Genomic DNA, 72089 nt, shown 5'->3' on the forward strand with positions numbered 1-72089 from the left:
TCCTGAGTGGCAAACAAAGGAATTTTTTATGCTGGAGATACTTTGTATTATTGCTGTAAGTTTAATATCTTGACCTGTTTGATCTGAGAGTCTGTTATAGATATGTATCTTCCTTCCTTCCTTCCTTCCTTCCTTCCTTCCTTCCTTCCTTCCTTCCTTCCTTCCTTCCTTCCTTCCTCCCTCCCTCCCTCCCTCTCTCTCTCTTTCTCTTTCTTTCTTTCTCTTTCTTTCTTTCTCTTTCTTTCTTTCTTTCTTTCTTTCTTTCTTTCTTTCTTTCTTTCTTTCTTTCTTTCTTTCTTCTTTCTTTCTTTCTTTCTTTCTTTCTTTCTTTCTTTCTTTCTTTCTTTCTTTCTTTCTTTCTTTCTTTCTTTCTTTCTTTCTTTCTTTCTTTCTTTCTCCTTCCTCCCTCCCTCCCTCCCTCCCTCCCTCCCTTCCTTCCTTCCTTCCTTCCCTCCCTCCCTCCGTCCCTCCCTCCCTCCCTCCCTCCCTCCCTCCCTCCCTCCCTCCCTCCTTCCCGGCTTTCTTCCTTTTGAGTCAAAGTCTCACTCTGTCACCCAGGCTGGAGTGCAATGAAGCAATCTCAGTTCACTGCAACTTCCACCTTCCGGGTTCAAGCAATTGTCCTGCCCCAGCCTCCCGAGTTGCTGGGATTACAGGCACCTGCCACTACACCTGGCTAATTTTTTAATTTTTAGTAGAGATGAGGTTTCACCATGTTGGCCAGTCTGATCTCTTTGGCCAGGCTGGTCTCAAACTCCTGACCTCGTGATCTGCCCACCTTGGCCTCCCAAAGTGCTGGGATTGTAGGTGTAAGCCACCACACCCAGCCTCCTTTCTTTTAGAATATAAATATTCATTTAACTATTCTATTACTCCAAGCAACTGTTAAGTAAAACAAACCTAATTCCCAAAAGATGTGTAGGTTGTTGGTTGCCATGGAGCTGTTGTAATTTGTAAAGCCATTAATTTAAAAAAATCTTTAAGACTTTTTTTTTTTAACATCTTGTCTGGTGTGCCATAAGCAGTGAGTTTATCTCAACACTAGTTGAAAATTAGCAGATTCAAAATAGCCAGAAGAAAAAATAGAGAAATTGAGAACTTAGAAAGCTCTACATGTTAACTCTATGGTTGGTTATAGATTTTTAACAAGCTTGGAGAGTTTGAATAATGACCATTGAGCTCTGAATTTTCCTTGACATAAAGGAAGTTTGCTCATTAGTTTAAAAATGTGCATGAGAACAGACCATCATATGTAGCCAGCTGGAGTCTCAGAAAACCTGGCATGCCTTAATGTTTGAGAATCTCACTTTCTTTCTTATTAATCTCTCAAGAGCAAAGAAAATCCTATAAATCCTGCCAGAGAATGTCAGGAATTTCGACTAGTGTTTCAGGTATTGGCTTTCTAAATTAGTCATTCTGTGTCCATCATTTAGGATGCTTATTTTTGCTCACAGAAGCTTTTCAGAAATAAGCTAGGGCAAAGAAGAGCCAAGTTACTTATAGGCATGTGTAACTAAACCTAAATCAGAGTGTTCACAAAAACTTCAACCCATGTATGCAGACCAAATGAAACATTAAACTAGGTATCCAGAACCAATGTGAATTCACCAGAAAAGTCATGCCCAAGAAACAATGCAAATTCTATAAAAACTAGAGTAATCTTTTAAAGTGTTTGTAAAACAAACAAACGCCCAAAACTTCCATAGTTTTAAGAGGCATGCAAGTTCCTTTATTGAAGCCTGCCTTAGAACCAAACCAAATCCTGAATAAAGTCAAAAAGCCTCTATCAAAAAGAGACTCAGCCTAAGAGAAGATTCACCAGGTCAGAAAAGACAAGGCATGCAAGTGATGAGCTCAGAGAATTCAAGTGAAAACTGCACACCAGTTCCAAGAATCGCAGATTCCTTCTAAAATTCTTTTGCTTCAGGTCCTGCTTCTGGACACATTTATGTCAACCTAAATAACAAACAGAGAGATGCTCTTTGAAAGAAAACATTTATTCAGTAATAGAACACTGTAACTATTCAGAAATAGGACACACACTGCATGTGTGCCATAGTAAACTGTGTGAGTATTCAGGGAGGTAAAGGAAGACAAAGGTTTTTAAAAGAAAAATGAGGAAGATTACATAATTATTGCAAGATAATTATCTTTGCTACAAGGATCAATAACAAGGTTGGACAGGCAGTTGCTGGGCATATGTCTTGCAGAAGTTTTTTTTGTGCAAAATTGCAATGGCCTTTGTGCAAGGTTGTGGTTTTTGCAGAGTCATATGTGATCATTCTTATTATAAGTCATTTATGCATAAGAACTCTCCTTTCATGACCTTCTTTAGCTCTATTTTTTTTTCACGCAAGTGACTCCATTTTGATTCTAACAATTCTGACAACTTAAATTCAACTAGTTGTAAATGTTAGTCACATCTATAAAATACATTCACAGCAAAGCTAGACCAGTGTCTGACCATACTAGTGGGCCCCATATCCCAGCCATGTTGACACATAAAATTAACAGTCACAGCATGTGAAAACTGAATGGTGCTTCCATGTAATCAGAAACAAAACAAGTGACCAATGAGATCATTGTGGCCATGAAAAGGGTGCCTTCACATACTTCAATGTATACATAAATCACTGCAGATTTTGTTTAAATACAAATTCTAACCCAGTAGGTCTGGGATGGGGTCTGGGATCCTGCATTTCTAACAAGTTCCTAGGTGATGCTCATGCTGCTCATCTGTGTCTGAGTAACAAGACCTCCGAAGACCTGCCTGAGAGAAGTAGATGATCAAAAAGACAAGGCAGGCTTAATAAATGGCTGAAACTGGGGCACAAGATAAGCAGGAGGCTCTGAAATTATGATGTTGAAATTTGAGGTGAGCCAGAAAAGATGTAACCATTGCAGCAACTTCTGCAAAGCAATAGCATAAAACCTCAGGACTCTCTGCTGAAATAATTGGCTTCTTCTGGGAAACGACAGAGTTTGAGAGTCCCAGTGACTAGTAGGCAGAGACCCGTATGAAATATCAGAAGAGTACTGAGCATATTAACCTCAAAACAATGCAATGGGAAAGTACTAGCTGTGTTTCTGACATCTCCGGAGAAATGAAGGGGCTGTGATTAAATGAGATCACATTGGTGTTCCCATGTGGTAATTAGTTACATAAGTATCTCTAAGTCAGTGGCTCTCAAACTTTTCTACCAAAATGCCCATAATAGCAGAGGAGAGCTAAAAATGTATTCCCAAGAGCCTGTCTTAACAAAGTCCACAGCCCTTTAAAGCTGCACATTTTCACTCTTAAAGGCCTATAGATGTTGTATTTTATATTATTTAGAGTTCCCCAGAGAGACAGAATCAATGAGGTAGATATGTAGATATAGCTATTTGAGAGAGGATTTATTAAGAGAATTGGCTGATGGGATTATGGAGGCTGAGAATTCCCATGGCAGGCCATCTGCAAACTGGAGATCCTGGGATACTGGTAGGATGGTTCAGTCCAAGTTCAAAAGCCTCAGAACCAGGGAAGCAGATGATGTAATTTTCAGTCCAAGGCCAATGGCCTGAGAACCCCGGGGGCGGCTGGCATGTCTTAGAGTCAAAAGGCCAGAGAGCTTGGAATGCCTATGTCTAAGGGCAGAAGAAGAACACTCCAGCTCCAGGAGGGCGGGGGGTGAGGAGAGAGAGAGAGACTCACATCTTCTCTATCTTCTGTTCTATCCAGGCTCCCAGCTGATTGGATGGTGCCTGCTGACATTGAGGGCAAATCTGCCCCACACGGTTCACTGAGTCATGCCAATCTCCTCTGGAAACACCCTCACAGACACACCCAGAAGTGATGCTTGTCCAGCTCTCTAGATATTCCTTAATCTAGTCAAGAGGACACCAAAAATTAGCCATCTTGTATTCCATTCCATAAAATAACTGCGTTTGTCTTAATATAAAACTATTTTATATTATTTGCAATCAGATAAAGAGACCTTCCAGCAAACAGGACTCAGGCCTTCTTATCCTCCTGGTACACATCATATACCACCTAGGGGAACATGTAAGAACTTTGGTCACCTGCATATTGGTCATCTACATCAGAGGCTGACAACTACTCCTGAGGGCAGAATCTGGCCCACCATATGGTTTTGTAAATAAAATTTTACTGGAGCACAGCCATACCCACGATGGCTGCTTTCATACTATAGAGGCAGAGTTGAGTAGTTGCCACAGATACTGTAGGGTCACAAAACCAAAATTATTTACAGGAGGTATTCAGATAACATCGTTTCATTTAATGTCATGTTTGTTGATGAGAAAAGAATTGATTCCCAGCCAGGTGTAGACAAGGGGAGTTTGCATGTTCTACCATTGTCTTCATGGGTTTTCTCTGGGCACTCTGGTTTCCTTCCACAACTCAAAGATGTGAATGTGAGACAGGTGTCTAAATTATCCCAGTAGGTGTGAGTGTGTTTGTGTGTGTGTGAGCGCCCCTGCCATGGGATAGCATCCTGTCCAGGGTGGGTTTCTGCCTTGCTCGCTGAGCTGCTGGGATAGGCTCCGGCCACCCTGACCCTGAATAAGCCGTTTGGAAAATGAATAAATAAATAAATTAATACAAATTATTACAGAGTAAAAATGTCATAAACTGTATGGTAATCATACACATGCACAACAATAAAAGATGCAGTATGAAGCACTCAGAGAGCCTGCTGTGTTGGTTTTTGTTTGCTTTTGAGTTGTGTGGTGGGAGGAGGTACTCCTTACAATTTTCGCTTTGCAAATATTTATTCTTTGATTTAACCCATGACTACTACAACTGCCATCACTCAATGATTCACCAAAAATTGGGTAAATAATTAACTCATTTGTTTTAATTAATCTTAAATGTATGTATAGCTTATGTTTATTTCAATGTTTAATATTAGAAGTGTTTTGGGTTTTTATTTAGAAGTTTGGTGGTGTTTCACCAAAAATTGGGTAAATAATTAACTCATTTGTTTTAATTAATCTTAAATTTATGTATAGCTTATGTTTATTTCAATGTTTAATATTAGAAGTGTTTTGGGTTTTTATTTAGAAGTTTGGTGGTGTTTTTGTGACCAGAAATATGCAGGAGGAATTTAACTCTTGTTTAGATGAATTAGCCTATGGCAAGATTGGTTTCATTCTATGTCGTTGCACTTAAAGTTGCGGTTTCCAAGAACCTATCTATCAACAACGGTAAAGTGAGGACTTATGTACTATTTGACTCTTCAAATAAAAAGTTTGGCCACCCTGATCTAAATTATTGTGTTGCTTTTCCCTTAATAATTGATGTTACTGTTTTCCCAGATTTGTATGTAAAGAGTCCTTTCAGATGTTATAAATGAAGCAAGCCTGAATTAGTTAGATCCCACTGATCATTGGCTCAGATATTGATGTCTACAGAGTGAGCCAGATCTTCAATTAGACACACTCATTTAACTCAAGTAAAGCAAACGGGGCCAGCCCTATTGAAGTGAGCCAGCTCTTCCAACCTGAGCTGAACCCATGCCCCTGGACAGGGAGAGCTAAAGTTGTCTCATGTAAATGCAAATGCCTTCTTGTGTAAGCTATTCTGTAATGAATGATGCAGGGGAAATTAGTGTTTAGACTGCCTAGTACTGATAATTATGGATTACGAGAAAGAAATTAAACAGAAAATGAAGAAAGTGAGCACGAGGAAATGCAGAAAGCATTCATACTTAGGACAACTGGAGGAATTTAGTATCCTGGAACCTGACAGCCCAGAACAGTTCAGAGCAGAGCCAGCCAGGGCAGCATTCAAGCAAAGCTTTGAGACAGTGCTGAGAGTTTAATCCGGGATAAATGTGGCTGACAAATCCAAAGGACAGGCATTGGGCTAAAAATAGCATATAAGCCAAGGGAAAGGAAACCCAGATTTGAAACAGAGCAAGAGGAAGGATGACAGCCAAGCTAGGAAATATGAAGAGGATTACACCACAGAGAAAGGGAAACTAGCTTGCCTTTAATGGCTTTTAAGTCAGTGTTTGAAGTTTGGGCAATTTGAATCAGTCAGAAGAGATTGAAGTTGTTTAGCAGGGCCATCCATTCAAAAAATAGAGTTTCAGGGTGCTTCTGAAGTTATGTGTGTGTGTGTGTGTGTGTGTGTGTGTGTGTGTGTGTGTGTGTATAGTTTTTTTCCCCCTGAGTTTGAGGGCAAGACTTACAGAACCACACAGAAAAAAATCTTTATTCCTCAGAAATTCTGGGGTGGTTAGTCCCAGGAATTGGGGATTGGAAAAGCAAAATGAAATTTTCAAGATAAAGCACTTTTCTTACAGCAGAAGTTGTAAACTTGTTCCTGAAAGGGCTTGACTCTAAGGAGTGGAAAGAAATTCATACCTGAGGAAATCTCAAAGATATTTTGCTTACACGTGGTAAGTATTGTCTCTGTATTCATATTATATACGTGAAATCTGATTGGCTTTATATATTATCTATACCAACAGTTTTTCGCTTCTGGGTAAAATGCTCCAAATGGGTGTTCCTCCATTCCACCCCCTAAAAATAAAATAACTAGCTCAGTTACTGTTGTTGCTTATCTAGTGTTAACTAGAGGTACAGAGATATAAAAGGACAGGAATTCTCTCAACAAGGAAACACGTTGTTTCCCGTGTCTCTAACTGGTATCCCTGTTGTGTCATGAATGGCATCAACCTTAGGATAAAGATGACGTAGAAGATAGTTAAGTGGTGGGGCTAGAAGAATCTTAGCTCTTGCTGGCATCAGGAAATCACTGGTGTACTCGATGCTGGACCTCCAGTTATAGGACAGATAACATTTGTATTTTGCTTAGATCATTTTGAGTTGGAGTTTCCATTACTTGCTGCCAAAATCATACCGATGCATACTGATATGCATCCTCCAGATGCTGAGGATACAATGGTAAATATGAAATAGACAAGGGTTAATTGGAAGAGCAGCAAAGAAACCAGATAATTTTAGCAGAATAATTGATGATGGCTATTTGACCACCAAATTGGTGCCACTGTTGACTAACTGATTTGAATTTAGGGGAGGGGATGAATCCTGGGGATGCAATACTAAACCCATTGTAGGAGTTAAAGTTTCTAAAAATTGAATGGTTATTTACATGCTGACCATTGAGGAGATGTTATGGAGGGCTGGGAAACAAGGATTCTTCCATTAAGAAACCTCCTTTAAGGGGACTCAGAGAGAGTATCCAAGAATATGAAGGAAAATCAGGAGAATATGGAATCAAGGAAGCCAAGAGAAGAGTATTTAAAGGAAGCCATGGTCAACTGTGCAAAGCAGCTTAGGAGTTAGGAAAGATGCAGGCTGTAAACTGTTAGGTTGAAGCACAATAAGGTCAATGTGAACCATGACAAAAGAAGTTTCGGTGTAGAGAGAAGGGTGGGTGTCGGACGGGAGGGAATTGAACAAGGAAAGGAGGGAAGGGCAGTGGAGTCAGGGATTATTTTTGCAAGCAACTTAGCTGGAAAGGGGGATAGAAAAATATAGAAGATTGTGCGTATTTGGGGAGGAGAGGGAGAATTTCAAAGTTCCACAGAAGATTCTGTTTGGCCCTCCTGATTGAGAACTTCTTATAAAGAGGAATAATCAGTTTCCTTTAGCCTTTATTACAGGCCCATACCGTACAATAGGTATTCGGAAAGGGCCTGTTTTAAAAGGTCCACCCTGTGAGTCACATAATGAACAATGAGAATTAGATGGGTAGGTTTGGATTTCCCAACAGTATACTTGATGTGTTGAGTTTGGCTATGAAGAACTTTTAATTTCCTGTGTAAGACTGTTATTTTAATTACCTTTCTTAGGGAGTTGTGCTTACTTACTCTATGGTTTTGAATGGCATTCAGAACTTATTCGGTAAAACTTTGTTTGTTTTTAATTGCACATTTGTTTTTAATTCACTTCATATATATTATGAAGTGAAGTGAAGTGAAGTGAAGTGAAAATCACTCTGGTCCTACCACACAGAGAAAACCTCTCTACACATTTTAGCATGTTTCCTTTTAGTCTTTTTACTGCATGTGTATTTGTCAGCACCTTCCATGTGTTCAGTACTTCCCTAGGTCTGGGCACCACTGGAAGCAGCCATGAAATGTGAGGCCTAGACCCCAATCTCCAAGAGCTGACGGTATATTTGAAAGGAAAATTAACTAGCTGGGCGAGGTGGCGGGCGCCTGTAGTCCCAGCTACTCAGGAGGCTGAGGCAGGAGAATGGCGTAAACCCAGGAGGCGGAGCTTGCAGTGAGCTGAGATCCGGCCACTGCACTCCAGCCTGGGCAACAGAGTGAGACTCCATCTCAAAAAAAAAAAAAAAAAAAAAAAAAAAAAGGAAAGGAAAATCATACAAAATGGGCTGCAAGGGGGAATTATGGCCAGGGCCAAGATTAAAGGGAGGCAAGCGAGGCCGCATCATGCAAGGGCAGGATCAAATTCTGGCTTTATTTTAAAATGTGTATTTTATTCATCCTGAAATTTTTTGTGCTAATTTGATTTTTAGAAAATATTCTATCAAAATATTATACATATTAATTGCTGAGTTGTTTAGGGCCCCTTAAATTTTGTGCCCAAAGAGAATGCCTCACTGGCCTCACCTTAGTAACCCCCTGGCTGACAGCATGGGCCTTAGATTCAGACAGATGTAGGTTTGAACCCATCCTTCACACTTACTAGAGGTGTGACCTGAGCAAGTTACCTGCCCTGTGTAAGCTCAATATTTGTAAAGTGGAGCCAATTAAATTAAGTAAGCTAATACAGGTAAAGTACTAATAAGCTTAAGGATGTAACAGATGTTTAGTAAATAGAATATTATTTCAAAACAAAATGAATGATCTAAATATTCACTATAAAATAGCACTGTTCAATAGAAATTGAATGTAAACCAAGTGATTTTAAAAGCAGCTATTTTTTAAAAAAGTGAGTGAAATTTTAATATTATTAAACTCAATACATCTAAAACATTGTTTCAACATAAAAGCAATATAATAATTATTAACGTGGTATTTTACATTTTTTAATACTAAGTCTTAGACATTAGGTATGTATTTTATACTTACAGCACACCTCGATTTTGACAAACCAAATTTCAAGTGCTCAGTAGTCACGTGTGTCTGGTGGCTGCCATATTGGCTAGCACACATATAGACCTTCTTGGAAGATATTTGTAGACTAAAGTAATTGAGACAGAAATGTGGAAAAAGTAAGACATTTTTAAACCTGGTTAATAAGGAAAATTTGGAAAGAGCACAACCTTCAAGTATAAGACAGTCTCTAATATCCTTTGAATAACTCTCTTTGAAATATGAAAGGTTATGATGGGTCAAAGGAAAAACTTCAGCTGAATTAAATTTAACAGAGTTTAATTGAGCAAAGAATGATTCGCAGATGGGGGCAGCCTCCCCAATCAGAGTAGGCTCAGAGATTCCAGTGCAGCAACGTGGTGAAAGCTTTATGGACAGAAAAAGAAAAGGGACATACAGAAAACGGAAGTGAGGTACAGAAACAGCTAGATTGGTTACAGCTGGGTGTTTGCCTTATTTAAACATGGTTTGAACAGTTGGCCACATTTGATTGGCCAAAACTTGGCGATTGGCACAAGAGTAGGCTACAGTCTGTTTATACCTCTACTTGTTATAGTTCACGATGTACAGAGAAACCTTTAAGCTGAACTTAAAATATGTAAGCAGGCAACTTTAGGCTAAACTTGATTAAACAGATTGCTTGGGAATACAATTAGGAAAAAAAAAAAAAGCCAGTAGGAAGAAAACATTACTCCCCCTTTAATTTCTACCAGTTTATCAAACGTTCTTTGCTTCTGCATTGTTCATTCTCTTATTCTATTTCCTTTGGATTCTAAGAACATCTTAATGTTATTTCTGAGCACATTAGCCATGGATTTGAAATATTTTGAGTTTTAATTCAGTCTGTTCCCTGGGCCAAAAATTGATGAGCATTTGAGAGCATAACAACCAGATATTTCACAGATATTTTAAAGGCTTGAAAAATTCAAACTTGAAAAAATAAAACTATAACTAAACTTAAAGTTGGCAAAGAATTATAAATTTTAAAGTGACTTGCTTAGAGTCTAACTCTTACTGGGAAGGTGAGAGTCTGTCTGCTTAATTCACTTTGTGTCAAGAAAATTAAAAAATCAACAACAAATTTCCCAAAGAATATGCACAACATCCTTGAGGATAGTATAAAATCAAAAACGTTTTAAAAGATATTAACTCCAAGTACCTTTGCTTCCTGGCCTCTGTCAGGAATACTGGCCTCTCAACGCAATCTTTACCTTCTTTGCCATATACGTGCCCCCTGTTGTTAGCAATGATTGCAGACGAGGTACTATATGTGCAGCAAAAACCAGCCAGACCCATCAGCCCCAAGTTATTTTTCTAGCATGAAAGAAATTGCTGGTTTTTTGTGTGTGCTCATAGTTTATTTATGGCATTTAACATTTTACTTCAACTCAAGACCTAATTTTGGAGTGCAAGAATTGACTGTTTTTGGTAATAGTAGGAATGAAATTTCTTTGATTAAGAGGTGCCTTCCTCATGATCTCTATATTTTTAAGGTAAATGCTGAGTCATTCATGATGCATTAAAAAAAATCTTCCTTTTCTCAACCCTCCTTCCTGGATTGGAAGTGAATGTACCAAATTGTGGAACTCATTTTCTGGAAGTTTTCCAGGTCTGAGAATATGGGGAAAAGGTCTTTTAAAATTCTGCAGCTTCACTGTTCTGTGTGTGTGCCTGTACCAGCAGTTTTGGTCTCACCTGAGAGTTTCTTAAGAAAGCAGAATTTCCTGTCTAATTGTACCTTTGTACATGCTGACCAGTCTCTCCCTATTTCCCTCTCCCTCACCCTCCCCAATCTCTGGCAACCGCTGTTCTATGAAATCAATTTTTTTTGATTCCACAGATGAATGAGAACATATCGTATTGTCTTTCTGTGTCTGGCTTATTTCACTTAACATTATATCTTCCAGGTTTATCCACATTCTGGTGTCCTATTGCACAATAGGGTTACTATAGTAACAATAATGTATTGAATATTTCAAAATAGCCAGAAGAAAGGATTTTGAAAGGTCTTACTACAAAGAAATGATACATGTTTTGAGTCGGTGGATATATTAATTATCCCAATTTGGCCATTGCAGAATATACACATGTGTGGAAATATCACATTGTACCCCATACATATGTACAATTGTGTGTCAAAACTTTTTAAAAATTTAAGAGAAAAACATTTTTAAAGAAAGTAGAATCCCAAACTCCAACCAAACCTACCAGATCAGAATCTGCATTTTAATAAGTTTCATGAGATGATTCTTATGTACATTAAAGTATGAGAACTGATCTACAGAGTACAAAGGCTACCATAGTTTTGTTTAAATAATTGTTAAAACATCCACCATAAATTGTTTCATTACTATTAATTACAGTTTCTCAAATTAAAATTTAAAAGTTTCCATACTTAACCATTTAACTAAGATTTCCATTATATCATGCTGCCATTCAAAAGAATCTTTGACCTGAATATTCGTTTACAAAAATGTTCTTGTGTAATTTATAAGTATTCTTGTAATCTATACAGGTATTTGCATTCATTCTTATACAAGCACTTTGGGAATGAGATCCAGGCATAGGTATTTTTTTAAAAGCTTCTCAGGGGAAGCTGGTGTGCAGCTAGGACAGAGGACTGCTGTTTTGTCTCCAGAATATCTGATCCACAGGCCTCAAGGTCTAATTACAGCTCTGGTTCTTATAAGATGTGTAATCCCCCCAGTGGACTGATTCAGGTCAGGATTTCTTTCCTGCCTTTTCTTGCTCTCCTTGGTTTTTTAGTTCTTAGATATACCCTAAACAGTCGTTCTTATAGCTCTGCCATGATTTCACTCATAAATCATTTCCTTTCACACTTCTGGTACCTTTCCAGCTTTTCAGAGTTTTTCTGGAATCCAGGAGCCTGAAAATAGTATCCCAGATGTGTCTACCTCCATTTTCCTTCCTCCTTTCTCTGTGATATTCTTCAGAGACAGCCCAAAATAGCACTGGCCTCCTCTTGCTGGGACTTCAACATTCTCAGGCAGTTTTGCATTTTTAAAATTAAAAAAATCCAAAGTAGTTTTACTAAATTAGATATCCAGCCATTCAGATCACTGATTCATATTTTACAAAGCCAGTGATTATATTTTAAAACTAGAGATACCGGTAGGATGATGGCCGAGCTCAGAATGCAGTGAGTTTCAGTTTACTGCTCCCCACTCTCGATGAAATGGCTGGCAAGCTGCTCAAGGCTGATTTCTGTGCTGGACCACAGAACAGATGACACTCCTATCCTGTTATGTTTGCTTTAGAAGCATTTTTAAATGCTCTTTGGATGAATAATATTAAAATCTCCCAAACCAAATAAAGGCATTACATAAAAGAAATAATAAATTAATACCTTAAAGACATATTCTGGGCCAATTACTTTCCCATGTAATTTTAAAAACATGCATATTTCACAACTAGGGAGCCAATTTGGATTTGCGAATGTAGCTGTTAGAATGACCTAGTTATTATATTTCTATCTGCTTTATTTGGGGACTGTTTTGATAAGCCCTTAGGTAGTAAAAATACTTCTTTAAAAAGAAATAAAAACTGTTGTTTTCTATCTGCTGTCATGTGTCTAGAAAGCAAGAGTGCCGGATGCTGTTTTCTGTTTCAGGAACCACCCAGGTCTTTTTGCCTTCTGGCTCAAGCTTCCCCTCCCTCTGGGTTCTGAACTGACAAGTCTCTGCAGCCTATAATCTACTTTTCCACTTGATCAGTCTACTAGTTTTATCTTTAGTAATTCACATCAGCATTGAGCCCTAAGACATGAAGACCTGTCAAGTTGGCCCAATGAGAAAATCAATTTAAATATGGGAGAGAACATTAAATGATTGCCTTGAGTTTTGAGTTCACCATAAAGAGAATTGAAAGTACTCAACGTCTTGAGTTCATGCAGTTTTCCCTACCAATGTTTTGCCAGGCAAGGGACTCGAAATCCAGTAGGATATATTATGTGCCAGGAAATGTACTTTTCAGGAAAGTACTTTAAAGATAAAGATTAAAAGCACTTTATGGGGCCTTAATGGCAATATTATCATTCAAGGGCATCCTTAAAAGTTAAACTTTTACTAGAAAACTATATGTAAATAAAGATGGGGTCATTAAATGTTTTAAAGTACAAATTAACTAGCAAGATTTAAAAATTTTTAAAAATCGACCTAAGAATTCAGAAGTGGAACAGTAATCTACTTTAAATTGTTCTTTTGGTGGAAAAAAGTGCGATGTTAATGAATAAACATGTTTAAAAAAAATTCCAAGTACTTTTAAATAGGCTGTACATGAAATCATGAAAGCAATTCTAAAAGAGAAACATTCCAAAAAAACTACATGTTTTAATATATTAAGTTTCCATTATACAGTTTACCTTCCCTGTGGATCAGCAATAGACAAGTTGAAATCCTGAGCTGACTTTCTCATTCCCAACCCATACACAGCCCAATTCCAGCTGTCTTTTCCATTTTACCTCCTGGTATGCCCCCTAGGGCCATAACCCGGCTTTAATGCCAGCCAAGACATGTCTACTGATTTAAACAACAACCATCAACACCTACAAACATAACCATGCAACCCCAAGATGTTACCCTTATTTCCCTAGACCAGGGCAATCACAGGGAAATATAAAGGGCTTTGTTAACAACCATAGTGGTATTAGCTGCCGCCCCACTGACTTTCATTATTTTGAGTTTAGACCCCGTCTATCATTTGAATATGTCCTCTAAATACATGTGTTGAATACTTAACCCCCAATCCAGCAGTGTTGGGAAGTAATTGGGTCTGTGGGGGCAGAGGACTCATGAATAGATCAGGTTGGTACTGGAGTTGGCTAGGTATTGCAAGAGTGGGTTGTTATGCAAGGAAGTCCACCCCTCTTGCTCTCTGTGTCTTGCATGCTCACTTCTGCCCTTCCACATGGGATGACCCTTGCCAGATGCTGGTGCCATGCTCTTGGACTTTCCATCCTTCAGAACTGTGAGCCACATTCATGTCTTTTCTTTATAATTACCCAGTCTGTGGTATTTGGCTATAGCAACAAAAAATAGGACTAAGACATTTCTTCTGTACCATTCAACCTGCCTCACTCAATGCTCAGTATAATGCTCAAGTATAAGCTTTCTTAAAGTATGAAGTTCAGGTGTTAAATAATGTCAGATACCTCACCTAACATACAGTAATACATATTTTAATGAATATCGTTACTTAATCATTTATTCACATATTCCAACAGATCCCAAGTATAGCTATTGATTTTCTTCTTCAGTCCCAGTGCTCAGTAAATTTATTCATTTGATAAATACTCAGTGAGTCCCAGGCACCTTGGTAAGACAAATATTTACTCTGGTGACTCCGCCAACGATCAAAACATTTTCAGAACTTTCTTTTTATTTTTTTTTCGGGGTCAGAAGTGTGTTAATTATATAACACCTTACATTCATGGATCCAGTGCACAAACATTGCCACATTGTCTAATCCAGTCCTTATACTAATCAGGGGGTTATCACAATTCATATTCCGGGGGCTCACTGCTAACTGGATCCTGCTCAATATATACTTGAAAGAATGACTTCTAACCATGTTTGACCACCGAACAATGGAGACTGGAAGAAGTCAGTGACTGTGTTCACAAAGTCAACATCCAAGATGTAAGAACACAAACTTTCAGCTTCTGACCCACAATTATTTTTTTCTTCAATACACCAATATCTTCAACAGTGACAAATCATTACCTTGAGGAAAGACTTGATATGTGAGAAACTCTCAAAATTCATCAAGAAATAATTATAAGTATGGTGGGGAACCAAACTCGATAATAGCAGGAAGATTGTATTGTATCGTATTGTATTGTATTGTATTGTATTGTATTGTATTGTATTGTATTGTATTGTTTTTAATAAAATTGAGGTATTGATACTCAGGTAACAAACGAGCCACATTTTCTTGAGTGACTTATCAAGTCACTCTGTAGACAGTTCTGGGAAGCTAGTTCTAAATATTTGTTTGCAGTGTCAGCTTCTCTAAAAGAAGCATGCAGGACTGTTTTAGAGGAGCGGGATGTTTTGGCAGAATGGAGCAAGGATCACAGTGAGTTTCATGAGTCTTGGTCTGTGGTCCAGGCTTGATCTTTCAAAGAGCATACACAGGACTGGTTGCATTTGTTGTTTACTTTAAAAAACATTAAGTAGAACATGGGGCCTGAGGTTTAATGACTATACAAACAAATATATATTTTTAAAACATTAAGCAAACCAATAAAACTTATAATCAAACAAATCCGGACTCAATCCAGAACAAGGAATAAGAGTTTCATTATTCACCTAGAAAACTCTGCCCCAGTCTTCCCTTTCAATGGATTGTACCAGAAGCAAGGAATGAGGCAGCTTAGCCTAGCCAGAGGTAATGCCACATAGAAGCCTGTCTAGTTTCTTTGAAGACCTTAAAGTAAATGGAAGAAGCAACTGGGGCAAAAATCACTCGTTGTGGTTTCCAGATAAGGGCTGCAGTCCTCTATCCTATCTGTGATGAGGCCAAGGAGAGAATGTTACATAAATTAAAACCCAGAGGGATCTGGGCTTTGACATCCTTGTGGAGCTGGCTGATCACACTGAGCCATTTCACCCTCAGGGGTAAACACAATATGCAGACTGTGGCTCCAGAGCATAGGAACGTTCAAATTCATAGACTTTTCTTTCTTAATTCTGACTTTTATGTTCATGGCTAAAATCAGACATACTCTCAAGGTTTTTAGATCCCATAACTATCATTTAACACGAGCAATCTATGAACTGGCCATTTTACAAGGGGAAGGAAATCGCTTGTGGAAATATCAAAAACAATCTTTGACTCTTGGCAAGTTAGCATTCGTTTGTTTTTTTCCTCAGGTCCTGTATTGGGAAGCCCTGTAACAGTGAACTTTCACATAACGGTGGGGTTGTTAGAGGTTACACAGACACAATTGAGTGGCAGATAAATCACTGGGCCAGCTTTTATCATCTCTGATCTGAGAAACTCAGAGAGGGAAACAAGCATTTCTCAATATCAAGGGTGATATTGAAGAAAACGGATGGCTAACACAAAGCTAGATAAATACGCAATGATAGTTATCATCTGGCAAAGCAGAATTTGTAGAGCCATGACCATGAAAACAAAGCAGCTCTTGAATGTTAGGCTAAAGATCGATAAACACAGATCAAAGTAGGCTTAATTAAGAGCACTACCACGAAGAGTTAATTTGAGGACTAACTGAAAACTAGAGATGTTGAAGGGCCCAGATTAGCTCCATGAAAATCAGAGAAGACAACATAAGCTTCAAAGGCATTTTTCCTTCTACTCTTTGGAAGTAGAGGATTCTGAAATAAATGGGTCATTTACTTATTGTTTTATCATTTAGACCAATAACTACAAAGGCACAAATATAAGAGAACAGTAGGATAGTTCAAGTTTCACAGGCCCTTTCATTTAGAAGTCTGCTCACCACTCATCATGAGAAGGCCAAAGGGATGCTGGAAGCCAAACACCACCTGGAAGTGTGGCTCCAGAGATGCCCTCTCCTGGGTCCTGGGATTTTGACTAGCCTGCTTGCCCCATTCAGGAGCCCTGTTAGTGCTTCCCCAGCCACACCTGTCATGCTCATTACAACTACTTAGAAGAGAAGACTTCTAGAAAGCGACACCTGGCCCCACACCACATTGCTACCAAGCCCAAACACTTCTCCTTCCCCAAGAGGGAATCAATCAACCTTTCACCCATTCCTGGTTTCCCCAGTCACTATTCAAGGAAAAGGTCCCTTGTTGAAACAACCTGTCATCTCCAGATTGCTTGGCCCAAAACCCCTACTTCTTGCTTACCTGACATATTCAACTTACTTAGCCTCCCTGCCTTACCTGAAACCTGGCTTCTCAGAGGAATCTGCACTTCCCACAACACTGTCAAGTGGAAGCATTTCTTCTTTTACCTTCCCTGAAACTCATGGATAAGAAGTGGGTCAGTGTCTTCTTTGCTCCCCCACCACTCTTAGGTCATTGCTCTTCATTGCTGCAGATTCTCCACTCCCCCACCCCTGCTGTTTTACAAAGAAAAATACCACATCTGCTTTGAGACTCCAGCTGAGCCAAACCACCCTTTCCCCTCCTCATTGCAGTCATCCACTGACTTCCCAGTCCCAACCCCTTCCTTTATGGAAGACTCCCCTTGCCTGAGAAATAATTCTTCTCCACACCGATGTTAGCCATTGTCCTTGGAGATTTTAAGTCTTATGTGGATATTTACCTATTTCACTTTTGCCACAGCTGTCTCCTACCAAGGCCACACCAATGTCATCAAGGTGAAATGGTACAGCCTCCAAAACCACTAATTAAAATTCACACTTCTTCTAACCTCCTAGCTAGCTCACTCATTCCACTATTTATTACTGCAATTGTTCTTTCACATCACCGGGTTCACTAATGCCTTTATCGTTCCCTCTTCCCCACTTCCTTTCTTTGTCTTTATTCATGAATCCTCTTTGGTCTTTCATCTCTTACTTAGCTGGCTCAGATCCCACAGTATATCTATTCAATTACCCTCTTGCAGTTACCTTCACCTCTTCCCACTACCTGGGGGTAGTGGGTGGCGGATCAGAAACAAACCTCAATTCAAGCCCTCTTCTTGTATCATTCTTCATAGTCTTTCCAAGTACTGTTATCCATTATCATGGCTTCATATATCTCTTTTGATGGTATCTGAAGAGGTACTGAAATTTGACAACCCCCAAATTTATAGCTCCACCTCCATGCTTTCATCTGCATTCTAAGGACACACACTTAACTGCCTGCTTGACTTCTCTCACTGGATATCTCAAATGGATTACTGCCAAAATTGAGCTGTGTTTCAACCCTCCAGTGTTCAGTAATCCAGTAATCTCAGTAAATGGCCTCCCATCCTGCATTCACTCTTGGTATTCCGTCAACCAATAAAGTCCCAGGAGCTCAATCTCCCTACATCTCTCAAGTCTCATCTTTCTACGTCTGCCTTTTTCTGTCTGGATCAAACCACCTTGATCATGGCAATAGCTTGGTCTACACCAACCTCCAATTCATGCTCCACACAGTAGCCAGAGTAACATTTAAAAACAATTCTGATTACATCTCAGCCCTCTTTAGAATTTTTCAGTGACTTCCCTTTGCTCTTTGCATAAAATTAAAAATCCCTAACGTGACCCTCAAACCAGGCATCTTCTGGCTTCCGACTGTTTCTCAAATGCATGGAGCCCCACTCTCCTTTGATGCTCTCTGTAGTTTTCTCCTGCTATTCCTCCTTGTTTGGTTAGCATCTACTTATGCTTAAGGTCTCAGCCTAAACATTCTTTGAAGAAGCATTCTCTCACCTATGAGATTATATTTATTTGTAGGATTCGTAACTAAATTAAATATTATAAATATAAAATAAAATATACAATTATAAATAAAATCAAATAACTGTAGCTAAATTTAAAAATATGTTTTTTGCAATTATATGTTCAGCATGTTCCTCCTGCTAGACTGTAAAGTCTATAAGCTCAGAGACTCTCCTATTTCGAGTAGGGTGGCCAAGCATCTTGATTCGCCTGGAACTGAGGGAGTTACTGGGATGTAGGGACTTACAGTTTTAAAACTAGGAAAGTCCTAGGCAACTGGCAGGGTTTGTTACTTGATTCTCTAATTCTTAGAACGCTCTTTAGCAATTCTTATAAAATGAATGATTAAATGGAAGAGCTTCTCCTTCTATCCCTCCAAGGTAGTATCGGTGTGTAGGAGGAAAGAGTAGAATTGTGGTTTGAAGGATTAAGCTACAGAAATGATTACTGTCCTCCCCAGAACCTTTATTCAAAGGATTAATGCATACCACAGCCCTTCAAGAAGTTGTAAGAGATAGACATGTAAACTTCACCTGGCCTCCTGACAGTGTAGCAGGAAAAGCACAGGGTGAAAGGGTCTCAGATCCTCTACCATCTAAGTCATTGGGTCCCTCTCTAAATTTTTTAGATTGCAGTCTGTACATTGAGAAGGTTGAACTTTCTTTTCTTTTTTTTAGCCCGAAAATTCTCTTTCTTTCTAGCTCTGAAATTATTTGGTGTCTTTTACATAGCCCCATGAAGCGGGGAGACTTATACGGGGATGCCATTCTATAGCTTAGAGTTATAGGAGGTAGTAATCTTCCAGGCTGGGATCTTAAATATGTCAGTAGAGAATAGCCTTATCTCTTACTCAGGACTCGCTGCAATCTACAGCCATTAATTCATTCACTGATTCATTCATCACTATTTATTCAAGTCTTATTACATATTAGGAAGTGGGCTAAGTGATGGAAATTGATTGCTTCAATTGCCTCCCAAGGTCTCGAACTATGGTGGCCCCGCTAATTATAGATGATGTCCTATGCTCTGAACTAAGCCTTCTTGAATGAGGAGTATCTCCTATTTTTCTACCTCCAAACCTGTCTGCATGCACATTTTCTTCCAGCATTCTCTCCACTGTACCAGGGGTCTGCAATGTTTTTGTATAAAGGGTTATATGGGAAATACTTTAGTCTTTGTATGCCATGTGCAGCTGAAAGATTCCTATAGACAATACATAACTGAAGAGATATGGCCACCTTCCAATAAAACTATATTTGTGAACACTGAAACTTGAAATCAAAATAATTTTCATCTTTCACAAAATATTCTTTTTCTTTTTATTGTTTTCAATCACTTAAAAAGGTCAATACCATTCTCAACTTAAGGGCCATATAAAAGCAGGTAGTGGGCTGGATTTGGCCTACTGGCCATAGTTTGCCCTGTAGAACCACCATTGTTATATGGTATTTAAGTATAAGAGTTTGCTAGGCTAGACTGCCTAGAATTGAATGAATCTTAGCTGTAACTCTTAATAAAACCTGGTGACCTTGGTTAAGTTTCTAAGCCACAGTTATAAACTACCTCAGTTTCTTTATCTGTAACATTGAAATACTATTAACATCTGTCTCATACAGATGTTATGAGGATTAAATTATGTAATACTTGTAAGATAATAAGAACAGTGCTTACAACATAGTAAGTACTCAACGTGCTTATAATTATTATAGTTATCATTATGTGGTTCTTATTCCTGCCAATGGCCCCCCATTAATTAGAAGATACATTTTAAACTTCTTGGGAGGTGTGTAAATCCTTTCCTTTGAATCTCATCTTCTACCACCTCCTTAGCTACCTATGATTCACTCATCTCTATCACTTCTAATTCTCTAAATCTATCATATTATTTCAATACCTTTGTGCCACTCTGTCCCTCATCAATACTCCAATTTCTCTCTCTCACACAGCACACACACACACACACACACACACACACACACTTTCCTATAAGACAATATGAACATGACCCCTTCTCTTGAAATCTTTGAAGACTTTCCTGAATTTCCATTTCTACCCTCTCTCCACCTTCCAATCCAACTCCAATTTTGGGTTTTCCCTCCTCTGGGTTCCCATAAGATTGTGCGAGGAGCTGCACATTAGCGCTTCTCACACTGTAATAGCGAAGCATGTCATTATTTATTTGTCATTCCCACTGGACTTTGAGCTACTCATGGACAAAACTTTGAGTTTCTAATGCTTCTATTTGCAGTGCCTATTATTAATAGCTGGTACATGGTAGATAACTAACACATTAGGAAGGAAAGGTGGAAGAAAAGAAAAGAAAAGAAATGAAAGATGGAAGGAGGGAGAGAGGAATAGAGAGAAAAGAGAGTGGTCGCAAGACAGGCAGTGATTGCCCCGTTTATCTGATATAGGTATGTGCCCATATGCACCCTACTTGATGTGCTCATTCTCCCAGATGTTGGAATTCCTTAAGTGAGAAGTGGAAATAATGACATAGACTAATAATGGAGAAGTTTGGGATAAAAGCCTTCCCAATTCCCTTCAAATAATTGTCACCTGATATGCTTTTACATTTTTCTAGACCTGCATAGTTTCTTATCAGATCCAACATGCTTAAGCTTAGAAGTGGTAATTTGATTATATAGGCTTGGGAATAGACAGTGTAATGCTACATCAGAACAGGTCGCCTGGATGCAGCTCCTATCACCCTTCCTGTCCTCAGTGATTTCTGGATGAAAGAATAATAATCTTGGGTACTAATATCAGTTTATCCATTTGCTGGCTGTGTAACGTAAGTCTGAATTATCTGTCTGGGACGAAATTAGTTTTTATAATCTATGAGATGGGGAAGTTGGATTTTGTGCTCTTATCTAACTCTGAAAGTCCTATGAATTTTTGGATCTATTTTGCTTCTGCATAGTCCCCTGTCTGCTGATGTGCTTTCTTATACATAAGCTTATGTCAGTTTTATAGGCTTTCTCAGATATGTTAACTGTTTATAGGACTCTAGAAATGGAGACAGGAATGAAAAGAAAGGGAGGAATTCTGGGCTATGTATGGTAACTAAGTATCTAAATAGAGACAACTGATTGATTTTTTTTTTCAGGATTCCACTTTTAAATAAGAATCATATGAATAATTTGGCAGAGTGCATTGGGTTGGAAAGGTACAGAAAGCACATCTATTGATTGAAGCATAAATGCCCTTTTGTAATTCCAAATGCTTTCTTACAAGGCAGGGTTACGAAATTCAGGTAATCTATTTGGTTGCCTGGCTTTTTGCAGGTGTCATTAATTAGACTCTTTAACTTCCTTCAATTGAAAGGAAAGTGTGAATTTTCTGGCAAAGGAATTTAGAAAAGAGATGAAATCAGTCCTCTTGGGAGGAAAATTACAGTAAAGAGAATTAAGAGAGTAAACAACTTATTCTGCATTGTAACTTCCGGAAAGTAAATGTGCCCTTTTTCAAAAGTCAGTGCTGTGAGCTGCAGTCTTGATGTTTTTGCATCAATGGCTTAAAACTGTATTTGATCATGAATGGGAGAAAACGAGATAATCATACACATGCATGCATTCACGCACATACTTCTGTATTCTAGAACTTCCATTGGCTGTAACCCAAATTCATTTGTATCAACCTTTGTGAACCTTTATTTGCTTAACATCTATGTACATTTCTAACTTCATGTCATTCTTAGAACTACATAAACACTTTAAAAAGAGGAAGACAGACATGGTGTCATCTCAGTGTATCTATATTTATATCTATCTACACATGTTGCACCTAAGTGATTAGTTTTTTCACGTTTCATGAAAATTATTGTAGCCTATTTAATTAAGTGTCCCCAAAGCCCACTCTACACCTGCCACATTAGTCTTCCTTATCTCCCATGATATTTAACAAAACAAAGAAGAAAGAGAATATGTGGTTATTGTTAATAAGAGGAAACTCAATTAGCAGCTTCAACCCATCAACATGCTTTAGCATCAGCCAGTTCCTAAGCAAAGATCTATGGTGAAGACCATTGGGGCCCAGAAAAAGATTTCCCAAAATAAGGTGCTGAGGCATGCTGATTGCTTTGAAAATGGAAAGGTCTCAAAAATAAGCCTCAGAATCAAGGTCTCTTTTGACCCTTTCCCTGCCTCCCTGATCCTCTTTCCTGGAGTCACTTGGTGGGATTCTCTCTGAAATTACCTTCTCTAAGAAAGTTGCATGAAATAAACTTGTTATGTTTTTCTCTTATTAACTTGTTTTTGTTATAGAGGTGCCCACCATGAACATTTAAAATGGGGAGGAAAAGAATTATCCTCTTTCCACCTTTACTGTAATACTTTACGTAGAATTTGAAAGCGTTCTGATAACCAAGTAAATCTACTTTCTGTGGCCTGAGCAATGCACCAGAAATGGTGGGGGCTTAAACTAAAGCTCTGTAGGGAAAATGGAGATAAGGTCATGATTGCCAAAGCTACCAAGGAAGTAACAGCTCTACGATGTGGTGATGTGTTGGATGTGAGGGTTGATAAAGAGAGAAAAGTGTCCAAGGCAATGCCCAGATTTCCAGGTTGGGAAGATGAAGGGATGTTGAGGGCATTCCTAAGACAGGAATTCAGGGTGGGGACAGGATTGAAGGTTAAGATAACATAAATCCAACTGTCTGTGGGGCATTCACTCTCAGGCACCTTAAATGTAGCAAAGTGATTTCACTTACATTTAAGGTGCCCGAGAGTGAATGCCCCATAGGCAGTTGGATTTATGATGTTAGGCCAAAGGACAGAAAGCTGGATCTGTATTTCAATGTCTCCAGCTTATAAATGGCAGTTGTACTTTAGAGAAGAAGGTGAGTAAGGATTAGCTTGTGATAGTAATGCATGTTGCACATTTTCTCAGTCCAATACATAGCTTGAATGTGGGTGAGCTTCCTCCAAACACCACAATTACTTTAGACCTTGGTATCTTCTGGCTCAGTGTATTGCTACTATGTTATTTACAAACACAGTCAGTGCTTAGTAGATCCCTACAAGTCTGCTTTCATGTTTTTATAAACTCATTTGATCAGCAGGAAAAAAATGATTTATCTATTCTATAGAGATTTCTATGAATGAAATCACTGGTCTAGGAATAAGAATGTTCAGGTTTTATTCTCATTTTTGCCACAAACTTGTCTGTAGTATAGGAAAAATCCCTTTCCACCCCTTGTTGTCAATGTCTGCATCTATAAAATTATGGGATAGAACCCCTTCCAGTTGTACTATTTTATACTGTGTATAACTTTTAAAAGGGAAGCATAGCGCTCACTGGAAGTTTTAACCAGTAGTTTATAATTCTTTAAAAATGTCCAATGTGCAAAACTCCTCCTAATCTGGTGAAGTCTAATGTGGCAAAGCAGAATTTCTCCTTTTTGCCTAATAATTTTCTCAGCAAGATGATTTAATTGTTATGTGGGTTCTGAAAATGAAGATAGGCTAGAATCTGCCCTCAGATAAATAGTGATCCCAAAATAGCATATTTGTGTAACTAAATGGGAGAGAATGAACTGAAAATGCAAAACAACTAACCCCTGCAAAGGTGCTGCTTGGAAAATTTTTTTGAGAGGACTTCTGACCCATGTACAATTTATTCATTGATGCTTATTTATTTGTTTGTTTGCTTGGAGAAAAAATAGTTTTGGTGAGAATTTTTACATCTAATAATAAAACCAGCAGACTTGCAACAGTGTTTCTTTAAATATCTTTCATTAATTTCCTGTCTGTTTACACTGAAAAAGGAAACTAGAATAGAACTTATGAATCTTCATCTGTACCCAGAGATTAAATATATAAGGCTCACTGAAATAGTTTTTTGATGCATATCTAAGAAATATATTTTTTATAAATTTAGTCATGGTATAGCTCCATGATATTAAAAATGATTAACTAGGTCAGTTAAAAAAGAAAGAAAGAAAAGAAAATAAAAGAAAAGGAAAGGAAAGGAAAGGAAAGCAAAGAAGAGAAAAGAAAAGAAAAGAAAAGAAAAGATGCTGTTCCAAAAACGTCAACCTCTACCAGTTGAAGGCTTTCTTTTTCAGTTATGTTCAGTATACTTGAAAATAAGTATAAACAAATAAGTATGTTAAATTGATGTCAGTAGTATTTTAAGTAGTCATTATTAAATATCACAATGGACATCTTAGATTCCGAAGGGAACAGTTTTTGTTTGACCTAAAGTAAAATGTTATTGAAATCTTTTGTGAGATTTAATTCCATTTCACCTAATTGTAATCATGATTTTGTAACAATCTAAAAGCTGATATAATTTCTGATATACTTTGTTTGATTAACCCAATTAATTTCATTAACTACTCATGTCTTCCTTGAACATAGTGAAATGGCCCAAGTAATAAACTGAGAGACAATGCCAAAACAACAACAAAAACCAGTTCTGTGTACAAATATGTTTAGAAAAGTAAGAACATTTCTTTATCACAGGACTTTTCACAACTCTTGTATGCAAATATGTACTTTGAATCTTTAAAGAGAATTTGTCTATCCAAATTAATTTGGTCCTATAAACTTTTCTTTCCCCGCAGATCGTCTCTTGTGACTAATGAACCATTGAATACATACTACTGCTCTTCAGCCTCTAAAATCTATGCTTGAGTTCACTAGCCCAGCAGAGAGCTACACATCAAGACTGTAGCACATCCCAGACCCCTAAGTTATGTATAATGAATTGGTTTTAGCATGATACAAACCCCCAAATACTGACCGGTAAAAAGTCTCATATATGTGGTTGGTTTTTCTAAGGATAGTGGAAAATGCTGTATGTAGATGGTCTTCTTCATGAGGATTCATGGGAGAGATTTCTCTCAATTCTCAGCCCCAAGCAATGGTGTGTTCACCATGTTGCTGCTTAGCTTCTATGTCTTAGGTGCAGTGAATCAGAATTTCCTCTAAGCATTAGCTGCTAAACTGGCTGGAGCCAAGTTTGTGATTGGCCCCTTAGGAGCATGGAGCAAGGACGTCATATCATTGTTTTAAAAGTAACCTCATTCCTGATTTCTCTATTTCCCCTGACTTGATTTCCCAACCACAAAATTTTACTTTGATTATAAGTAGTCATGTCGTATTTCTTTTTTAAACCATTTTGCATCGTTTCTGGGTGAAGAAGAAAGGAGAAAAGGGGAGGAAATGGTAGAGGAATCAATAGAAAGAGAGGAAAGGAAGAAAAAAGTACACTTATATATGTCTTGTGAGTCTTGCTGCTTCCTTCTTCCTATGTATTTCTGAAATCTTAAAGTAAAAATAACAGATATTTTTGCAAACAAATAGTTTTTAAGAAACTTGTGGCAAAATGGAAATTGATTCCAAGTATATCAAGGAACATGAAATAAGCTACACTTAAAGAGAGGTGGAAGCAAAGCCATTGCCTTTGATAACGGAAAAAAAATAGTTTTCATACGGCAGATGAAAGATGTAATTTCACAGCCAGGTCCCCAAATAGAGGAAGGCCACAGATAAGAACAAGAGACTGGGAGGAGCGAGTTGATTTGGTTGCAAGATAACATAATTTTGGTGGAACAAGAAATGGGAATGAGGCAATTGGGAGAAGAGATGAAAGTTCAAAGCTACATCTCTGAATCAGAGTTCATTACAATCAGGAAAGCCAAAGAATAAAGGATTAATGCATAAGTTATAGTGTTTTATGAGAATCACGCCTCGCCTATATATAGCTTGTATTTAGCCCCATGTACACCTTGTACAACTTGTAATTCACCCCTGCTGTGTGATTCCTCAATATCATGACCATCTACTCTGACATGAGAAAGGGGAGGCATTACTCCTTTAAACTGTAATTACCTAGAACTTCAGTTACTATGCTTCTCTGTTGAGCAGAGACAGAGATATATAAACCTGGCTAAGTTTAGCTTTAGAAAAAAACTTGATCACAAAAGTAAGACACTAAAAAGATAAGATAAACAGAAATAAATCTCAACACTAGAAGGGATCTAAGTAACCAAACCTCATAAATTTTATATGAAGAAACTGAGAGCCTCAGACAAGTGACTTGACATTTACTCAGCCCATGAATTGTAGTTCAAATGAATATAAACAAACAACAAAATGAACAAAACAAGACACAAAATGTAGAATAATGTCAAGAATAAGATAAGATCCACATTTTCTAAGGAAGTCCTCAAGGCCTATCCGAATGGAGCCCTACCAACCTTCTCTAGCCTCACTGTTATCTGATCTCCTATCCTTTTGACACTCACCCACCACCAAATGCCCCTTCTCCTTGCTCTCTGTCACGCTCATGCCTCAGCTTGACCATGCTGCCATATTTACAATATTCTTATCTTTTCTTCATTATTCCTTTCTTAGCTAACTTCTACTCACTCTTTAAGGCTCAGCCTCAGCTCTGTTTCATTTTGAATATCTTTTCTGGCTTGCCACCATCATCAGCCCTGGTGAGGCACCCACCCTTTCTATGGTTTCCATAGCACCATTTTCATCACTGCACAGTATGCGAGAGCATGGGTTCTGGGTCAAATTGCCAGTGTTCAAATCCTAGCTCTACTCTTCATTGTCCTGGGTGACTTTGGGCAAGTCACGTAATCTCTCTGTGCCTCGAGTTAAGCACCAGTGAAATGGGAATAATAATATAGCTATCTTCAAAAGAATATTATTTTATATTAAAAGAGTTTATTTATGTAAAGTTCTTAGAAACCTGCATGCCACATACTAAGTGCTCAATGCATGTTAGCTACTACTATTATTATCTTCATCACTGCTCTTACGAAAATATCTGTGAGCTTCTTGAGGCAAGAGAGAATAACTTATTCATCTCTGTTCTTCTGTCTCTAGCATGGTACCTGACGCATAGTACATGCTGGTAAGTGTTTCATAAATGAATGAGTGGTTGAACAAAGGCTCTCTATTTTTTTTTTTTTTGTCATTTAATTTGCAGAGGTGGCTTAGGATAAGGCTTATATTTGAGAAATGGTAGTAAATTGGAGAAATGAAATAGGCCAATTACATTTTGAAGCAGATAGATCTGACTTTATACCAAAATGTTAAAGACTTCTATGAGATGCTCTCCTTCATACACCTAAATCCATGGCTGTTACCAGAATCCAAATGCCAGGTCTAATAGAACAAGGAAGGGAATTTAAACTATTCATCCATTATATCAAAGTAAGCCTGTTGCCTCTTCTTACCTCATGCCCAGGAGTCCTATATAAAATCTCTCTCTTTATATGCTATGAAAAGGCATTATTATCATACCTATTGTTAATATTATTAAAAGGTGATTTTAATATTAAATATTAATTAAATTAGTGTTATATTATTTATAAACTGATGATCCAATTAATTTATTAAATTTGATTAGTTTGATATTAATATTAAATATGAAAAGGCAGCTCAAAAAGGATATGTTTTAAAAGAAACTAAGTTCAAAATCCAGTGAGAATCTGTTGACCTTTTTTTATAAACATTCATGTTCGAGTAAAATCTTTCCTGCCTCTTTTCCATTGAGTGGTCTGAGTGGATGTTTAGCAGCAGGACTAAAGGAAAGAATTATGAGCTACAAATATCACTATCTGCCCTTGTGATAGTACAAACAACAAGAATAATCTGTCCTGTGTGTTTTATTCCCATTTAAAAGAAAAAAAAATTGGCTTCTATATTCTGCTGGAGCTCTGACACTGTCTCATGAATGAACTTTTGTCCTTCCCTGGCTATTGTTTGGTTTGTACATATGCATCCTGGAGCTTTGTAAGCAAATACGGAGGGTGTCGTGATCATGAAAATTAACAATAGATGTAAAGACTAGAATCTGACAACACTGACAAAGAACAAAAGACAACATATTATCTATTGTAATTTCTAGTTGAGGAAAACAAGACAAAATTGTAGCTTATTAGGATCTAGTCCTCATTCAACTTTGGATTTAAAGTAAAACAAAAACTGTTTGTAAATTATTGTTTGATTTCCTCCTTTATCAGACAAAGAGTTTTAACTTTGGAAGAAAGGCTATGCTGATGACATAGTAAAAATTATAGGTGTTTGATCTCCAATTTGGTAATCCCCAAATCTACCTGTACACTTTTCTGCTCCTTATCACCCATCTCCTAAACATCCATTCGGTGTTAAGTGGCCTTTTTAAGAGTAATCCCAATGAGACACAGGAACCTATGTCCCCATGCCCCAGATAACCCAAAGAGCTAGTTGGAGATTTGGAGAGATTTACTGGAAATATCAGTCCCAAACCTATGTAGTGCTTTTCAACTCCAAAGAGAGGTTTAAAGCCACGTATGGAAGCCTCAAGGGAGAGCATGACTTTTGAAGAGCAGAGACTGGCCTCATGAAAGTTTAGAAATGGCCCCTTTAATTATTTGGCACCTGGACAGGTGAATCAAACAAGGGGTTCCCAATCGTCCCTTCAGTTCCCTCTACCTCTCACCACATTGGCCTCCTCTCCACTCTTACCACTACTGTTAAGATTCTCATGATCTCTTCCAATAATTATTTTCATATCCCTACTTACTGTGTGACTCTGGGTGACACAGGAATTACTATTAAACAGTTTCCTTCTTTTCATAATGGAGTTAAATTTAGAATCTACCTCAAAGGAGTAATGTCTAGATTAAATTACATAAAAATGCTAAATCTAGCAATAATCAGTAAATGTTTGGTAACACAATAGAAATCAATACTTCTAAGGCATAGTTTCCACGTCCTTGATTTCATAAGAAGAATGCAAGTTTTAATTTTTTAGATTACCGTAAAAGATAGTGATTTGTTTATTGCTAACACAAACAACATCTGTTTTCTCCCAAACAAAAGTTGAATTATGCTGGAGTAGCACAGAAGCACAAGAGAAGCACATGATCCAGTAATTGTGTGGTAAGGAAGTTTTTGAGTAGTGACTTCTGGTCATTTGAAGAGCTCTAATCACAGGCTTTAGATGTTCGCAGAGCAATTTTCAAGAGGCCATTTACTAAAAAGGACATCTGTTCTGGAAAATAGAAACTTCATTTATAATATAATTTCTACTAATGAGGATTATGTCAAGACAATGATAAAAGTTTTTATATGTGTTTGCAGACTTTAAGATTTCAACATTTTAAGATAATCTGAAAAAAATTGGAATGTGCCACAGCTGCATGAGTAACTAAAGATAACAGCAGCTAAGTCTCATTGGATGACCCAGTTCGGCTGAAAGCTTCTCTTACAAATATGCTATCTCTTTCAGAGGAGCTTAGAGTGACTGTGCAGTTCACAAACTGTGTAAATCAAAATGTAAATTCTTAGCTTAATAATTGATGTATTGTGTGAGGTACAATAAATGGTTTAACCACTTTGAAATTTATTTTCAAAATAAAACGAACTCTATATGTGTTCCTAAGAGATGCAGAGAAACTCACACTAGGATGCCTTGAGGTTTTCTGAGATGTTTATTTATCCTTTGTTTCAACCTAGTTAGAACTAACTAGAATAAAATAAAGTTAAGGAGAGCTAATTAGAATAAAAATTAGATTGATTATTTCTACTTCCAGTCAAAACTAAAGATGTAGAATCAATTTTATGGAAAAAAAGTTGGCCAGGCTTTACTAAATTCAAGGCTGTTTTTTTCCCTCTGTTTAGGATAAATGTATGCTTCTCCCTGCATGTCAATACAATATTACATTTGGCAAGTGTCTCTTGTTTCTAGATGATCCCGGCAGTTCATTGTTTGGGATATTGATTTTAATTAGTGCAAGTGGATCAGCAGCTCTCACTTCAGTTGATCTGAAAATAAATATATCTAGGTGCTTTTCCTCTGCTCTTCCTTCCTTAAGAAGAGGGAACACAGTTTTTCACCTTTGAAAATCAATGGAAGAGTTGCAGACCAATAACTATGCCAGCAGAGTTCATCTGTGAACAACCAAAAGAAAGAAGCCAAAATAATGGTTGATTCCTTTTTGTTGTAATATACAATTACTTAGAGCTGTTCCTATTGAGGAGATCTAGTCAGAAAAAGAATTAAATCACTCCTGCCAACAAAATTGCTTATGCAGGTAAATAGAAACCAAAAGTCAGTGTATGACAAAGAAGAAAGCTACAATTTGAGGAAGAAAAGCCCAGGTAGTGGGTCTGAGAAGTTACAAACATTTATTACTGCCAACAACATCAGTTGGCTCTCTTGTTAGTTTTCCATGGAGGTTTTACATTCAGGTTTTGCCTACTGACATGACCTGAACTTGCCTTGAATTTCCTTTCATTGAGCACTGAGGATTACATATTTTTCCAAATGCTACGGTCTAAATATCAAGTAAATTTCAAACTTCAGACCAAAATTTTTAGGAGGGTAGGTGGAATCTATTTTGAAGCTCTCATTTAATCTTCGAATTAATTTCATGAGTTTATTGCTTAGAACTTGAATCCTAGAGATTATCTTGTAAAAAACTTATAATTTTCTTTCTAGGATAAGAGGATCTCTCAGGAGGCTGAACTGAATAAATTATGTTGTCAAAATGTCATCAATAAGCAAACACCAATTCTATGTCTTTCTAATCAAACTCATAGCAATAGCAAATGGTGGTTTCTAGGAACAAGAAAAGGTAGGGAGCTGATAAGTAGATGTAAAGTTTCAGTTATGCAGAATGGGAGTGGGAAGAGCTTTTAGAGATCTGTTGCACAAAAATGTGCATAGTGTTCTATCCAAGTCTCTGTGTGTGTGTGCATATGTGTGTGTAAAAATTTTTTGGTCAGTGACTTAAATGAGGACAGAAATACTATATTTGGCAAACTGACAAACTTATTGAATAAGTGGTCATTGTGATAACATGAAGGCAGAGAAAAAATATGTTAAAAATGACTTTAAAGTTATGATAGATCTAACAAGATAAAATGTAGTAAACTAAATATTTATCAAATATAAACACATAAACAGACATACACAAAATACAAAATGTATTTCTATAATTTATACAATATGGTTATATAATATATAAATAATATGTAAATGCTATACATTAATAAAATAACATAAAAATAATACATAAATATATAACCAAGCATAAAAATGTAAATATATAAAGACAAAAATCCTTCCCATCAATAATCCCAGATTCAGGATAGAAGCTTATGGCTAAGTAGTTCTTATGTGAAAAGCAATTTGATTTTGTAGTTGCCATCAAAACTTATATGAGTAATGTGATGAGGCTGGGCCAATAATTAATGAGCTGAGCTACACACATAAAATTTTAGAGTCCAGAACAAGGAAATAATTTTTTTTTCTCACACTGAATTATGTACATGCTAGAGGACCATTGAATTTATATGTACATTTCAGGGAGACATATCTACAAGGATGTTTGGTAAACTTTAATTTTAAAAAGACAGAGAAACAGAAAAATGTAGATGATTTGGTGTGAAGAAGTAAGCCTTCAAAATTAAATGATGTACTTGAGAGACTTTCTTAAAGATCACTGGGTTTGTAAATCCTGAGAATTAGATAAATTCCTTTGCAGTTCTATAGAACAGAATGGAAATAAAAAGTGTAAAATTATATCAGCAAATAGATGCTATGGTTCTATCTACATCACAAGTTTGGGGAAGAAGAGGTGCTATGATTTGAATGTGTAACCCAAAAAGGCATGTTTTTGAAATGTAATCCCCAATGCCACAAGGTTGGGAAATGTGTTTTTGAAACTTAATCCCCAATGCCACCCTAATGGAAGCTGTTTAAATCAAGAGGACTCCATCCTCATGAAAAGATTAATGCTAACTCTAAAAGGGCTTGAGGCTTCAAGTTCTATCTCTTACTCTTTCTTTCCCTCCCTTTGTCTTTCTACCATGTGATGATGCAGCAGGAAGGTCCTTGCTAGATGCCAGCCCCTCAATCTTGGACTTCCCAGCCCCCAGAACCAATAAATCTCTGTGCATTATCAATTATCCAGTCTCAGTTGTTCTGTTGTAGCAGCAAAAAATGGACTAAGACAAAAAGAAAAGGTTTATGTAAGAGATACACAGTGCCTGACAACTGAAAGCCACTTAATGCATGGTAGCAGCTATTGTTGTTATTATAATTACTTTGTTTATTTGAGGAAAGGGGGTGGGTATTATCTCTCAGACCCTTCTCATCAATTCTCCTACTTCTCTGAACATAAATTTAATATGATTAAGGCTTATTAAATTAATTGTTATATATATATATAATTGTTAAATACATATTGTGTGGCAATGAAGTAGATGAACACAATTATTTAGAAAGCCAATAAGAATAAAATTTACTGCTGAAACTATGATAATCACAGAACTTTTCCCAATGATATTCGTCACAAGATATGCTGCTCCTTACTCACTTGTCCATTAGAGACTGTGGCTGAGAAGCAATTAATCAGATTTTTGCAGATGAGAAGTTCTAGTTTCATTGTTCCTGTATTCCTGAATTTATTTTTGGGAGCTATTTTAGGCATTTTAAATTGATGTTTCTTTATTAAACTAAATACTTGAAAAGCCAGCACAAAGCAAATTTGCCATGTTTGTTTATGGAACCTAGTAACTTTGAGACTCTGGTGGCTACGTATTTCTGATAGAAAAGATAACTGAACCACTGTACAATTCTTTAGTAAATAATTATAATAGTTTTACCATCCTGAAATAATTGGTTTGTATTAAAGTGTTTCCTGAGTCATTAAATCTCAAGGATATCTATTTGGTCATGTTTTCTTGTGGCATTTTAACGCTACTGGTGACTTCAACAGTTAAGAAATTGAACTATGTGTTTATGAAAATACTCAATCATCAAAGTTTATGGTAAGTCTGATACCTATCTAAATAATAAGCAAACTTTGAAAAACACTATCGTTTAATGGTATGACTTATCATCATCCTCATCATTGACATCATCATCATTAAAAGAGAAATAATTATAAATGACCAGAACTTTTATCATAATTAATATTCAGTTCATACTAATTCAAACCTCAAATTATTTCTCTGAAAATCTGTGGGATGTTGTAAGAAGTCAAAACAGTTGTTTATAGCACACAAATACTCTTCTCTACTTTTCTTTTTTCCTCTTTTATCTCTAAAAACTCCTTCCCCCTTGGAGTATTTTCCTCTCAACTTATTTACTCATTTTTGTCTCCAACATTGCTTTTTCTCTCCACTTTTAAGAATGAAAATCCAAAGGAAAGCCTTAGTTTATATCTGAAATATCTACATACAGTATAAATAGAAACATATTTGGTTTTTGTCCTTAGAGCTTTTAAAATCCTTGGAAATGAAGATTCAGGAAGCTTCCTGGTTGGTGAACACACCAAAGTTTAGGAGGGTGGTGCACCGAGAAAGTACACAGAAACACTACACCCTACCCCCATACCTTGTTCTATGAATCTTTTTCATTTTGCTGTTCTTCAGTTGTATCCTTTCCTGAGGTCTGTCAGCCACTCTAATGAAGCATCAAACCTGAGGAGGGAGTTGTGGGAACCTCTGATTTAGAGCCAGTTGGTCAGAAGTATATGTGGCCCAAGACTTGGAACTGCTGTTTGAAGGAGGGGCAGACTTGTGAGGCTGAGTCCCTTAACTTGTGTCTGACACTAAGTCCATTGAATTGAATTTGTAGACACCCAATTGGTGTCAGAGAATTGGAGAATTGATTGATGTTAGAAAACACCATACTACAGATTTTTTTAAATTAACAGGTGATTAGATATCTACCTGTGATAATTATATCCTTGCTTATTAATATGGCATTTAAAAGCTACTTATTATAATTACATTTTGTATTCTAGGGCTGACTTTTGCTCACTCTTTAAATTTCTTAAAAGTAGGACAGGTAGACAATTCTGATGCAATCTTCTTTCTTAAAGACCATTGGACTTGTAAATGCCAAACAAGCAATATTAAGATATTTTATGTAGGGCCAGGCACGGTGGCTCATGCCTGTAATCCCAGCACTTGGGAGGCCGAGGCGGGAGGGTCACCTGAGGTCAGGAGTTCGAGACCAGCCTGACCAACATGGAGAAACCCCGTCTCTAAATTTAGACAGGTGTGGTGGTGCATTCCTGTAATCCCAGCTACTCAGGAGGCTGAGGCAGGAGAATCGCTTGAACCTGGGAGACAGAGGTTACAGTGAGCCAAGATCACACCATTGCACTCTAGCTTGGGCAACTAGAGCAAAACTCCGTCTCAAAAAAAAAGAAAAGAAAAAAAAAGAGGCATTTTATGTAAAGTTTATTATAATAGTTATTATATTACACACATGCAATATGTATTTATTATTGCCCTTGTGGTAAAAAAAAATCTCAAATTACAAATAAAGATTCAATTCTTTACTTGAGGGCAGCACCAGGTAGCAAACTGTATGCCTTAGATAAAATTGAATTAACTATAAGACGATTCTGCTTGTTTAAAAAAGGAACATGTATATAAAAATAAAAATTTTAAAATATCTATATGTGGGTGAGAGTTACATTATGGATGATTTATTTATACACAAAAACCATATTGGCTTCTTTTATAAAATAATTTAAATTTTTTTCAGCGGTTGATAAAACTCAAATGCCTTTAGGGGCCAGACAAATAATAGGCTACAATAGTAACAAGAGAGATAAAATCATAAAGAACAAACATTAAGAAAATAGTATATATGAAGATTTCAATGATAAATTATCAGTCTATGAAAATAAGAACTGCAAACAAATCTTGATCTCTTAGAAAATTTGTTTTCTATAATGCTATATGTACAGTAATAAAAATTATCGTTAATGTTGTTGTTAAATTGAGCAACTTAAAAGAGGGATAAAAACAAGGAAAAACATTGTAAATGAGAACTACAAATTGTTACTGAAAGAAATTAAGAAGTTCGTAAATAAATGGAAATACCTCCCATGTTCATGGGTTAGAAGACTTAATCTCATTAAGATGTCAATACTACCAAAGCAATCGAGAGATTCAGTGCAATCCCTATCAAAATATCAATAATGTTTCTGCAGAAACAGAAAAATGTAGCCTAAAATTCATATGAAATCACAAGGGACCTTGAATAGCCAAAACAATCTTGAAAAAGAAGAAAAAAGTGAGAGGACTCATACTTCCTGATTTTGAAACATATTACAAGTCTACAGTAATCAAAATAGTGTGATAGTAGCATAAAGAGAGATATATAGATGGAACAAAATATAGAACCCAGAAATAAACACTCCTATATATGATCAAATGATTTTTCACAAGGGTGCCAAGACCATTCAATGGGGAAAGGACAGTCTTTTCATAAATGGTACTGGGAAAACTGGGCATTCACATGCAAAAGAATGAAGTTGCACCTTTAACTGACATCACATACAAAAATTAATTCAAAATGGATCAAATACATAAAGGTAAGATCTAAAACTATAACACTCTTAGATGAAAACATGGGGGAAATCGTCACAACATTGGATTTGGCAATAGTTTCTATGACATCAATAGCATATGTAACAAAGAAAAATTAGACAAGTTGGACTTTATGAAAATTTTAAAAATTGTGCATCAAAAGACAATATCAACAGAGTAAAAAAGCAACCCACAATGGGAAAAAATTCAAATTACATATCTGATATGGGATTAATATTCAGAATATAGAGAGGACTCCAAAACTCAACAAGAAAAAATAAACATCCCAATTCAAAAATAAGCAAAGGGCTTGAACAGACATTTCTCCACAGAAATGTACAAATGGCCAATAAGCACATGAAAACACGCTCAGCATCACTAGTCATTAGGGAACAGCAAATCAAAACTATGATAGGATACCACATTATATCCATTAGAACGGCTACAGTTAAAAAAAGAAAATAACAAATGTTGGCAAGAATGTAGAGAAAATGGAATGCTTGTGCGTTGTTGATGGGAATGTAAAGTGGTACAGTCCTTCTGAAAAACAATATGCTTGCACCTGTAATCCCAGAGTTTTGGGGGCCGAGGTAGGAGAATCACTTGAGTCCAGGAGTTCAAGACTAGCCTGAACTGAACTGTATACTTATAAGTAAGTGGTCAAGATGGTAAATTTTATGTTATATGTATTTTATGATAATTTTTTAAATGGGGAAAAAGGAAAATTTTAAAAACAAACTTTTGAATAAAAATTAATCCATAAGTTCATATTGATAAGAAAGAAAGAGAGGGACAGTGAGGAAAGGAGGGAGGGACAAAGGAAAGAAGGAGGGAAGAAAGAAAGGAAGGAAAGGAGAGAGTAAGGGAGGGAGGGTTGAGAGGGAGGAAGGAAAGAAAGGTGGAAAGAAAGAAGAAAGAAAGTTAATTTCTTTCTTACAGTATGGTGGTGATTAATACAGAGACAGAATAATGAACTTAGAAAATAATCCATTTACATCCATCATCAGAAAAATGATTTAGGCAAGAATCATTGGTGGATGCTAAATCAAGGAGGGGAAAGGCATTGAACAAGAAGCAGGATGTCTACAGTCTCAAAGCATCTCTCACTAATTATTTAATAATGACAGAGGGAAAATAGTAACAATACAGTGGAGAAAATAGGCAAAACCTTCACCAAGTGATCAAAATTAACACCACCAAGGAAAGGCAGATGGGCATCTTATGCTGCCAGATACGGTTCTCTGAGAAAGACACAACATCTGTTATGGAGTATTCTAGCCAAGAATGCATAACCTAATTCTGATTATGAGGAAACATTTGAAAAACCCAAACTAAATGACATTCTATAAAATAACTGGCCTGCATGCTTCAGATATATCATCGATATAGCAAACAAACAAAAACCAAAGTAAGGCTGAGGGTATGGTTCGGATTGAAGAAACTAAACAGTCATGGCAACTAAATGCAAAATACGTTCTTGGACTAGATTATGTATTGGTGGAAATTGCTTTAAGAAATATTATTTGAACTAGGGGATGAAAGTAGAATACGGAAAATAGATAAGATAAATGTATCAATGTTAAATTCTCTAAATGTAAGTATTGTATTGAAGTTATGAATTATAATTGTTCTTGAAAATATGTAAAGACTGAAATATTAAGAAATAAGGGGCAATAATGTATGCAATCTACTGTCAAATTTTAAAGAACTGTGTGTGTGTATGTGTGTGTGTGTGTACCTGGACAGACAGAGAGAATGACTAAGCAAATGTGACAAAATGTGTAAAAATTGGTGAGTCTAGGTAAAGCATATATAGATGTTCTTATTTCAAATTTTCAAAATTAAAAATTAGATTTCAGAATTTTTTAATTCTAAAAGAAATAATATGGGGTAAATAGACAAAAACAATCCGTAAGTCAAATTCTATCCATGGGCTGCCAGTTTGCAGCCTCAGATTTAAAACATCATTTAACTTCCCTGAAATAGTTAAGGAAATCCTTAAAAAACAAACCAAAAAATGCACCCATTTGCAATGAAACAGAAATCAATGGAAATAAAAAGCTTTTAAGGTTTCCCACCTCAAGGCTGACGTCTGGGTGTGATTTCTTACTAAAAATTAATTTTGAAAGGATAAAGGAGGGAAATTTCCAAACAACACAATATTGTTTTGTAAAACTTTCAAATTCAAGTCAAAGGAGTGAGGTTTGTGAAGGGTCCTGAGAGTCAGATCATCCTCCCACCCATATCCTCTCCTCTTATCATGGCACAGGAGCATTCTCCAACCCAATCAGGTGGGTTGGAGAGTAAGAAGTTACACCAGATGACAGTTTTCCAGATAACAAGCTTTCACTTTAAATACTCTTTCTAAAATTTTATTTTTTTCCTAAAATACTTCCTATCATTAGGGTAAACTTTCATATATCTTCTTTCCATCATGCTTCAGCTAACGTTATTTGTGTTTTATTCATCAGTGCCATAACACAGGACTTATGTTCAATTTGCTGGTAGAATCTTGTTAAAAGACAGGAACATCATTGGTTTAAAAACAAACAAACAAACAAACAAACAAACAAACAAACCCGTGGGCTTCCCATAGAAATACAGATGGATTCTCCAGACCAGGTTCTTCCACCAACACACTAGGAAAGCTTTGGTTAATCATTTAGATTCTTTGGACTCTAGTTCATCTGTAGAAAAATTGAGCTAAATTATATCACCTCTGAGGTGATAGATCTGGAAGGCCAGATCTAGTAAGCATCATCCATTCAGAAGATGATCTGTTTCCATTCTCGAGACTGGACAAGAGGTATGCACTTACAACAACAGTCCTAGGCTTCATGTTTCAGGGTACTTTCATTTCATTAAATTTTTAAATTGACAAATAAAAATTCTATATATTTATGGTGCACTATATATATGCATATATTGCAGAATGGCCAAGTCAAGCTAATTAACATACCTATTACTTAATGTACTTATCAGTTTCTGTGGTGAGAATGTTTGAAATCTACTCTTAGTAAGTTTCAGGTATATAATACGTTGTTATTAACGATAGTCACCATGTTGTATAATAGACTCCTAAACTGAAATTTCTTATCTTTTGCAGTGGTCCCCAAGCTTTTGATTGTACGCTCCAGCCCGGAAAAGGTGGCACATGGATCCCCAATATATGCATATTAATTGGCACATGATATTCGTGTAATGTTCCACTAATAGGTAAATTGAGAAAGCACATTTAAAATAGACATTTAAAAAGAAACATACAAAAAATAAATTATAAAGGAGACCCTAATTCTTTTTTCCAGCACACAATGCATCTCCTTGCCCACTCTACTTTGCATACCACTGTTTGTAGAAAAAAGTCTAAATCCCTTCACATGGCATCTAAAGCCAGTCACATTTTGTCCACAGTTTACCCTCCTAGCTTTCCTTCGCACCATGTCCCTCAAGCACTCTTCACTCTGGCCACCTGGGATGGCTCACCAGCCTCTGAACAAAGCAAGCATTGTCACACCTCCTTGTTTCAGCCCCTGCTTTCCCCTGTTTTTCTGTTGAAGGGGAAGACAAACATCACACAAATGCTATGTAGTATTTAAGACCTCCAACAAAGTTGCTTCTTTTGTGAAGCCTTCCTCCCATTACAACTTATTGCTCCTCTCTCAGAGTATGACAGGATAACAGTGTGATATGGTTCACCTAGTTAATTTATACAAGTTGTATACACAAATTAATTGAGTCTATGAACTCCTTCATGCATTTTGGTGAGAGAAGATCAAAATTATCTCATTTTTATCTTTGCCTCATTCCCAGAACCTTGTACATGGCAAGGGCTCAATAAAATTTGTTAATTTCTTTAGGGAAGTTGTACCCTAGAGTTGAACTCTTGCTTTCAATTGACCCCATTTCTTGTAAAGCTGTGAAGGCAGCTATCCACAGCAATGAAGATTACAAGTAAAACTAGTCCACAGACCTCTTATGTATCTAGAAGACTTGTTGAAGATAGTGATTATGATGAAATTGTAATTCTTGATTTCTTCTTTTAGCAACATCTTGCGAAGTGGTGTTCAAAGAATGCTATTCCTGTGAGGAATAAAAGTAAATTAAATATATATATAAATATATATATGTAATATATATAAATATTTATATTTATATATTTATTATATAGAAAATATTTATATTTATATATATTTATTATATAGAACAATATATCTGTAATATATATAAATATATGTGTAATATATATACACACACACACATATACATACATATAGTTATTCAATAGTTAACTATGCCTGCCTCATTTCATATTTAAATAGATCAACTAATAATAATACATTTCAGGAATAAAATATTACCATGAACCTATTTTTTTCCTAAACATTTTTAGCTTTCCTGATTGATGGTGAATGTGACAGTGTCTATGGCATTGTGAGGCGACCAGATTAACCCAGGCAGTGGGTGGTAAGTCAGCACTTGGAGTTCATGGTTTATGCAAACAACCTCACTGACTTGAATGTGTAAAACCCAAAGAAATCCCAAAATCTTGGAGGTAATAGATGAGGTAGCACGACACACACCAGAAAGGAGGCATTGCTTTTGTGGCTATGACTTATGGCCTTCCTATATATAAAAATAACCTGAGCCCTGGAGACTAACATAGTACTTGTTGGTTAACTGGGTACTAATCTAGTGGCAAAAGTAAGGTTGATTAGCATTCAAACAGTGGAAAGCCTAGACCAGGATTTTTAACCATTTGTCTGCCAAGGACTTCTTTGAGAAGCTAAAGAGAAGAGGCATAAAATCTTTACAAAGATGAGTTATGCTCCTGAGAAAAATTTTATCTCCTGGGATACCAGGCTAACAGGTTCTGGAGTGTTCTTTCTCTCCTGTGGTTTTATGATTTTCATGTGCAATTCATTATTTGTGTGTGTTGTGCTCTTTCAAAATCACTATTGGAAAATTGAAAAACTTCTTAGAACTCTGACCATTCAGATAAGGTTCCCAAAAGCATTTTAGAGCAGAGATACTGAAGCCCAAGAATCCAAACTTCCCGGTAGCTTTGGCAAAGCTTTTTAAAATACAAATAATCAGAACATCTTGAATTAAATAAATTCAGGGTGAATTATATAAATTTCAACATACCTGTTTTTTTTTCAGTAAAATGAGGAATGCATAAATAAGGTTTTAATGTGTACTACAATTAGATCTACTTTCTACATGCTAAACCTGGGCCCTCCTAAGTCACCATTTGTCAATAAAAAATCAATCATACAGATCCTAGTTATATGGCCCAAATTGAATCCTTGAACTCTATATATGTTTTATTAAACCTAAAGCAATAGAAATATTTTATGAATGATTCTATGTTTCAAGAAACTCTTCTATACAAGAATATACTTACTTATTACTATATTTTCCCTTAAAAAGTAAGTAAAATAAAAATAAATAAAAATGAAATAAAATAAATAAAAAATAAGAAAGAAAAAGTTCAGGACACAAAATCTAGCAAAAGGATTAGATCAGTTCTAAGAATCTGAGGGGACTATTAATAATGAAGAAATATTTTTAAATTTTTGTTATTAGACCTCAAAATAGAATGGCAGATCTACAAACACTTAAACCTATGTAGGGTTCTGATTATTCCTCTTTTCTAAAGTACACACCTTAAATGATTAACTTTTAAGTTATTCATTATATCTTAAAAATTCAGTTGAGCATGTTCTCATAAAGCAAAAGGAACATTTCAGTCTGGTTTCAACAAGGTGTGATTTAGGGAACCTCTCAAAGAATGGTGGGGAGAAAAGGGATTTTAAGATATATAACTGGCTTCTCCTGAACTCCAAATATGGAGAAACTTGACCATCTCATTCAGTGTCTCTGTCCTCTTGTCTCCTTTGTGATATGCTGAAGGCTTTATAAACAGAAGGTTGGAGCGCAGTCAGCCAAGGTTTCAAAGGGGAGGCTACTTCTTACTCTATTTTTGTTAGGACTTTGATCTTATCTCTTTTGCTTATGTCAAATAAAGCTTCTGTTGTCCCAACAGCTACCCCAGTTTAGGAGCTGAGGAGAACAACAACACTATTTTTGCTGGAGAGACCCTGACTAGAGGGTGGGTGTGCGAACAGGCAGGCTAAACTGCAGAGAGCAGGCTGAGTGAGCCACAGAGTGATGGACAGTCACCCCGTTTCGTAGAACTCCAGGGACCATCAGAATGAAGTCAGATTTCAGTGCAAAACTATATATTTGGCCACTGTTTCCATACAATAAGGTAAAAATTAATCATAGCAAATGGCTGTTTATAAATAAAACCAAATTATTAAAATGGTCTAAATTGTAATGCCTTCTTAGTCATTCAAATTGCCCTGGGTTAGACTTAAAATTGACATGCAGGTTTAGAAATGTAACTCTGGCTATCAGAAGGAAATGATCCTAGTTACATGATAAGAGATATTCTGTCATCTGTTATTCTTTACAGGGGAAAACTGGTTGATCCAAGGACAAACCTATCTCCATTACTTGGCTGGAATCTCAGAAGTAAACCTATGAGGATTATGTATATTTATGGTCTAATCTGTCATGCCTACATAATAAACATCATGATGTGCCTTTATGATATTCTTCACTCTCTCTTCCTCAATCTTCACATCTACTTGGTCACCAACATTTATTGATTCTACATTAGAAATTATTCTTGAATGAGGTTCCCCTTCCACCATCCCCTGTGTCACTAATGTGGGTCATCTGTCTACAAGCTGCCAAGGTAATCATCCCAATAACCACAGGATAAATACACTCTCTTTGCACGCAGGATAAAACCCAACACCTTGGCAGGGTCTACAGGGCCCTTTGCAGTGTAGCATCAGTTTAACATCATCTAACCTCATTGTCACCAATGCCCCCTCCATTATTTATACACATGGGAAGTCCTCATTGTTCCTCAAACATCCCTCTCAGACCTCCAGCTTCAGAGAGACATTTTTTTGGTCTTTTCTTGGTGAATTCCTAGCAATCTTTCAAGCATAGGTTCGAATGTTATATTCTCTGTAAAGTTTTCTTTGACCCACCCATCTGCCATCCTCACTCCCACAAGTAGAATATCTGGGCTTCCTCTTGCTGCAACATTTTGCTCACGTCTCTTTTGGAATACGTAACACATTTTCCCGCCATAGTACAACATAGAGGCCAACTTCAAAGTTGAGTCTGTGACACGTCGTTGTGTGACCTCATTCAAACCACTGTACTTCCCTGTACTTAATTTCTTCAACTGTAAGATGTAAATGAATATGGCTACTAAACAGAGCTGTTGTAACAGTTCAATAATGTATCAACACAGCTCCTGACCATGGTGAAAATTCAGCAAGTAGAACTATAATTATTATTATGAATAATTGTTATGAATTATGTAAGTAAATACCTATGTAAGGCTTATTAAAACTCTGTGAAGGTAAGAACTGTGGGTTTTTAACACAGTCTGTATCGCACATATACATAAATTATGTTTTTGTTCTTTATCTCCTGGATATTTGAATGGATTTTCTGTGTTCCAGTGTAACCCAGATGTAATATCCTTACCAGGTTCTTGTCTCTGGCAAGCATACCTAATCTGAAATGAATTCACCGAAGCTCAGCTAAACCATGACCAAATACAGGCCCTGATAAGGAATATACTATCCAGCAACTGCAGTGATTAAGTGATGTGCTAAGAATATTTATTCTTAATATTTATAGCTCTTCATTTTAAAAATAGCCCAAAGAATTTTGGGGAAGATGATAACAGTGGGTAGGGTGAGTGTTCAAATGTGCACATATCCAGAATATACATTATCATAGAATCACTTAAATGTTTAAATTGTGTTTGTATTGCTCATTCTTCATAACTCTTTTAGATATCATAAACCTCTCCCAATCACCCAAAGGAATTAAACTAATGCAGCTATTTTGAATACTTGGCTTGAACAGAATTTTAATGATAAATATTCCTTCTGTATTTTATGTTTATATCATATTTAGGCTCCTAAAGAAATATGCCATTTCAGGAACTTTAGTTCCAACTTCCTAACAGTTCTTTGAAAGTGATATTAACTATATAACCAGATGATGACAATTAAAATTACACTGATGAAAGCAGGAAAAAAACAGCAAGTCTTGCAGTTTTCCATTGATTTCTCTGTTGCGGTAGCATTTTTTGACATGATAAAGCCCTCTTCCTGCATCATCCAGAATTCTCCACAATATTCTTAAATCAAATATATATATTTTTAAATGTTTTATATATATATATATTTGTATACCTACACACACATGGCTTATCTTGGCTAATCAGCCAATATTTTTCTAAATTCTAGAGCTTACAAGGTCATTGTTGTCAGATTGGGGAGGTATGATAACAACTGATATGTATTAACTGCCCTGTACTATTAAAAGCACTTAGCATATACTCAAGTACTTTACACTTTAATGAAGGTCACAACTATCTATTTTGTTTTCCTCAATAAGTTATATTTCTGGCCTCATACTGCCCAGTTCATAATGATTGTTGCCTCTAGCAACAATTTCCACTAGAAATATTTTTAGTAACTGGTGGCATCTATCAATTACATTTCTTAGAATGTAGGGTTTAAATGGACAATAATTCTGTGATTAACTAGAAATGAGTCAGAAGACCCCAATAAGCATTACTGGAAATGAGCACTCCCGGCTGTCTTTGTGTTACATGTGTTACATGGAAGGATACCCTGAGATTCCCATTCACTGGAATCCGCAGCTCCTTGGTCCTGGACCAGGCGCACTGATGTCAGAGGTAGGAGACCTGAGGCATCATCTTCCCTTCACTGCTGACTAGCTTTAAAACCTCTCATCCATGTCTCTCCATATGGACTCGGTTGTCTCAGATATAAATGTAAACTAAAAATGTCTGAAGGACACCATATTAGTCTCGAATATTTTAAGATCTCCGATAATTCTGAAATCTAGGATTTCTTTTATTTATTTGAAATCCAGAAAGTACATACTAGAGTTTTATTCAAAAAAGCAAATTTGGAGATATGTCCTAGATCTAGCACATATATATTCTAACATACGTTTCTGTTTCTACACCTAGTGTTATCGTACATTTTTATTTATGTTCCCTTGCTCTTCCTGGAATGTTTCATCTTCCACTCTTCTCCATTTTTATTCAGACCTTCACCATTCTTCCTGATGATGTCCTGCCTACCAGTCCTCATGTGGTCACAATGCAGTTATCATCTCAAAGCCAATGAGTACTGATTACAATTTATTCTATGACATCAAATAAGCAGTGTGTCATTGACTCTTTCTATTATACCAAATATGCAGTGTGTCCCTAATTCTAAGATGCATTTCTTATTTCAGTATCTCTCAAATCAGGATGTATCTTAACAATCGACGACATATTGCAAATATAACTAACTGCTTTTCTCCTTAAGTGGCACAAAAAGTAAGAGTATATATCATAATTTCTGGCATCTTGCAGTCAATGGAAATTAGTCTTACTAGTATTTGAAATGCTACCTTATTCACTAGACAGATCTTGTCCATATATTTTACTTCTTCAACTTATATATGAGAACATAATTTTTATATTTTCATATTCCTGAACTCCACATTAATAATGTTTTAGAAATTCATCAAGAATTTGATTAAAAATTATAGAACTACCATGACTCAAGGAACTAGAGTCTAGACTTCTGAAGAAAGATTCAATTATAATGTCTTTATTGAGGTAGAGATATGGATCAATATATTTTAAGAATTTTCAGTGAGGATTAAATTAAAAGAATTCATTTATTCTTTATCACTAAGATATAACTAGATGTTTTTCTTTTTCTCATCATTTTTCAGGCTTTCTCAGAATCTTAAGGATGATAAGAATCTCTAACAGTGTTTTGGACTTCCATTTATCTGCACAGAACTTTATGCTAACCTGAGGAGAAAAATAAGACAAATTCTAAAAATACTTTCTTATAGTTTACATTTTTGTATTTTTTTTTTGTCATAGTGAGATTTTATTCTGAGATATCCTCCACAAGATGGTGGAAGTGTTGATGTTCACTGAGTTTACAGCACTGTGTAAACTGCCCGTCTCTCAACCAAATAAGGTCTGCAATTAACAATGCAGAAATAGCACTAAACATTCATTTTCTTAGGATCTGGGCAATAATGGCATACCTCTAAAATCTCCACTTAAATGTATATCAAATAAATTTTAGAATCCAATATTAATTTTCAAAATCACACAGAGGCCAGGCACAGTGGCTCGTGCCTGTAATCCCAGTATTTTGGGAGGCCGAGGTGGGCGGATCACCTGAGCTCAGGAGTTTGAGACGAGCCTGGCCAACGTGGCCAGATCCCATTTCTACTAGAAAAAAACACAAAAATTAGCCGAGCTTGGTGGCACACACCTCTAATCCTAATTACTTGGGAGGTCGAGGCATGAGAATCGCTTGAACCCAGGAAGCGGAAGTTGGAGTGAGCCAAGATGGAGCCACTGCACTCCAGCCTGGGTGACAAAGTGGGACTCCATCTCAAAAAATAAAAATAAAAAATAAAAATAAATCACACAGAACTGCATTTTTCTTATGATCATTGCTACCTCTAGCCTGAAAGAATACAGCACTGTGTTTTCCCTCTCTTCTGGGCCCAAAAAAGATTAATTTTATAAACAATTGTTAAGCACTGGCCACATGTGAGGACTCTGCCAGCACAGTGAAAATGCAAAAATAAATTACCTTCAAGAGACCTACAGTCTAAAATAGATGTACAAGAATGGGAGCCCATCCACCTCCTGAGAACATCACAGTTGTTTGGGAGCAGTGTCACGGGACACTCTTTTTAAGCATAAATGTTTATATTGAGGCTGTGATGGGGAAGACATTATAGAAAACAGTATTTCATCCCCTTTACCTTAGGCAATAAAATAGCATAGATATCTTTAAAGGAACAAGTCCTAGAAGAAATAAAGATATTAAAAAATCAATATCCATGTGGGGCTAAAGGCAAGTTTTTACAGATCAGAAATAGATGAATTTTCTGAGCTCAGAAAAACAAGGCACCCAGGCATCAAGTTCCAAGAAAAAGAACTCACTTCAGAACTCTGAGAAATGTGTTAAAAGAGTTGCAATCTGCTCTCTCCTTCATACGGTCACAGAGATGCAGGAGGAGAATGTACATTTTTGACACAAAGACACTGCAGGCACGTCACAGACCAACTCTGGCTCGGCAAGATCTAACTGCTATCTCCGGGTGCAGGCGTCAGACGACCAGGCCGGTTACAACACCAGGGCACCTTCTGCACAGCTGGGACTGACAACACAGAGGGTTTCCAGGACGCTCACTTTTTTCTTTGGAAATGTTTAACTCAGGTACAGACTAATGAAAAGGAAATACACCTTGGAGTCATAAATAGTTTTAGAATGAGAGCTAGTTGTGTAAATAATCTCGTTTTGTTTTGGAATTTGTACATGCGAATACTAGCTACAAGGATAAGTAAAGTCAAACACATTCTGTATTACAGAATCTAGAAAAATTTGGGCTGCAAAGATGTCCAGTGAGATACAATAACATTAAGAAACTGTTAGGTTAAAAACAAGTAAATAAAAATATTGGTCATTTTAGAATTGCTGTAAAATTTATTCTAGTTCATCTACTAACCAAACTATGTTATCCTGAGTGTGTAAACTGGGTAAAGAAAATGAACCAATTTGGGAGTTAACTGCCTAAATTGTGATTTTATTTAAAATTTTTCTCTTTTTAAAAATTCTTTGGTTAAGAAAATTTATGTAGCAATATAGCTACATTAATGCAATAACAGTTTCACAGGTGCAAACATAAGTTAAACTTATCAAACCGTACATTTTATACTCAAGTATACATCAGTAAATCTGCTAAAATATCTATGTAGGTATCTATGATGTTATACTAATACAATGGGACAACATAGAGGGTGCATAATATTTAAGGGATAATATTTTAGATATTTTAGAGAGACTGATACTAAACCTTTTTTCTGAGACAGGGTCTCACTCTGTTGCCCAGGCTAGAGTACAGTAGTGTGATCATGGCTTACAGAAGCCTTAACTTCCCCAGTTCAGGTGATCCTCCCACCTCAGCCTCCCCCGTAGCTTGGACTATAGGCACGTGCCAACATACCTGCCTAATTTTTGTGTTTTTGCAGAGACAGGGTTTCACCATGTTGCCTAGGCTGGTCTCACACTCCTGAGTTCAAGCAATCCATCCACCTTAACCTCCCAAAGTTCTGGAATTACAGATGTGAGACGCTGTGCCCGGCCATTAATCATATATTTAAATCCATTTATTCAGGTATCCTTTCCTTCAGAAGTAGGAGAATTTATTGAATCAGCTGTGATGAAAGGGTAATAACATTAAATGATCAGTCAAATTAGGGACAACTGTAATCTTGGTGAATAATGAAAATAACATTTTAGCTGCAATTGCTGTATATCTGCAAATATTGCAAATCTGTATCTTGCTACATATGGGTAGAAAATGCTAGGCAGAAGTCAAAACCTGTAGATTAGAGAAGAAAATAATCTTCCTCCAAAAAACAGATACAATAAGTGGTAAGCGTGGCACTTTATTTAAATCTTACCATATTTAATTCCAGTTCCCACATGTACTGGCTATCTGATAGTTGTGGGAAGAAGAATTTCTCTTAAATTATGAAAGTTTAATTTGTTACCTTCAATGACTTTTTGTTGAAGAGATTAGGGAAATTCTTGGACTCCCTCTCTTCTGAATTAATTTCCATAAGATCTTTTAGAATAGATAAACTCGAGAAGAAAAGACCAGAGGAAAGAATGTATACATGTAGTGTCATCTAACAGGAAATGACATTTGGCTATGAAGAACTGTCTTGCTGGAACTCTCCATCCTTTTGAAGTTTTGAATGTCATAAACCAGACACTGGATAACCCAGTGTAACTAAGAGGGAATATACATGTAAACAGTTAATACATCTGCTTGAAATTTTGGACTGAACAGGAGATAAAAATAAAGCAGGAAAAAAGAATGAGAGTACCAGCGGGGGAAAACCACTTACTTCTGATTTTATGCACACACAAATACATATACATATATATACAAAAATAATACTTACCGTGTGGTTTGGTAGGCAGAAAAAGCAACCATGAAAATATATATTTTATCTAAAAAGTTTGCAAAGACTCTCAAGGTCCCGCCTTCTTGCCTTGTCAAATTTTGTGTAAAGGCTCAGTGAGACCACATTTGCTGAGGATAGTTCCTTGACAGCTGAGTAACAGAGCATATTGGCAATGCCAAGACTTAATGGCCTTCAGTGAATAGTGCATACGCTGACATTTGGCAGATTTAGGACTGTGGTTATGTAAAGAGTGGGTGTTTCAGGAGGCAATATTATAGATCGGCCCCTCCTTAAATAGTCATAGTCCAAGAGAATAAAGGCAATGCAAACTCTTAATAGCAATGTCTTTTAGTCTATAAAACTAGTTAAGAGTACAAATGGTTTCATTTAAAAATCAATATCAAAACACTTAATCCTAGCATGTGTAAAGATGAAAGAAGTACTATTCTACTACAGTATCATATAATTAAAATAACTAACTGAGACATACTGTGGCTTGTAGTTTTCATGAAAAGTCCCTTGCTCCCCCTCACCATGAAATGACATTTTATAAAAAAAAATTGATGTAGGCCGGGAATGGAGGCTCATGCCTGTAATCCCAACACTCTGGGAGACCGACGCAGGCAAATCGCTTGAGGCCAGGAGTTCAAGACCAGCCTGGGTAACATGGCAAAACCCTGTCTCTACTAAAAATACAAAAATTAGCCGGGCATGGTAGTGCATGCCTGTAGTCCCAGCTACTGGGGAGGTTGAGGCATGAGAATCGCTTGAACCTGGGAAGCAGACGTTGCAGTGAGCCAAGATCCCGCCATACTGCACTCCATCCTGGGTGACAGAGTGAGATTCTGTCTCAAAAAAACAAAAACAAAAACAAAAAACACTCAAAATAATAACATGTATGGGCAAAGTAGTTTGTGAAAATGACAGATAAGGACACATACATAGCAAGTTTAAAAATGATTGTGGATGATGACTACTCTAGCAGAAAGATGAAACAATCATGCTCTTTGAAAAATTAGTTTTAAACTTGTCTTCATCTTGGGGATTATTACTAATCATGGTGTATTATCTCAGTTTTTTTTTTTTTTTTTTTTTTTTTGTCTCTCTTCATATACTTGGCAACTTGATTCCATCACAGGAAGAAATATGAGATGAAATTCAAGTCAAGCAATTTTTTAACCTAAGATGTAAGTTGGTAGGAAACCAGTACTTTGAGTGTCAATTATTGGTTATTATCTGAAGAGTCGTTAAACTGAGGTGAAGCCAAGTATTGACTCTGCAGAATCAGACCTATTTGCTCCAAATTATTACCTTCTTGCTTAGTAATTATGTAACTTTGGGTCAATTGCTCAATTTTGCTACATTTCATTTTTTCATTGGTATAATATAAGAAGAATGCCTATTATAGAATTTTTATGAGAATTAATATAGATAATATTTTCAAAACACCATCCCTGCCATATGTACCTACAACTCAAGGTATTCACAGTTAGCTTTGCATTAGAAGCGGGTTGGTTTGCAACTGCATGGAGTGCAGTTTTCTTACCGACAACCATCAGGGTTGGCAAGAGAAGATTGTTGTACTGAAAAATAATATGAGGTAGCTAGAACTAGAAGGAATACTCAAAAGTCTGACAATCCCCACCAACCATCCCTGGGAAATTGAATCCCTAGGAATCAGAGATGGTTTGTCTTCCTAAAATGAGAATTCATTCAATATTAAAGTCTAAGAGTTCAAGAGAAAAAAAGCTTCAAAACAGAACCCGTTCCTCTTCCCACTGTGTCCTCCTCCCAGGCCCCAGTGCTTTCTATCACTATAGTTTAGTGTGCATTTTCCAGAATTATATGTACCTGGAATCATATAGTGTGTACCCTTTTTTGGTGGGGTGCAGACCATGCAGAACTACCCAGAGTCTTTCCCCAACTGCCGCCAGATGTTTAAAATTCCATTTTCAGTACATTACCCCTTGCAGTGGTTCTTAACCTTAGCTATGCCACAAATCCCCTCGAGACTGATAAATTCTGTGAGCCATCTTCCCAGAGAAATAGATGAACTGGTATCCATTCCCACAAAATGTGGCATATAATTTTAGGATATTCAGAGGAGAGAATTTGCCTTACCTGAAAGCTTTCGTAGCTGTCAAATACATAATAAGACTGAAGATCTATCACAATAAAGCTGGAAAGGCAAGAGCAACACAAGGCCCTGCAGAGTTGGGGGTTCATATTTTGGATGTTGACTAGAAGGATTATATTACTCCCTAGATTTTTTTTCTATTTCTTTTTAGGGAGTACTGCACACAATGGAACCAACTTTTATCTTTTCTGTAAAAGAAAAGTTTTTTTTTTCTTCTTTTTTAATTTCTGTACCTGGTTTGTGTGTGTTTTGAGGGGGAAGCATTCTTGTTTTGCTTTTCTGCTTCTTTTTTTTTTTTTTTTTTCATTAGAGACAGGATCTCACTCTGTCACCCAGGCTGGAGAGCAGTGCCATTATCATAGGTCACTGTAACCTCGAACTCTTGGGCTCAAGTGATCGTCCAAACTCAGCCTCCCAATATGCTGAGATTACAAGATGTGAGCCACTGTGCCCAGCCCTGGGTTGCTTTTGAGCACAGAAGCTAGCCTTGAATTAACATTGACTTTTAACTAAAATTCTGAGTTTTTAATACTCCTTTTTCTCACTCAGAATTTTTTTTTACCCATTAAAAAATACTAAGAAATTGTGAGGGCAATTTGATGCTTACATCATTTTCAGTAGGTGAATTATACAGCCTTATTTCAATCATACTATTTAAATATATTGCTTAGAGGGTTAACTAGCTAGGGCTTGGCCTAGATCATTGACTCCAGAAATGTTCCTTATAACTGTGGTCCAGGAGTACAATGTAAAGATGACATGTTAATATGATATTAACGTACACACATTAATGTGTGTATATTATATATCTACGTGTGTATGTGTATTATATATAATATAAAGATGAACTCACCCAACCATTTATAGGCATAAAGTATCTTGTAAAATGATCTCCATCCATATCCACATGCAAAATAACCTATCAGATAAAACATTACTTTATATGTCTCAAAACATTTCTCTGAAGAAATCATTTCATGCCTAGATGATAACTTTTTTTTTCTATTTTCCCTTTAGCAATGCTCTCTCAACACTGTTTATCAAAGGAACTAATATGAAAGGAAAGACATTGCTTTGAAGGGAAGATGGATGGATCCCCTAGTAAACTACAGCTTGATGTGCAATTTCCTAAAGTTCAAATGCCTGAAAAAGGAAATGAAAGAAACTCAGCTCTTGAGAAAGCTTTAATACCAGCTTTGATCTCAATTATAGAGTTATTTACGAAAAGTGCATGTTTACAACTAATAATAAATTAGGATCAAAAGCTCCTAGAGGCTATAGTATGGAGTGCTTAATAAAAAGTTGAGTAGAGTAATGAATGGCTTTGTACTGTTAATTTGAAGGAATTACCTTCTCTTTAAAATAGCTGCCAAGATCGTGAAGATTGACATGTCACAGGAAATTAAAACAAATGGTTTCTTGTCCTGTATGCCTTGGTGGGTAAACAATAGGGTAGAGCCCTTACCTGGGAAGCTATGGGCTGGACTCCACCTCTAACTGTGTGCAACCATTAAAGGTGCAACCTTCGGCAAGTTTATTTAACTCTCTGGACCTCTAATTACCTACTCCTAAAGTGCATGAGAAGAACTAGTTATTCTCTGAAATTCTTCCTGTCTCCAGTGGCCTGTTCCTTAGTTCCTGTTAACTGAGCATACTCACACTCTAATAAATACATGTAAAATCTTACCCCTTATAGAAATAGTTTTGTTTTTAAATGAATAATCAGTTTTAAATGGAAATCATAGGCCTACTCATTCAATGGACATTGTTGGGATTCAGTGCAGAGAAAGCATAAAGGATGAACTTCCAGTCAACTTTCAGTATTTGCATAAACACGACACAATTGTAGGTTATCAAGAAATAGTTTTTATCAGACTAAAATGTTCAAATGAATGATTTCATAGTCTTTTGGCTGTTTTATTAAATTCAGTGATTAAATCATTTCTTATTCTCTAGGTAATAATGAAAAAACATCTCAGAATAGTATAGAACAGCAAAAGGAATTGAAAGACAATGTTGAGTATGATAGATGATAGATAGATAGGTAGGTAGATAGATTGATAACTATTGATAGATAGAGAGATAGATAAGACATATAGATAGAATCCACAAGGTAGAAAATGTCTCCTGTGGATACTGGAGAGTAGCTACCTATCTCAGGGAGAAAAAAAAAGGCAAACCCATGAATAAGCTGACAGCTTTGACTAATAAGATATCTTAGTTGCTGGGTTAAAACATGAGACTTGTGTTCAGACTACAGTATCTTTCATTTTTATGAGAGAACCTTTTTTTTTGAGAAAGCATATGTCATGTTCAGACAATCTGGAAATGAATATTCCTATTCCTACCCCAATCTCATTTTCTTTTCTAGTTTTTTTTTTTTTTTTTCCCCTGTTCTTTGCAACTCACAGGGATAAAGCAGGCAGAGTAGGAGGTAAAGGAAGAGTATTCATGCCAATATGGCTCTTTGAGTCATTACCCTGCAGATGAGTTCCTCCAAGCACTAAAGGAGTGAGTCAGATCCTCCCTTTGCCATTCAGGGTCCCTGAAGTACGTCTGAAGGAAAATAACAGGTCATCTAGTCTTTTTCCGATTTGGAGCTGTTGAATTGCCACTGTTGTACTCTTTCCATATATGAGTATCAACTGTAATATTATTTAGTAAATAAATTTTTTCAGATGGCTCAATTTTTTATTCAAATCATTTCTTTAAAAATGATATTTCATTAGCCAGTTTAATTCATCAAAAATAGAGTTAAATAAAAATATGTAGAAGGATTTCAATAATATCATATTATTTATTTAATTACCACTAAATACTGTTGCCTACTAAACTGCTCTTTGATCCCTACTCTCTCTTTGTTAACAGGATTAGTAAGATAATAAAGCCTTATTAATTTGAAGCTGAGACACTTTTCCTTGACATGATCAGAAGGAATGAAAGATAATCGAGGAGAAAGAATTTTCTCACTTTATGATTTAAGATTATGTAATGCCCTGTCTATAAATTATTAATAATCTTTCCATACAAAGCAGAGGTTAAAAACAAAATGGGAATAGGGTGTCTGTTGCTGATAGTGTAAAAGGTAAAAAATACATTCGTTCTACCAGACTCATACATTTTAGATTGATACATTTCAAAGCAATCTAGTCCTCCTCTTTATGCTGCATTCACTCTTGCTTCTGTAATGAACAACTCAAGTGGATTTAAAAAGAAAGAAGAGAAAAAGAAAAAAAACCCAAATCTTTGTCTTTGATGTAAATTTTATAATTTGGTTTTGGAGAGAGAGTAACCACATGAACAAAAGAAAACAAAACAATCTCAAAGCAAGTTGCTTAAGTGTCAGACAGCATAGTAATAGCTGACTTTTGTTGTCTTTTAATAATAATATTTAGACAAAGCGTTTATTATGGGTCAGACATGACATTAAGTACTTTGCAAACATTATCTCATTTAATCTTTCTGCTAATCCAATGAGGTAGGAACATCATTATTCCCATTTTTGGATGGAGAAACCAAAGTTCGAAAAGAAAAAGAAACAAGCTCAAGACGACACAATGGTAATGGGAAGACAGAATTCAAATCCAGCCTATCTCAGTTCCTATTATTTATTGGATAAAGAATAGGGTGTAAAGGGGTGAGCCAGGAGAATTTAACTAACTTGCATTTCATTTTAATTTGGGTTCTGAGTACTACAATTTTTATCTGTATAGAAACAGTAGCACATCCTCAAATCCTCCACTTAGGTCACAGTCTTAACCCCTGTCTATTGGCAGAATGAAAGAGCTTCTCCGGAGCCCCAGCTCCAGTGGAGAATATGTTGTAGGGGTGGAGCAAGTGCAGTGCCCACTGCTTAGAGGGTTATCTAAAAGGACTGTGTAAAAATCCTTTAATCTGCCACAACTGGAATACAGGCTACAAAATCAGCCCAGACTCTTAGTTTTAAAAACTAAACCGTGACCACCACATGAACCATTCTCCAGCCTGTGTTGGAAAGGCAGCAAAAGCCTATTGCTCTTAAGTATTGCCCCAAACTATTGTTTCAAAATCTCAAGCTTGCACTGAAGTGTGACTCAAAATCAAAGGGCAAATTCAAATTAAAATCAACCGGGATAAGATGAAGGGAATGTTATCAATGAATGTTATGAACTTCTGGGGAGAAAGTTCAATTTGCTGTGCAGAGGGCTATAGCTGGAATGTAGCAAAGCTAAATCCCCATCCCCAGCTGGAATATTCAGACACAGGGCTGCTATGTTTGTGGAGCTCCAGCAGGTGTTGTCTGGAGTTTGACCAAAACAAGAGTAGCCCAGCTGCCAGCGAACCGAATTACGCCTGAAGCCTTTCTAGGCATAAATGACTGTTCTTTGCATTCTCTCCTCCTCCTCTCCCCTAATCTGGTCCAACTTCCTAAACTCATATCATGTAAGAATCCTTGTATTTAACAGCAATTAAAAGCAATATTAAGATGGAATGCCAATCAATATTAATATTCAATCTGTGTCAATCAGCTTAACCTGTTTTCTAGACTAATTTTTAGCTAGGAAAAATTAATTGCTTTTAGAAATTAAAGTCCAAATAAGTCGTAACTGTTTTCACGCTTAGAAAATGTATCTATCCATTTGTTTAAGGGGCTTACATAAAATTACTGAAGCTACAGCAAGCCCTCAGGACTAACAGAATATTCCTGCAGCTCCTATGCTTGCCAAAACTTGGCTGCTGAAAGGATATCACATGAAGCTAAAACAGCTGGGATGTCTATGCCTTAGAAACTTCCTTTAAACTTTCATGTTGTGATTTAACATCCTTTTGCAATTATTCTTTAAAATCACTTATAGTTACCTACTGATTGATCAGCAAAAATCAGTAATTTCATGTCTGGTGTAAGAGGAGCTGTCTCCCAGAATCAGTTTTCTACTTTCTTCAATGTACAGAGCCAGATTCAACAACTCGGTCTGTCAATATAGAGAAACAGCTGGGGAGATTTTTAAAATGTGAGTGCAGAACCCTTTCCAGACAAATTAAATCAGAATCTTTGGAGACAAGGTCCTGACTTTAGTGACTTTATAGGTTCCCAGGCGATTCAAATATGCAGGCAGAGTTGAGAAAACTTAGTTTAGGTTGTGAAGTCCTATGCATGAAAGTAACACATTCCCATTAAAAATGGGAAAGATAATGCTGTATATTTTGCACACGAGCAGAAAGTGTATATACGCACACATACATAAACATGTGTATGTGTTTAATACACAATACGTCAAGGGCTTGGTCAAATTCTCTATAACAAATTTTGTGTAGGTTCCTATTCCGTTATTTTAAAAGAGAGGAAATTATTGGTTTAGGAAGCGAAGACGACAAAATTAATTTTAGTTAAAAAATTGGTTCAAAGGGCCAGCTTATCCTCATAATTATTTTTTAATGTTTCATTCTGGGAAGACTACTAGATATCACATTAGTTTTTATGTCATAGGTAGAAACTTAATTAAACAGCAGTCTCACATATTCAGAATCTGCTTAAAAACAATTAATTTCTTTGAATACATATTTTTTTAATTTAGTAGCCTGGATCCAAGCGTTATTGAACTCTTGCAACAATAATTAAGCAACAAACTTTAGTAATTATTCAAATACCTTGGAACTAATGATAATTGTTCTTTTTAAGCTTTCGGAGCTCCCAAGCCGGAAAGAATATATGTAATTGGCTAAAATACTTAAAAGGCTCTGGAGGAATTCTTCTAATGAAAAGCAAGATGGGAGACTTGCATCTATTGAATGGCTATCTTGTGTCAGACATTGTGTTAGGCACATTATCTCACTGAGTCCTAAACTAATCCCTGTAGAACAGGGGTCAGCAAACTATGGCCAATGGGCCAAATTTCACGTTTGTAAATAGTTTTATCGTTTCATAGTCACACTCATTCATTTACCTATCATCTGTGGCTTCTTTCTTGCTAAAAAGCAGGGTTTAGTAATTGCAACAGGGATCATATTGTCAGGCTCTTCACAGAAAAAGGTTACTAATCCTATTATAGAATATTTATGATTATCTGTTTTTTGATGAAGGAATCGACGTTAAATTCAAAAGCGCCAAAGCATTTATTTTTCTTCAGAAACTGCTGTTGACTGAGAAAATGGCCTTAAGAAGTGAACTAGCTTGAGACTTATCATGCTAATGATTAAGTAACTAATATTATATACAACTTGAATGTTCCTATAGTTTTGAAACAACAGACAATTTCCTTTGGGTTCAGATATCATATGAGTTTCTCATTGCTTCTTGCATGACATGGAATCAGGAAATAAAGATGTCATTTATTGAGTTTGGATAAATGAACTAGAGCTGACATCTATGAATACAACATTTATTTTTATTTGTATTCATTTATTTATTGAGATGGCGTCTCGCTCTGTTGCCCAGGCTGGAGTGCAGTGGCGTGATCTCTGCTCACTGCAACCTCCACCTCCCAGGTTCAAGCAATTCTCCTGCCTCAGCCTCCTGAGTAGCTGGTACTACAGGTGTGCGCCACCACACCCAGCTAATTTTGTATGAATAAAACATTTATAATTTAGTCATGAAAATACTCCATTACTTGAAATGTGGATATATGTCAAGAGACAGAAAATAATCACAAAAGAGATTTGTTCTAAGCAAAATCACATGCTGAACTTCTAATTTTTGTTGGTGAGAAGGACACTTCCTCCCCACTCCTGATACTTCCTTCAATGTGAAAGGAGCTGCACTAGTGTAACACCTGGCCTACCTCTGTGCTTTCTTTTTCCTTGCAAAAATCTGATTTTTTTCCCACCTATCCTCTATCACTCTGATGCCATGAGTATCTGCTAAGATCTTTGGCAACACTGGGTATGGTGGGTTTCCACTAAGTTGTAAACACATCTTTGTCTGAAATAGTTGGCCCAGAAGCCTGGAGACTGGCTTGTTTTCTAAATTTGGTGGGTGAGTAGGGCCAGTTCTCAGATAATCTTTTGGGACTGTCAAGTGAGGCGTGAGAGATTTGGCTTGAGACAGACTTGGCTGCAGCTGCTGAAGAAATCATAGCACTCCTCAGGCATCGAGAACCATCTGGCTGGGACTGAGAAGAGCAGGAAGTTGAGGTGGTTGATGAATTTTGGACTTTAATTCCTGTGAAATTAGCCCACAAGGGCAGGAAGATTGATTATGGATTTGAATTACTTTGGATTTTGAATTTTAGAAACGTTATCTTTGGACTCTCATTCTCCTTGACAATCTGATGCTGAGGTTGGGTTTTATGATCAAATGTGGGGCACCTTGTTACTCTCATGTTATTTTTGGATTAAGAGGTAGATTTGATTATTGTTTCCAACTATTTGCCCAATGAGTTTAAAAAAAATTAAAATTGGGACTATTGAGAGGCGATCTTTTTTTTCTCTCTCCTTTTTTTAATGTGAATGAAATGCCCTTTTTACAACTCTCCTAGTCTCTATGATTTAATCTGGCCAGCAACTTTTAGAAGCAAAACTGGATAAGTCCAGTTTAATCCCCTCCTCTTTCTCTTAGGTACAAGCTACCCATGTGAATTATGCATTCTGTTCAGCAACTCTATGCTGTAAGCTTTTATGGAGTCCACCTTTGCCCATTTGCAGGGAGGCTGTCCCAGTTCTGCACTGCCCATTCCTTGGGATTAAGATGGTATGAATTGACTAGTGCCCCTGGGATTTCTGAAGTAGATTTATAAGATGAAAAATGTCCTGTGACTGTCACTGTTAAGCACTGGAAGAACAGTGTGAATGTGTGAAAGGCTATGCTATTCAGTCACAAAGTATCCATCAGTCAATCTTTGTAGAGAACTGTGCAGGGAAGTAGAATGTGGGGACTGGTCATGCAAAAAACAGAATGGGTTTTCCTTGGGATAAGCTGAAGTTGAGGTATTACGAAAAATTCAATGCTGGCAGAGTTGTAGAGAAATAGGAATGTGTTTACACTGTTGGTGGGAATGTAAATTAGTTCAACCATTGTGGAAGATGGTGTGACAATTCCTCAAAGATCTAGAACCAGAAATATCATTTGACCCAGCAATCCCATTACTGAGTATATACCCCAAAGGAATATAAATCATTCTATTACAAAGATACATGCACATGTATGTTCATTGCAGCACTATTCCCAATAGCAAAGACATGGAATCACCCAAATGCCCATCAGCGATAAACTATGTTATATATACACCATAGAATACTATGCAGCTATTAAAAAGAACAAGATCATGTCCTTTGCAGGGACATGGATGGAGTTGGAAGCCATTATCCTCAGCAAACTGAGGCAGGAACAGAAAACCAAACACTGCGTGTTCTCACTTATAAGAGGGAGGTGAACAATGAGATCACATGGACACATGGAGGGGAATAACACACACTGAGGCCTGATTGGAGGAAGGAGAGCATTAGGAAAAATAGTTAATGCTTGCTGGGCCTAATACCTAGGCGATGGGTTGATAGGTGCAGCAAACCACCATGGCACATGTTTACCTATGTAACAAACCTGCACATCCTGCACGTGTACCCCAGAAATTAAAAATTAAAATTAAAAAAAAAAGAAAATGCAATAAGTGAGAGAGAGATGAAGAAAAAAGTCACAGTATGATTTGGGGTCATTGCATAACAAAGTGATATTGAAACCTCTAGGGTAGAATAAAAATAATTTAGAAAAGAAGAACATCAAGAATATACACAGAATTGCCCACATACAATACCAAGAGCTTTGGTAACGGAGGAGAAAAAAGCATCAGTGAAGCAGTTCTAGAAGGTTTAAGCAGAAACAAATAGTAATGTTTCAAAGAAAGAGAATTTTCAGAAGGAGAGAGATCAATGGTATAAAAATAATGTGAGGTCATCGAACAGCATGAATTTAAAATATATCTTTAGATTCAACAATCAATGTGGTAATTGTTGAAAAGAAAAGGTGCATAGAAATGTTGTCAGGGCCATGCTGAGTTTTTCTTATTTAGGCTAGGAGATACCAGAAGATGTCTGAAGACAGAGGAAATGCCAACTAGGAGAACTTTCCTAGAAGTGAGTGGAAGTGTTTAGCAGGAGTTGATATTATTATTATCTTAACAAACCTTCAGGGAAACTCTCTCAGTAATCACTAGGAGAACGTTAGTTGTATTCATTCCTTTTGTGTTCACTGAGGATTTCCAAATAGTAGAAGTTTCTGCAGCATATTAGAAGGGATTATAACCTCTACCATAATTACACAGCCGAGACATACAAAGTATAAACCTCAAAATAGATGTAAACGATCCACATAATCACAAGGCACAACCACTATGAAAGAGGAGCCACAGTATTTTGCAGTTTATCTGAAAGTATCCACATTTCCTGCACTATCTGTCTCGTTGCCCATTAGCAGCTGTTTAAATAATGCTATTTGCAGTCCAGGGCGCACTCAATATATTCACAAGGCAAAGTTCTCATAAGTTCCAAAAGCAGAGCATTCTTTTTAGCTTTAAACTTAGCTTTAAAACACATAGTTCCTAGATGTCCATATGTCCCTATTTACCTGAACAATTCCACTTCCTTCCTGTTGTCCTGATGTTATTGTTGATGGCACCCCTTTTCACTCCCAAAAGTGTCCTTGCATGGATGATAGATTGTACCATCACCCTCCTCTTACCTCTTACTTTCTCTCTGTTATATTCTAATGCAAGATCCACTCCGCTCAGGGTTCTGTCTGACAAATATATTTTATACCCAATGACATAAAAATAAATATTACATATCGATAAAAATGTGTGGGCTCATCAGAACATTAGAGTTTATTGCTTGAGAATAACTGTTCAAGATAAATGTAAAAAATGGCAGAAAAGAGAGTGATGACAGAAACTGCAAAGATGTGGCAGTGGCCAGAAAGATTATAAAAATCCTAAAACTGAGGTCCACAAGGAAACGAAAAACAGAGTACCTACCAATGTTAGAGATGAAAGATAACCTTCACAATGGATTATTTTTCAAATTATTTTCTTTAAAAATGCTACCATATATAATATTCACAAAATATTAACTTCGTAATGTCCCATTCAGGTTTGGATGCCCTCGGTGACTCTTGGTTACCCACACAGACTTAGCTGGACTTGCAGTTTGCAGCATTCAGCTTCAACGTCCTTTTTCCAAATCCTCTCTCCCTAGTTTGAGCTCCTTGGAGAAATTTGAGCACCTTTTCCTCATTTATTATGGTCAATTGGCTGCATTGCTCATGAGGCGTTGATAAGGTTTCCTAGCTTCTCTGGTTATTCAACTGTAACTTTTCTGCTTCGGGTAACATTCTGTGCTCAGTGTGATTACTACTGTCTCCTGATTGTGAAGCACCTACAGTGGGGAATTCAAAATCTGGCTAGTCATTTAAGTGAAATGGTACATTTTCAAAAGAAAGCTTCCCAGGCACCATACTAGAGTTACAGGTTCAATTCTCTGGGGAATAAGATCCAGGAATCTGTACATTTTACAAGACTTTTAAATTGTTCTCACATGCAGGGTCTCTACCACACATGAGTCACTTAATCTGTGCTCCATTATTTTTGTTTTATATGTGCTTCTCAAGGTCACAGATGACCTCCATGTTGCTAAATGCAGCAGTCAATTTAGTTTCTATAAGTTGCATTTCATACAGTTTATATGACATACATACCACGTATCCACACACACACCCCTCTCTCTTCCGTACCCCTCCCCCAGGAATTTCTACACTTAGCTACATCTCTGTCTCGGTTTTCCTACTACCTCACAAATCACTCCTTCTCACTCACCTTTCCTGGTTCCTCCAATTCTCCAGATCTTTAGTTTTATAAGAGATCCAGGGTGTACCCCTTGAATTTTTATCTTTTGTATCCAAATGTATTCCTAGATGATTCCATCCAGTTTTATTGCTTTAAATACTATCTCTAAGCTGCCCACTTACAGACTGATATCTCCAAACTAGACCTCTCCCTGCAAGTCCAGGCTTCCATATCCATTCGCCTACTTGACACAGCCACTTGCCTAATGGGCACCTCAAGCTCAGCATGACTGACAGTGATCTCACCAACCCACTCAGACCTGCTTGTCCATCAGTCTACTTCATCTCATCCTTTGCTCAGTCTGAAAGCTTCAGAGACTTTGACGTTCCTCCTTTCCAATCTAACCCACCAGAAAGTCCTTCCAGATACACTTTTTAAGTGTACCCCAAGTCTAATCACTTGTCACCCACCCTGACTTACAGCAAGTCACCATCATGGCTCATCTGGATTCCTGCAGTAGCCTCCCGAACGGTCTCCCACTTCCATCTTCTTCCTTCCCTCTAATCACCACTCACAGTCAAAGTGATGCTGTTCAGATGGAAGTCACATCTTTCTCTCATCTACAAAAAATAAATACATAAGAAAACCTAAACAAACAAAAAGCCGTCTAATGCCTTTCTATCTCAGAGTGGAAGCCCGAGTCTTTCTAAGATGGACAATGCTCTGTGTGGCCTGGTTCTCTGTGACCCTGTGATCTCCTCTCCTGCTATTCTGCCCCTCATTCACCTGTTCCAAGCCATTCCATCTCCCAGCCTTTCCTCCAACATGCCAGGCATGCTTCCTACCCAGGCCTCTTCCTCCAGATATCCACAGGGCTCCTTCTCTGACCTTCTTGGGTCTTTATTCAAACATCACCTTCTTCACGGGGCCTTTCTGGGCCACCCTGTCTATAACTTTAACTCCTTCTCCTACCCTTCATTCCCTGTGCTATGTTTCATCCTCAGCACACACTCCTCATCACTATCTAATTTATCTACAGTTTACTTATGTTGCTTATTGTCATCCCCGGTTAACCAACTAGTATATAAGCCCTACGGCAGCAGGAATTTTTGCTTGCTTTTTTTTGTGTGTGTTTTTATTCAGTGCAGCAGCATATCCCATGACCTAATACAGGGCCTGGCATATAGTAAGTACTCAATATTTATTGAATAAATAAATGTGTGTTTGTTGTATTTCCCTAATACAAGCATTCAACCTAGCACAATATTCAATATACAAAAGGATCTGAAAAAAATATTGGTTTTGAGACACTGGATCCTGTTTGAGGGTGAAGGGTGGGAGGAGGGTGAGGATCGAAAAACTACCTATCAGGTACTACACTTATTACCTGAGCAATGAAATAATCCATACACCAAACCTCTGTGTCACACAATTCACCTGTAACAAACTTGCATGTGTGCCCTTGAACCCAAAATGGTTATTAACTTTTTTAAAAAAAGAACATCTCCAAAATACATATATTGAGGTTTGTTTGCTATTTTGCTTTTTTTTTTTTTTTTTTTTTTTTGAGACGGACTTTCGCTCTTGTTGCCTAGGCTGGAGTACAATGGCGCAATCTAGGCTCATTACAACCTCCACCCACCCTGGTTCAAGCAATTCTCCTGCTTCAGCCTCCCGAGTAACTGGGACTCCAGTTGTGTGCCACCACACTCTGCTAATTTTGTGGTTTTAGTAGAGTCAGGGTTTCTCCACGTTGGTCCGGCTGGTCTTGAACTCCTGACCTCAGGTGATCTGCCTGCCTTGGCCTCCCAAAGTGCTGGGGTTACAGGCGTGAGCCACCACACCTGGCCCTGTTTTTGTCGTTGTTGTTGTTTTTGTTTTGTTTTTTTATGATAGAGTAAAGCAGAATTGTTCAAATTTGGCGAGAATCAATATTCATGGTTTCAAGACTATCACTACTGGCAGCAATAAGGGTCCCACTGCGATGAAGGGGTTTTGAGGGAAGAAAATATGTGTGGAAGATATATCTGCACAATTTTACACACATCTTCCAAAATTATTTTCATTTAACGGCAGACATAATTCACACCCATATCTTCTCAAAACCCACACTTCTAACAGGATCTGAAATACAAGACAAGCACTCTGCTGTGGTTTGGATATGTTTTGTTTGGCCCTACCAAGTCTCTTGTTGAAATTTGATCCCCAATGTGGGAGGTGGGGGACTGGTGAAAGGCGTTTGATCACAGTGGGGGATCCCTCATGAATGGCTTGGTGCCATTGTCTTGGGAGTGAGCGACTTCTCACTTTTAGTTCCCGTGAGAACTGGTTGCTGAAAAGAGCAAGAACTGGTTGTTGAAAAGAGCACCTCCCCCTTCTCTCTCTTGTCTCCTCCTCTCCATGTGATCTCTGCACACGATGGCTCCCCTTCACCTTCTGCCATGAGTGGAAGCTTCCTGAGGCCCTCATCAGAAGCAGATGTTGGTGCCATGCTTGCTGTACAGCCTGCAGAACCATGAGCCAAATAAACCTCTTTTCTTTATAAACGACCAAGCCTCAGCTATTCCTTTATAGCAACACAAATGGACTAAGACATAGTCTTAAGGAAAAGCTACTTGCAGGCCCGGCATGGTGGCTCAAGCCTTTAATCCCAACACTCTGGGGGGCCAAGGGAGGCAGATCACTTAAGACGAGCCTGGCCGTCATGGCAAAACCTCCTCTCTACTAAAAATACAAAAATTAGTCGGGCATGGTGGCACACACCTGTAATCCCAGCTACTTGGAAGGCTGAGGCACAAGAATTGCTTGAGCCTGGGAGGCAGAGGTTGCAGCGAGCTGAGATTGGGCCACTGTACTCCAACCTGGGAGACAGAGCAAGAATCTTTCAAGGAAAAAAAAATCTACTTGCAGAAGTCTCAGGAAACATATATATAAATCCATAGTAGATGTCATGCAGGGTATTTGTATTGTCATGTATGCCAAGCCTGCATTTCCCCGTGACTCACATTGCCAAATTCTTGACAATTCTACTCAGGGACAAAGGCATCCAAATCTTTTCAATGGCAGTTGCCAGCATTATATTCTGCAACCCCTCCAAGACAGCTCTCACTTCATAGAATTTTTATCCTATTTCCAGGGTTCCTCTTCCTCCCTAGACCAATCTTTGTGGTGCATTTCTATGAATCAAAATGTTCATATGTGAATAGGGAAAAAAAAACATATTTTTCTTTTTTAAGAAAATGAGATAGGAGTCTCACTATGTTGCCCAGGCTGGTCTCAAACTCCTGAGCTTGAGCAATTCTCCCACCCCTGTAATTTTCTTGTAATTAACATGCGATGTGAATTTGGGAGGCACAAGGGCAATGAATGGAAGCTAGTAAATATCATAGTCAACATTAATATAAAAAGCAGCAAGATGAATACACGATAAAAAGATATACCTTCTTCCCCTGATGCCCTCAGAACTATATTTGTTTCACTAATTCTCCTCACAGCCTGAGAAAAACAGACGTATTCCATCTTCACATTTGCATTGAGCCATGAAATCGTGCCACAATTACTCAGGGAGACTACCTGCTTTGATCTAAAAGAAAAAAGACTCTTGTGAGCCTATAATTACCAAAAAATAAGGAGAGAAAATTGATTTGGTTGACATTTCCACAGTCATTCATTGTCTTTAAAGAGACTGTTATTTAATGAGATTTCCAAATTTCCAGTAACTTCCCAGAGAATTTCTATTTGAAGGTATTCCAGTGTTCAAATGTGCCAGCTCCTCCCAATAACACTGTAAGGTATATATTAACATACCCAGTTTTTATAAGTGGTTGAGGAATCAGAGCTGAAGATAAACGAGGTAATCTGCCTTTGAACACACAATATTAGGTGGCCAAGCTGGATTCAAGCCCTATTTCTGACCACCAGGCTCGTGTCCCTGATCATGTAGATCTATAACACCTCTGCAACAATTAATAACTGCCCTGCCCACACAAGGTTCTAGCTCAGCCGGTATTTAAGTTGCTGCAAGTTTGGGCCTTAATTCTTATGTATAGCTCTAGTCCAGCGTTCCTGAAATTGTGATTACCAAAATATAATCAGTATTCCCAGGAGAATGATGCTCTGTTAAAGTCACAGAGTCCTCTTCACTAGAACTCCCCAGAGGCTTTAAAATGCATATATACATTATGAATCACAAAGAGGAGAGAGCAGGCAGTTTCCCAAACTTGATGACTACAAAACTCTTTAAGGGTATATGTATGTAATGGGGAGAGGTGATTGGGGAGGGTGAAAATACTTGTTACACTCTCAGGAGACACTAATGTTCCACAAACAGGAGGATTAAATGTAACATTTGTGTTTTAATTTGAGACAAAGTTTCAGTGGCTTAGAACTTTCTTTTCTTCATGTTTTCAGCACTCATATTTTTGTTGTCATGGTTGTGAAAACAGCTTGACCCATTTTAAATGGAATACTGAGGACAATAAATGTTTTTATTATTAAGAAACAGTTCTGCCCGTTGCAACTATATTCTTTCTTTAGTTTGATTTTACTCATTGCTCAGGTTGGTAGCAGTAATGGGGATGGAGGGAAGGGTGGGAGTGATGTAAGAAGGAAAATATTTAAAAACTCAAATATGAGATGCAGAAATTGAAGAAATATGCAGCAATTGAAGTCAGTTACTTCTCCCAGGTAGATGTTATATCTCTGAGGCTAACAAGATGATAACATTCTAACATTGTTTTCTTGTCTTATTTATAATGTTCTACATTCTATGTTATCATGTAAAAAACATTAGCATATCCAGTGACACAAAATAATTTGAAAAGAAAGTTACTATGATGAGCTAAGCACCTTCCTGCTGCAAGTCTGGAAGGAAAAGCTGCCTTCTAGTGATCCTTCATCTGGTTTTGGATGAGAGAGAAGATCTAGACACTGGACATTTCTCTGACTTGTCAACAATACCCAGACCCACCTTCTAAGCAATTTCGGTTCTGTAAACCACAAGCATGCAAGAAGGCTCTGCGTGACACTCATAGAAAGAGTCTTAAAAGACATTGATGCTTTTAAATTTGATTTAGTTTGTAAAACAGAATCAAGATTATAACTACATTTGATTTAGTTCCAAAAACAGAGTCAAAAATCTTAACCTTTGACAAGACCTGTGTAAAGAAGCTGAGGTAAGCATTTCACACGGAGAGAGGGATCAGGAATTCAGAACATTCCATAAACTTTGAAATTCAGAGCAAGTAAAGGGCAGGGCTTTACACTTATTTGTATTATGATAAAATATTCTGTTATCACATCTGGAGCAAGGCACTCCCAGCTTGCTGAGGAATTTTCCTGACAAATCAAATATGCTTAAGATTGGATATAACAGGAATCAAGTCTTCCTGGTTTTACTACTGCTCTTACGGCAATCTTAGGTTCACATAGAATGTAAATGTAAATTTTAGTGCTTAGTTGGTTTTGATGCTGACTCTACAGACAAGTCAGTAATATTGTTAAAGGGTAATGTATGAAAAAGTTCACTTCATGCTTTCTTTAAAGTGAAGGTTTAAAAAAATGCAATGGCAGAAGAAAGTCTGAAGTAAATGAAGGACAGAATGAAGGACAGAAATCAGATCATATTATGAAACATTCATCTGAGGGCTATGGAAGCCAGGAAGTTGTAGCTGACTGAAGTCCTAGTGCTTACTCTAAAAGAACCACAACTTCAGGGAGACATTTTAGGTTCTTCAGGACGAAACCTTTGGAATAACCCGAAGCTGTAACAGATGGTGCGTTTGTCATTTTTGTAGTGTCATTGCAGGCATATTTGGAAAGCCGTTCTGAACTTTCACTTCAAGAACCACACGGAGAGTCATTTCACAGTTCAGTGCTGTTGGGTTGCAAGCCTGAGCACAGCACACGCTTTGAACCAGCATGATGAGATATGCCCCGACTGCCAAAAATCCAGAGCTGGCAGGAATTCCCACAGTTTCCTAAGCCAACTTTGTTCAAGGCCCACTCCATCCTAAAAGAATCTGGTTAACAGAGTTTTGCTTCATTTACTAGGTTTATTTGTATGAATTATCTCCTACTGGAAAAGCATGGGATTCTGAGTCAAGTCGAACACGGTTTGAACTCTGGCTCTGCCTCCTACAAGCTGAGTGCTGTTTGGCATATTACGTCTCCTTCTGAGCCTTAATTTCTTTATTTATAAAGTGAGGGTAATAATGTCATAACTTTAGGCCAGGCGCGGTGGCTCAAGCCTGTAATCCCAGCACTTTGGGAGGCCGAGACGGGCGGATCACGAGGTCAGGAGATCGAGACCATCCTGGCTAACACGGTGAAACCCCGTCTCTACTAAAAAAAAATACAAAAAAAATTAGCCGGGCGAGGTGGTGGGCGCCTGTACTCCCAGCTACTCGGGAGGCTGAGGCAGGAGAATGGCGTGAACCCGGGAGGCGGAGCTTGCAGTGAGCTGAGATCCGGCCATTGCACTCCAGCCTGGGCGATAGAGCGAGACTCCGTCTCAAAAAAAAAAAAAAAAAAAAAAAAAAAAAATTAATAATAATAATAATAATGTTAAAACTTTAAAGGACAAAGGACTTCAAAGAAAAATACATGAAAAACGTATCTAGAAGAACTGGAAGAATCCCTAGTTCATAGTGGATACTCCGTAAATGTTCATTCAACTTCGAAATTTTTAAATATGATTTTCTTAGGGGAGAAGAAAACTAGCTTGTTGTTAAATGTTTCTCATCCACAGTTACTGACTAAAAGATAGAACTACTAAAGTTATAGCCAAGAACATAATTTTCCCTAGGGCATGTTGATAAAATCTTGCAGGGTGCATTACAGAGGTATTAGGAGATCATGCTGGTTAATAGTTAAGCTAGGCAACAAATCTATTTCAATTCAAATCCTCATTCTAATGCCTCTTAATTGGGTAATCTTGTTATTTAATCTCTCGGCGACTTGGTTTTCTCATCTATAAAATGAGAATTATATTAATCACTACCTCATAGGGTAGTTTTAAGCATCTAACATACACTATGTATCAAATCTATATCAGTTTTTGTTTGAATTACTATTAGTTGTTTCATTAAAATTATTAGAAATTATTAATTGTTCTCTCTGTATTCGTTAAAATAACCACACAGGCTAACAACCCCAAAATTTCAGGGGCTTTAATCAACAGACACTTTAAAAAATTTATTTTTATTTTTTTAGAGACAGGGTTTCACTCTGTTGCCCAGCCTAGAGTGCAGTAGCATGATTATAGCTTACTGCACCCAAAAACCCTTGGGCTCAAGTGACCCTTCCACCCTAGCCTCCCAGGCAAGTACCATGTGCCCAGCTAAGATTTTAAAAATGTTTTCTAGAGATAAGTTCTCGCTATGTTGTCCAGGCTCATCTCAAAATCCTGGCCTCAAAGGATCCTCCCACCTCCCAAAGTGCTGGGATTACAAGCATGAGCTACCATGCCCAGCTGACAATGATCTCTTTCTAGTTTATGAAAACTAACTAATGTGGGTTGGCAGTAAGCTCGGCTTACTGTTCTGTTCATCATAGACTCTCAAGGACACGTACTGAAAGGGAATCCATCTTCATGCATGCTTACATCGTTACTGTAGTAGCAGAAGAACTCTAGAGGGTCTGGCATTGTCAATTAAATGCTCAATTCTGGAACTGAATCACAACCCACTAGATGGAACCAGTCACACAGCCTCACCCCAATGCAAAGGAAGGGACTGGGATGTGTAATTCTCCCATACGCCTCAAAGGAGTGAGAAATCATATACTGGTGCATAGTTAGGAGTCTACCACTTTCTTTAATTGCTTACTTTAAGAGTTTTCCTTATTTATGCTAACACAGCATAATTAAAAGTAATGGCAAAAATTGCAATTACTTTTGCACCAATATAATATTTGGAGAAAAGGAAAAATAAATATTTCCTCTTCAAAAATAAAGGATGGACCAGGTGCGGTGGCTTATGCCTGTAATCCCAGCATTTTGGAAGGCTGAGGCGGGCAGATCACTTGAGTTCAGGAGTTTGAGATCAACCTGGCCAACATGGTGAAACCCTGTCTCTACTAAAAACACAAAAATTAGATTATTCAGTCGTGGTGGTGCACACCTGTGGTTCCAGCTACTTGGGAGGCTGAGGCAGGAGAATTGCTTGAGCCCAGGAGGTGGAGGTTGCAGTGTAGCTCTTGAAAAAAAAAAAAAAAAAAAAAAAAAAAAAAAAAGGATGAAAAGTCTTAAGGAAGCAGAAATGAGTAAGAAAGGGTGTTCATTTATTTATTTATTTTCATGTTATTTAAATAAAGGAAAGAATAGCTATAATTGAGCTCTAGATTCTTATAACTCATAAAATAGTTGAACATAAAATTAAAATCAGATAAATTTATGTAAAACAAAATGGGAATAATTACTAAAAAATTCATTTAAGGAATAACTTTTGCCTTACTTATCAACAGGAACTATAAATTCTCTATTCACATTTTATATAACAAAAATTTTTTTTCTTTCAAGATTAAATTGTTTAACATGGATGAATCAGATTCTTCTCCATTATGTAAAACTATTAAGGAAATTAACTCCAATGAACATTGTTGTCCTGGTGGCCTGTGATACTGAGAGGTGAAGCCAGCTAAACTTCTGGGTCGGGTGGGGACTTGGAGAACTTTTCTCTTACAAGAGGATTGTAAAATGCACCAATCAACACTCTGTAGCTAGGATTGTAAAACGCACCAATCAGTGCTCTGTGGCTAGCTAGAGATTTGTAAAATGGACTGATCAGCACTCTGTAAAATGGACCAATCAGCACTCTGTAAAATGGACCAATCAGCACTCTGTAAAATGGACCAATCAGCAGGACATGGGCGGGGACAATTATGGAAATAAAAGCTGGCCACCCCAGCCAGCAGCGGCAACCTGCTTGGGTCCCCTTCCACGCTGTGGAAGCTTTGTTATTTCACTCATCACAATAAATCTTGCGGCTGCTCGCTCTTTGGGTCTGCACCACCTTTAAGAGCTGTAACACTGTGGAGGTCCACGGCTTCATTCTTGAAGTCGGTGAGACCATGAAGCTGCTGGAAGGAACCACCTGTGGACACAATACTTGGTTTCACAAGAATCACTAATCTATTCCTAGAATCTGACAAGTATCAAGTAACTGTAAAGACAATAGTTTGTAAAATGACAAAATGTAAATACTACGTGTTGATATATGCATACTACATATCCTCTGTGGACTTAATCTTCTTTACTAATCTGCAAAATATGAAAAAGCCATCGCCAAGCTAACCTCAGAATTGTTTAGCCAGGACTGGTTCAACTGTGTGTGAAAGAATGATTTGAAAACCTTCAGCTCAGGTTTCCACGAGATTCTTCTTTTACCTTTCAGTAGCAATAAAATCCAAACATTCTTTCTGATTTTACTTTTTCTTCTGATTCAATTTTAGAATTACTTACAAAATTGATGTTAAAAAAATCTGAAGCAATCTTTGCTCAAGATTATTCAAATTCCTTCCTTTTCATGCCCCATTAACTCATGATTATTGATACACATTTAAAAGATTAGATTGTGGGTTTTTCACTTTGCCCACGCTTCTTTTCAACACTGAAGACATTAAGCAAAAGGTGGCAATTGTCCCCTGCTGACAGATAGAACATACTCCTTTTTTTTTTGTTCAGTAATCACATTACAGCCTATTCATGAAACCACTTTACAGACTGTGATTTTTGAAAACTCCTTTTATACATAAAATAAATCACATATAAAAGGAGTCCTGTCGTACTGAGTAACTGCCACCCAGAGCTGGCAGTCCTCCATCACAAATGAAAGTCTTCATCCCTCTCCCATCTGGCAGAAGCAACAACTGTGATGACAATCAGTGCCACTGTGGTGGTGGCTTTTGTGTCTGCCCTACTCCTTCTGCCTGACCCACCCCCAACCCTGCCAACTCTCTAGATCCTCAGTTTGGAAGTTCGTTAACTGCAAATTAAATGCAAAATTGTATCTATGCTTGCATATATATATATATATTTCTTTTTTCTACAGAGAAGGCATTTACTTCTCATCAGCTATTCAAAATGGATTTATGATCCCCCAAAGTTTTAGAAGCCACAGTAATTGTTAGGTTTTCATTAGAGGGCATGCAGCCATTTAGAACTCGTGATATGTCCGTGTGGGGGCTGGAAGGCAGTCGCAGCTCTAAGTGGAGATCCAGGCTGGCAGGTGGAT

General features: G+C 37.1%; 3 long non-coding RNA genes across 27 annotated transcripts; 2 read left to right on the forward strand and 1 right to left on the reverse strand.

Annotated features, from left to right (window-relative positions):
* Window positions 1-1706: 1706 nt before the first annotated feature.
* LOC135964764 (uncharacterized) lies at window positions 1707-5392 on the reverse strand. Its single transcript, XR_010577387.2, has 2 exons — window positions 3695-5392; window positions 1707-1956 (listed from the first exon to the last, which is right to left on the reverse strand). It is a non-coding gene; the product is annotated as an uncharacterized lncRNA (long non-coding RNA).
* A 519-nt stretch (window positions 5393-5911) lies between these two features.
* Window positions 5912-42444, forward strand: LOC123575231 (uncharacterized). Of its 24 annotated transcripts, none has more exons than XR_010577373.1 (9): window positions 5912-6407; window positions 14044-14084; window positions 25052-25232; window positions 27330-27357; window positions 29313-29372; window positions 38938-39047; window positions 39875-39926; window positions 40222-40295; window positions 42310-42444. It is a non-coding gene; the product is annotated as an uncharacterized lncRNA (long non-coding RNA). The 24 variants fall into 24 exon arrangements; XR_010577374.1 differs by having other exon boundaries at window positions 25052-25179; XR_010577366.1 differs by lacking the exon at window positions 14044-14084 and adding an exon at window positions 30934-31069.
* A 3055-nt stretch (window positions 42445-45499) lies between these two features.
* Window positions 45500-52795, forward strand: LOC123575232 (uncharacterized). 2 transcript variants are annotated; one of them, XR_010577028.1, is made up of 3 exons: window positions 45513-47215; window positions 50111-50159; window positions 52127-52795. It is a non-coding gene; the product is annotated as an uncharacterized lncRNA (long non-coding RNA). The 2 variants fall into 2 exon arrangements; XR_006700448.2 differs by lacking the exon at window positions 50111-50159 and having other exon boundaries at window positions 45500-47215.
* Window positions 52796-72089: the final 19294 nt, after the last annotated feature.

The sequence above is a fragment of the Macaca fascicularis genome, chromosome 8 (genome assembly GCF_037993035.2).
Source record: "Macaca fascicularis isolate 582-1 chromosome 8, T2T-MFA8v1.1".
Taxonomy (NCBI): domain Eukaryota; kingdom Metazoa; phylum Chordata; class Mammalia; order Primates; family Cercopithecidae; genus Macaca; species Macaca fascicularis.